Source organism: Nelumbo nucifera, chromosome 3, assembly GCF_055504915.1.
Source record: "Nelumbo nucifera cultivar China Antique chromosome 3, China Antique-T2T, whole genome shotgun sequence".
Taxonomy (NCBI): Eukaryota; Viridiplantae; Streptophyta; class Magnoliopsida; order Proteales; family Nelumbonaceae; genus Nelumbo; species Nelumbo nucifera.
This window is the reverse complement of record NC_142651.1, coordinates 80,923,081-80,995,169: the sequence shown is the minus strand read 5'-3', so window position 1 is coordinate 80,995,169 and position 72,089 is coordinate 80,923,081. Positions and strand designations below refer to the sequence as shown.

General features: G+C 38.2%; 3 protein-coding genes across 6 annotated transcripts; 2 read left to right on the top strand and 1 right to left on the bottom strand.

Moving 5' to 3' along the window:
• Positions 1–8,326: 8,326 nt before the first annotated feature.
• Positions 8,327–9,010, top strand: LOC148801406 (uncharacterized). The gene has a single exon (XM_088900400.1). The coding sequence runs from the start codon at positions 8,327–8,329 to the stop codon at positions 9,008–9,010; it is 684 nt and encodes a 227-aa protein (XP_088756526.1).
• Positions 9,011–24,757: 15,747 nt separating this feature from the next.
• Positions 24,758–61,630, top strand: LOC104588477 (protein NPG1-like). Of its 4 annotated transcripts, XR_733802.3 has the most exons (7): positions 24,758–24,945; positions 26,737–27,028; positions 34,200–34,452; positions 34,551–35,764; positions 42,549–42,898; positions 43,054–43,227; positions 47,018–47,156. XR_733802.3 is itself a non-coding variant. In XM_010246417.3 (6 exons), the coding sequence occupies exons 2-6, from the start codon at positions 26,855–26,857 to the stop codon at positions 61,146–61,148; spliced, it is 2,109 nt and encodes a 702-aa protein (XP_010244719.1). In that variant the 5' UTR covers positions 24,759–24,945; positions 26,737–26,854; the 3' UTR covers positions 61,149–61,630. The 4 variants fall into 4 exon arrangements, 3 of the variants coding, with proteins under 3 accessions (XP_010244719.1, XP_088757095.1, XP_010244720.1); XM_010246417.3 differs by lacking the exons at positions 42,549–42,898; positions 43,054–43,227 and adding an exon at positions 60,829–61,630 and having other exon boundaries at positions 24,759–24,945; positions 47,018–47,165; XM_088900969.1 differs by lacking the exons at positions 42,549–42,898; positions 43,054–43,227 and adding an exon at positions 60,829–61,630 and having other exon boundaries at positions 24,760–24,945; positions 26,744–27,028; positions 47,018–47,165.
• A 2,438-nt stretch (positions 61,631–64,068) lies between these two features.
• On the bottom strand, positions 64,069–71,273 carry LOC104588475 (polyamine oxidase 2-like). Its single transcript, XM_088900970.1, has 10 exons — positions 71,207–71,273; positions 68,949–69,061; positions 68,731–68,819; positions 68,498–68,611; positions 67,999–68,086; positions 67,351–67,436; positions 67,155–67,261; positions 65,461–65,554; positions 64,933–65,362; positions 64,069–64,659 (listed from the first exon to the last, which is right to left on the bottom strand). The coding sequence occupies exons 1-10, from the start codon at positions 71,244–71,246 to the stop codon at positions 64,348–64,350; spliced, it is 1,473 nt and encodes a 490-aa protein (XP_088757096.1). The 5' UTR covers positions 71,247–71,273; the 3' UTR covers positions 64,069–64,347.
• Between the last annotated feature and the right edge of the window lie 816 nt (positions 71,274–72,089).

Sequence of the window (72,089 nt, the reverse complement as noted above, 5' to 3'; positions counted from 1 at the left end):
ACTTGCTAAGAGGACAATTTCCTTTTTGCTCTGATTGATCTCTCTTTGATAAGTGTCCTCTGTATAGTAGCTGGTCCTTCTTTGGCAGGAAGACTAGAGCCTTCTATGGTAGGAGATCTAGAGCTCTCTTTGGTAAGTGGGCTGGAGCTTTCTTTAGCAGGAAGGATGGAGCTTTCTTTGGTAAGAGTGGAAGAGCTAGGGCTGGCCAGTTCCTCAATACGCCCCTCAAGCAAAAGTGGGCTGGAAGCTCCTAAAGCTTAGACCGCAGCCATTCAAACTGGGAAGACGAAAGTGGTTTAGTGATAATATTAGCAAGTTGATCCTATGTGGGAAGGAATCGCACGATCAGACACTTCTTGATGATGAGATCCCGAAGGAAGTGAAAGTCAACCCCAATATGTTTAGCACGGGCCTGAAAAATGGGATGAGCTGCAAGATACGTGACCCCAATATTATCATAGTAGAGAACCGGTGGAGACTTGAGTTTGACCCTCAAATCAGAGAGAAGAGAATTAAGCTACAAGAGTTCAGTGGTGGCATTAGCTAGAGCTCGAAATTCAGCCTCTGTGCTAGACCAAGCTATTGTAGGTTGCTTCTTCGCACTCTACGAAATCAAATGAGAACCAAGAAAAATACCGTAGCCGCTAGTAGAACGTCTATCATCAAGACAACCAGCCCAATCAGCACCGAAGTATGTTGTCAACGTGTCCAATGAGTGGGCCAAGAAAAACAAACCAGAGTCAATGGTTCCTTTGAGATACCTCAGAATCCTATTTACTGCACTCAGTGTTCATCAGTAAGAGCTTGTAAAAACTGACAAACCTTATTTACTATGAAGGCGACATCAGGTCATGTCAGAGTGACGTACTGAAGAGCACCTACAATGCTCTGGTACTGAGTGGGATCAGGGATCAGTTCACTAGTAAACCGAGAAAGCTGAGATGTGGTGGCCATTGGACTAGAAACAAGTTTGGCCACAGCAAGGTTAGTCTTCAATAGTAGATCCAAAATATACTTACGTTGAGAAAGAAACAATCTGGTTGTATCACGATGAGATTCAACCCCAAGGAAGTAGTGCAATGACCATAAGTCTTTTAGAGCAAAGGTTTGAGATAAATTGCTAATAAGCTGAGAGACATGAGTAGAGGAGGACCCAGTAATAAGAATATCATCAACATAAACAAAATGTAAATGGTAATTTGTTCACGGTTGTAAATGAACAGACAGGGGTCACACTGAGAATCCCTAAAACCAATTTCATATAGACAATTACTCAACCGGGAAAACCAAGCTCAAGGAGCCTATTTGAGGCCATAGAGGGCCTTATGAAGTTTGCAGACATGATGGGGATAATTGTTGTCCTCAAAGCCTTTCGATAGTCGCATAAAAATAGTCTCTATAATGAAGCCATTAAGAAAGGCATTATGAACATCCAGCTACCGAACGTCCCATCCATTGGAAACTGTAAGAGCAAGAACAGTGCGCACAGTAGCAGGTTTGACTATAGGACTAAAAGTCTCAGTGAAGTCAATGCCCAGAACCTGAGTGAAGCCTTGTGCAACAAAACGGGCTTTGTAGCGATCAATGGAACCGTCACGATGCCGTTTAATTTTAAAAACCCATATGGAGCCAACCACATTCATAGAAGCATCATAGGGAACTAGTTTCCAAGTACCATTCTAAAGCAAGGCATGAAATTCGGCAGCCATGGCAGCCCGCCAGTGAGGAGACTTGGAAACCTATCTATAGGAGGTGGATTCCTCCTCATGAGTATGAACATCATGCAGTAAAGAAACTAGGAGAGAATGGCAAGTGGTAGTTAATGCCTGAGCCAACCTAGATGTCATAGACCTTGTCATCATTGTATGAATGTGCACTGGAGGGTCTACAACAGGAATCGTGTCTAACAGTTCCTGAATAGGGCAGGTGCACAGAACTGGCAAGGAATCAGCATTGAGAGAAACTTCTTGTTCTAGCTCAGAGGAGGAAGTAGCAGATAACTCATTAGTAACAGATATAGATGGTAATGGAGAAGATGATACCTCAGGAGCCGCAAGAGCCGGACACGTGTCACCACTAATGGTGCCCAAAGAGGGAAGAAGAACTCCAGTAGGGGTAATAGGGACAGAAGGCGACAATGATTGTGCTATTCCAGGAAAGGAGTGCTCATCGAATACATGTCTCGTAATTATTTCTCTGTCAATAGTAAGATTATAACAACGGCACCCTTTGTGACTGATGCTATAGCCAATAAAGATACATGGAGCAGAACGAAAATCCATCTTGTGCACATTATAAGGCCGAAGAAGAGGGTAACACTTGCAACCAAAAACCTTTAGTATAGAATAATCATGAGGCTTTCCAAATAATTTCTCATAAGGGGAGAGATTACCATGGCACGGAGTTGGTAGTCGATTGATGAGGAAGACGGCACTTGTAGCAGCATCTGCCCAGAAGGACTAGGGGAGAGAGGAGGACGTCAGTAAAGACAATGTGGACTCAATAATGTGCCGATGTTTTCGCTCAACACTACCATTCTGCTCATGCATATGAGGACAACTAAGGCGGTGAAGAATACCGGCATTATCAAGATAACGAGAGAGATTGTGAAATTCGCCACCCTAATCACTTTGAAACATCTTAATTTTCATAGAGAAAAGATTTTCCACATGATTCTTAAAGTTAATAAAAGTATTAAACACATCTGACTTTCTTTCAAGAGGAAAAATCCATGAAAATTGAGAATATGCATCCATAAATAGAACATAGTATTTGAAGCCTTATTGGGCACAGTTGGGGTAGGTCTCCATACATTAGAAAAACATAGTTCAAGAGGTGCAGAAAAAGTGGTAGTTGAAGATGGTAGACTTAAATGATGAGCCTTACCCATTTGGCAATTGTGCAGTTGAAAATGTAAAAAAAAAAATTAAAAAAAAAACTTTTCAACATTTTGAATTGTTAAAGGAATGAATGAAATAAAGGGTATTTTGGTCATTAGATAGCAACTACAAGAAGGAAAGTAAAGGAGAAAACCCTTAAATTGTGTTTTCCCTCTCTAAGTAGTGTCATTTTTAAGTTATTGTTTGACCTTGGTAGAAAAAAACCAAGCTATGCCAACAAAGGTAGTTGATTTATCAAATTAAAGAGCCATTGAGTTTCTCTATGCACTCCCTACCTTACATATTCATATAAAATTTTCAATCAGAAACACCTTAGACATGCAAAATGATAAGCTCAGCTTTGTAGGTTATATTAAATTTTATCTTTTTAATCAACTATATATTAATTGCTATCACCAATAGAATAGAAGGTAAGGCATAGATTGAAGGATTGAAGGATTGAACATGTAATCATTCCAATGGGTCACCACTATATGGAGTTTGCACCAATTGCAAGGTTTCTCCAAGTGGTAGAAATAGGGTTGTTTAAGGAAGCCCCATGTTGGGCACATGGGGCTATGCAACAGGGGGTAGCCCGTACACCAAAGGCCCAAACCGATAACCCACCCCAACCCTGGTGTAGGTAGGATATGTCACCATTACAACCAATGAAAGACCTTACAACAAGCCAATTGGTACCTTGCAAAACGATTACACTTGATATGGGGAAAATTGCATTGATTTTATCTTTCAAAAAAAATTCTATTGATTTTCTAGATGACTGATATGTGGCACGGGTGGAATGGCAAATTGATGCATATCTCTTATTGGACAATACATGGTCGATACATTCACTTGATTTAAAATTTAAATCTTTTGCTTAATTTATATAACCCTATTTAAACCATTTAAAATTTTTACTATCTATCTTATTTAAACTCCTATTTGTAAAGGTTATTAACACTCATCAAGTCTTATATTTAGTGCCAATTTTTTAACTCTTAATTCCCATATCTAATTTTGTTTATTAAAATAATGTATAGTTGTAAGGATTCAAAATACCCTAATATCAGTTTTAGTCTTTCAAGTTTTAACTTTTCAAGCCACATATTTACCATAAAAAGAAAAAATTTTAAGTCACATTTTATTAACTTTCTCTTCTAAGTACTATATCAGCCATAAAATATTAAAATTTTATTTGATCACTAAAAATAGTATTTATTATTCAGAATATTTTGGTTCATAAGGCATGCATGCATATGTCATTATTTTTACCATTCTTCAATATTTGTTTTTTTATAAAGTAGAAAAGTACAAGAAAGGACTCAAAACAAAGGAAATAAACAAAATAAAAAGGGGCATTGGCTACACAATTTAGGGAGTAGGCCTCCCCCAAACATCAGCAAAACATAGGAAATATAACTTCATCCAACTTGATTAGTTCAGTAAATTGTCCCCTCCATGACCCACGTTCGCCAGGCAGTCAGCAACTTGGTTAGCCTCATTGAAAACATGTGTATTGGACACTTAATTATACTCCATGGAGCAGTGTTTCAACTTTTGAGGCAGTCAATAGCCAACTTCTTCAATGATAATATTTGCTCTCCTAAAATCTTTGGCAATGTTATGGGCTTCAAATTCAGCCCAAGCTTCTTTTCTACCTACTCGTCAATATCTCCCCTTTATCATTTCTCGCAATACAACCCATCACTGTCACCCTATCATTTTCCCTTGAGGCGTCAAAGTTAATTTTCACTGTTAAGCCCAATGGAGAGATCCATGCACCCATATTTTTCAGGGAATGTTCTCTTATTTTTTTAGTATTGCAAATAAACTTATACTTCTCTGAATCATCCCTATCTTACTCAAAAAGAAAAGTTGAGGGAATAGTTTTGTTATTGAAAGCCTTTTCATTCTTGTTCTTCCAAAGCCTCTCCCACCATGAACTTATATCATCTCTCCTTGCGTGGGTGTTAAATCCACCTAAAGTAGAAGGCCCCATACCTGTCTGGCATAATCATAATTTAAGAAAATGTGATTGTAGTCCCCCTCCACATTCAATCTTCTGTGAAGGGATGGGAGATCCATCATATGGATGGCCGAACCATGCAGGGTGGCTGGGCGAAATTTCAAAAATTTCTTTCTCCCATTCGAGAATCGTATTTTGTAATTTAGAAAAACTGTATTTTCAATATTCGTTCTTGAAACTAACCAAATCAGATCTGAAACCAAAAGAGGGAGAGGGATATACCTAATACAGAATCCACGCAAAAAGCTCCTCCCAATGTAGGTGTTCATTTCCAAAGAGGTTACAAAATCCTTCCTCCACTGAAGATGACACAACTTAGGGTAAGGTAGGATCAGCAAGGAGATTCTTCAGCAAGAATCAAGCAAATATGTGAGCATAGCTCCAAGATTGACTCTTCCAACAAGAATCAATATCAAGATCCAATCTTGATCACTCACTCCAAGAACTGGAGATTGAACAAGGTAGAGTGGCAAGACCAGAGGGAGAGAGAATTGAATGCAATAAATTGTGAAACTATGTAACCTTTTTCCAGTTCGCCCTCCTCCTTTTATATAAGCCTTAAAGAGTTAATCTCCTAATCTGATTAGGAGTTTCTTGATCCAAATCTTTATTTGGATCTGGACTCTTTAAGTGATAAGGCTTATTCCTTATCTTATCTGCAAATCAGGATCAGCTTCTCCTAATCCAATTAAAAGTTTCCTAGTCCAAATCTTTAAGTGATAAGAGTTATCCTCTTATCCTTATTTGTTGATCCATACCCAGATTCGCCCCCTTATTTAATTAATCAAATTAAACCCAGTTCGGATTGGGCTTTAGGCCCATTAAGCTTTCACGCTCATTTCCCTTTAAGTGCTGGCTAGCTTGGCTCTCTTTGTATGGTGTGGGACCTTATCATTGATCTGCACATAAGCCACATGGATCCAACCTAACCTCTGTTACAAGGCTTGGCCGAATTTACTACTGAATACAGTGAACCCCTGAGATCGTCAGTATAGGCTCTTAATGGGCCCAACATTTACACTAAATGGTCCTTGGATCCAGCCATCTTATGAAGGCCCAAGGACTGTGGGCAGATGTGAGATTAGCTCATCAAGTAAAAGCCCAAAATGGTCTTACACTCAACCTCTCAGCCCATAATGATCAAACACTACCTGACAAGAGAGGACCTCTCCCTCGACTGCAAGGTACAGTGTTGCACTCTCTACGTCATCGCCATGCTCCTCTACTACACTCGATGACACCAACGATATAGGTCAGATGACAACATCACCAACGCCACCAACAATGTCCAATGTTGCATCCTTTACATAACGACATGGACTCGGGTCTAACGCTTCCTCTACCTCTAGCCCAATTGCAATAGCACCATGACCCCTATCCCCTCCTTGTGTAACCAAACATTCTTGTGATGCATCCTAGACCACAGCTACACATTCCCCTTTCTCTTGTAAGACATTGGTAGCTTGTCGTCAATTGACATCCATAGAAGCCTTTGCTACCTTGTCCTTTGGGTCACTAGGGGTTGGGAGAGGTGCAATACCGAAAAGAGGACGACCACGCGGGATCTCTGTCGGCCCCATACCACTCATCCGTCACAAGTCAACCATCAAATGAGTTAGGATGGTCGGTGACACCATATACCTTGAGGCATGAAGTGGCGTAGCCTGCAACAGATAGCAAAGTTCAATCACCATAGACACATAAAAGTATCAAGGAGTTAGTCTCAAAATAAAATACCCACAAATACCTTCTCTAAACATGTTCACCCATCTAGCAGATGAGGGCTAATGAACACACTTGAGATATGTAAAGCCTCTCCAGTTGGGGACATAGCTATATGTTCATTGCCATTATCTGCCACACACTTCAACAATATCTCCTACAAGAATAAAAGAAATCATAAGTAACTAGGAATGGCATCAAACCCAATGCATATTGCATCAATTTTCTTACCGGCCTTTAGGGCACTTTTCGCATAGAGTGTGATGAGCAACAACCTTCTTTGGTCGCCTACTAGGCATGGGTTGAGTCACGGCCTCATCAGCCCCTACCTCCCAAGCAATGACCAGAAACTCTTGGGGCTTATCCACTTGCGGAGCGAGAGCATCACTTGCTTGATATGGCACTATTTTTCAGGGGAACCTCCTCCCTGTTGTCCTAGGTTGTGTGGGTGGCCTTGCTGTGTCGTGCGTTCAATCACCTCTTCTCATTGCAGACCCCTAATTGCACATTTTCTTATTCATTTCACTAAACATTGGCCATATGTACTACAAAGGGTTCCAAGGCTCATGACAACACATCAAGACTAAATCACTCACATATAAACAATAAAAGAAAAGGGGAAATGTAGGAAGTTACCCTCACACAACTTGGGCCCATCAACTGATGAATAGTCGCGACCATTTGATTATAAAGGTACCCGAGGAACATAGAAGCCAGTGAGAGCATATGTCCACCGGTGGCCAACAACACGACAGGGGCCTATGCAATTTGAATCCTGTAGTCAGGACTGCTTGGGAATAGAAACCTTGAAACTAACTATGTACAAAATGAATGCAACCAAATGACACTGGCTTTCCCCGCTCCTAACCATGATGTCGGTGTTATTCTTGTGCTTGAACCAATGTTTGATCCAATCGTCCATGGGCATCTTCCCTTGAGCCTTGGTAGAATCCACAACAGATTTGTACTACTTCAGTTGGTCTATTAGACCTTTGCACACACCTAATAACTCAGATGGAACACATTCACCATGCTACAATGCCATAGGTGAAATTACTCCTTTTAACCAGCAACATCAACAACGTTGCGATGTCTTTTATAGAAACCTTAAACTCACCAACTGACCCAACAAAAGTATGGGTTCAACAAAACCAATGAGCCAACAATGGCTCCATATTATTGAGCCCACGCCTTCTTAGCGTAGCTTTATCCTTCTTGTTGTATGAGTCCTATCTGGTGTATGTATCTTAATTGTTCTTTGTTTTGGCTTTCATTGTTCATGTAGGAGTTTGTATCCTAATCGCAAGAGGGAGCTAACTCTACCTCTATGTATATCTTGTAATGTTCGGTTGAAAGAACACATAGAGAAAGAAAATCTTTCCCTTCAAACTCGAGTTTCTCAGTTTCTCATGGTATCAGAGCGCGTTTTGTTTGACTTTCACACCGCCTTCTGAACTTGCTCGTTCGATCTTCTCTAACCTCTGTTCATGGAGCAGATCGCTGAAGAGTTTGCAGAACTCTACCTTCTTTCGATCGTCAAAACTGGAGGCTACGATATTTGTTTTTTTGTTCAATCATTACTCGTGAAGCGGATCTCTGAGGATTCTATAGGGTTCTCTTTTCAACAATCAGTCAAAGCCGGTAGTTGTTCTTCGTTAAAACCAAGAAGGAAACATCTTGCTTTGGCCGATCGATCATGGCGGATGGAAGAGAGAAGCAGAATGAAGGTGAGGGCAGAAGCAGAAAGGTAGTCTCGCCGTACTACCTGGCGGCCAACGACAATCCAGGTAATATAATTACCCAAGTCCAATTGAAAGGAGATAACTACGAGGAATGGGCTCAAGCAATGCGAATGGCGCTCCGAGCCAAGAAGAAAATCGGATTTCTCGATGGAACTATATCTCAGCCCGCGGACGATTCACCGGAGTTGGAAGACTGGTGGACTGTAAACTCAATGCTAGTTTCATGGATCCTCAACACGATAGAACCAAGCCTATGCTCTACAGTCACATACATGGAGGCTGTGAAGGACCTGTGGGACGACATCAAAGAACGGTTTTCAGTGGGCAATGGGCCAAGAATTCAGCAACTCAAGGTAGATCTTGCGACCAGCAAACAGGTCGGTCTCCCAATCGTGGCATATTATGGCAAACTGAAGCAAATATGGGAAGAACTTGCTAATTATGAGCAAATTCTGACATGCGTCTGTGCAGGCTGCAACTGCAACATCGCTGCAAAACTGGAGAAGAGACGAGAAGAAGAAAGAGTTCATCAGTTTCTAATGGGCTTGGATGACTCAGTATATGGAACAGTGCGTTCCAATATTCTAGGCACTGATCCACTGCCAAACTTGAACAAAGCCTATGCCATGGTGATATAAGAGGAGCGGCTGAGAACCATGACCCACAGCAAAGAAGAAAGAAAAGAGGCGATGAGCTTTGTTGTGCAAGCACAAGGTGGCACAAAAAGAACGGGACACGATACAAAAGAGAAATCTGGAGTGTGCACCAACTGCGGACGAACAGGACATGAGGCCGATAGTTGCTTCCAACTTATCGGCTACCCGGACTGGTGGGGAGATCGGCCGAGCTCTACTGGGAGTGAGAAAGCTCGAGGCCGGGGAACACAAGGTAAATCTGGTCGTGGACGTGGAGGCGGACAGAGAGCGAATGCTGCACAAGCGGTAGGGCAAACTTCTGAACCGACCCACGCGACAGAGGGAGATCGCACTACGTTTGGTGGATTGAGTAATGAATAGTGGTCCACTTTCCTTAATCTGTTGAATTCTTTCAAATCCAGCACAACCGAGAAGTTGACAGGTATAAATTGGATAATTGATACAGGAGCTTCGCACCATATGACAGGAAACCTGAACCTCTTACATAATACCGAGACCGTGACCGGTTGTCAGGTTGGATTGCTCGATGGAAAGCATGTCATGGCAATAAAGAAAGGGATCGTCATTTTGAATGAGCACATGAAGCTTACAGATGTGCTTTATGTTCCTTGTTTAAATTGTAACCTGATATCTGTGTCGCAATTATTAGAAGAGTCAAATTGTAATATCCCATTCACTAATAAATTTTGTGTTATACAGGACCGCACTTCGAGGATGGTGATTGGTGCGGGTGAACTACACAGAGGGCTCTACTGCTTCAAAGGTGCGCACTCAAGCAAAGTTCACAAAGCAAAGACTGAAGCTTCATACGAGTTATGGCACAAGAGAATGGGTCATCCCTCTAAGAAAGTAATTAAACTTCTTCCTGATTTGAACATTAGATGTGATAGTAGAAATAGGATATGTGGTGTTTGTTCAAAAGCCAAACAGACAAGGGGTGCGTTTGATTCTAGTGAAAACAATGCTAAAGGGACTTTCGATTTGATTCATTGTGATTTATGGGGTTCGTACTCGGTACGGGCGTCTTGTGGTGCCCCGTATTTTTTGACCGTGGTTGATGACTTCTCAAGAGCCGTTTGGATATTCTTACTTAATGACAAAAGTGAAGTAGGAAAAATACTGCGGAACTTCTTCACTATGGTAAAACGCCAATATGAAAAATTGGTGAAGATAGTTAGAAGCGATAATGGTACTGAATTTACTTGCTTGAAGGAATATTTCTCTGAGCAAGGTATAATACATCAGACCTCATGTGTTGAAACACCGCAGCAGAATGGACGTGTCGAGAGAAAGCATAGACATATACTAAATGTTACTAGAGCTCTTAGATTTCAGGCCAATCTCCCTATTGAGTTTTGGGGAGAATGTGTTATGACAGCCGGTTATCTGATCAATAGGACCCCCTCCACTCTCCTTTTGGGTAAATCATCGTATGAGATGTTGTATGGGGAGAAACCAAGCTACAAACATATACGCACATTTGAATGTTTTTGTTATGCACGAAACCTGAATCGGACCAGGGACAAGTTTGCCAGTAGAGCTAGACGTTGTGTCTTTTTGGGATACCCCTTTGGCAAGAAGGGATGGAGAGTTTATGACTTAGAAAATAATGAATACTTTGTTTCTAGGGATGTGGTGTTTTCAGAAACTGAATTTCCTTATGCTATTGAAGAAAAACAAGTCGAACGCAAACCCGGTGATGGTAATCTTGCTTATGACCAGGAGGAGACTGAAGAGTATGACGAAGAGGATAGTGAGAGAGGAAGGGGTAATGGTACTCGTGAGATCATAAGAGAGACAGATCAATGCGATAGGAATGAAAATAATGAAGGGGAGCATGAAGTAAGGGGGTGTTCTATGGAAGAAATGAATGCAGGGAATGAGCAACTTGGACGAGGCCATAGAGTGAAGCATCCTTCCACCCGTCTCAAGGATTATGTCATACACACCACATGGTGTTTCGACCATAGTCTGAGCCCTTCTACCAGTTCATCTCGCCAATTTTACTCCTCAGGTACTCCCTATCCTATAACACATTATGTGAATTGTGATAAATTCTCTTTGCAACACCGCTCTTTCTTAGCAGTTGTCACAGCTAATCATGAGCCCCATAACTATTCAGAGGCTGTCAAGGACTCTCGTTGGAGAGAGGCAATGAGAAAGGAAATTGAAGCCTTAGAAAACAACAGAACCTGGATAGTGGTGGACTTACCGCCAGGGAAAAAGGCTCTCGGAAGTAAATGGGTATACAAGATAAAGTACCGCTCAGATGGCACAATAGAGCGGCACAAGGCGCGTTTGGTGATATTCGGAAACAAACAGGTTGAAGGGATAGACTACAATGAAACATTTGCGCCTGTGGCAAAAATGGTTACAGTCCGCACATTCCTTGCAGTAGTTGCGGCTAAAAACTGGGAACTGCATCAGATGGATGTGCAGAACGCGTTCCTTCACGGAGATCTGCAAGAAGAAGTGTATATGAAGATGCCCCCTGGATTTGCTTCAAGACTACCTGGGAAGGTGTGCAACTGCACAAGTCACTTTATGGTTTGAAACAAGCCCCTCATTGCTGGTTTGCTAAACTAACGACAGCCTTAAAACAGTATGGCTTTATCCAATCACAATTTGATTACTCCTTGTTTACACTTCGACGGAAGCAGGAATAGTTGAACATCTTGGTGTATGTGGATGATCTTGTCATCTCTGGAAATAATGGCAATGCCATGCGGAGATTCAAGAAGTATCTGAGCCAATGCTTCCACATGAAAGATTTGGGAGCTTTGAAGTATTTTTTAGGAGTGGAGGTCGCTAGAAGCCAGAAAGGTATTGTTCTTTGTCAGCGGAAGTATGCTTTGGATATCATATCAGAAACTGGATTGCTAGGATCTAAGCATTGGCTAGGACTTCCCCTGGAACAAAATCATAAACTAGCTCTGGCAGATGGTCCTCTGATGATGAAACCAGAGAGTTACAGGAGTCTTGTGGGTCGTTTAATTTACTTAACCATTACCCGTCCTGAATTGTCCTACTGTGTACATGTGCTTGCTCAATTTATGCAGAACCCCCGTGAAGAACACTGGGAGGTGGCTTTACGTGTGGTGCGATATTTGAAAGGTAACCCGGGACAGGGAATTTTCCTTCCAGCTGATAGTGATCTTCGGTTCTATGCTTACTGTGATTCTGACTGGGCCGGGTGTCCACTAACACGACGCTCTCTCACTGGATACTTTGTATTATTGGGACAAGCACCTATCTCATGGAAGACAAAGAAGCAACTTACAGAATCCAGATCATCGGCTGAGGCAGAATACAGGTCTATGGCAACAGCTGCATGTGAATTGAAATGGTTAAAAGGGTTGTTGCATTCATTAGTAGTTGGTCATCCTGATCCTATGCGATTACACTGTGATAGTCAAGCAGCCTTGCATATCACTGCGAATTCGGTCTTCCATGAGAGGACTAAACACATTGAAGTAGACTGTCACTTTGTCTGCAATGAAATTCAAAATGGGAATATACGGCCTTCCTATGTCAGGACTTCCGAGCAACTTGCTGATATGTTTACGAAGGCCCTGGGCTGGCAACCATTCGAGCATCTTCTTGCCAAGTTGGGCATTTCCCATTTACATGCTCCAACTTGAGGGGGGGTATTGAGCCCACGCCTTCTTAACGTAGCTTTATCCTTCTTGCTGTATGAGTCCTATCTAGTGTATGTATCTTAGTTGTTCTTTGTTTTGGCTTTCATTGTTCATGTAGGAGTTTGTATCCTAATCGCAAGAGGGAGCTAACTCTACCTCTATATATATCTTGTAATGTTCGGTTGAAAGAACACACAGAGAAAGAAAATCTTTCCCTTCAAACTCGAGTTTCTCAGTTTCTCACATATAGATGCATGAAGTAGCCTACCAACCTCAAACGACCAGTCGAATGCAATAATAGGTAGAACATAGGATTCCCAAGAATGAACTCAGCTATGAGTGAAATTCGTTTTCTTCTTGTCATTCTTTGCCTTTGGCTTGTGACAACAAAATGTAATAGGTTTCTTTTGGCACCCATAAAAGCAAAGGAGCTCTTAACCCTAAATTTGGTCATATGTATTTCTTTCTCCCATAGACACTAGAATCTGGGGCGAGAAACCCTTTCCATGATCTTTGGCCTTCGCTTTCTCATATTGCGAAAGCAGCTTTGTGGTATCCAACATTTGTGCGCATGTCACCAAAGGGCAAACATCTTGAGGGACTTGCTTGTGAGGAGCCATTAATGCCGGTGAATAGAAAGAAAGTTCTTAGAAATGAAACCCTACAAATGGAACAAGGCAATGAGGGAAGTAGTAGTAGGAAGTTACTTGCTTCAAAAGCAAACAAATCGATTCAGAGTGGGGGGCTACCCTCCCACCTTGTCCTTTTAACGATATGATGTGTGTGTCGAGCCGTTGCGTAGCAGTTTCCCTAAAATCCTACGACGATTCATTTTTCAAATCATACTAAACCGCAAAATACAAAATTACAAAGCACCCCTCAATATAATCTTGACCACTCCAAAAGTGTAATTAAAACCAACACCATCACCTAAAAGCATCAACTAGCCTTAATGGCTAATTACAACCAATGGATTTCGCCCCAACCTTAAATGAATTGTTTCGACATGGAGAATGATGATTGAATTTACACTCGGCCAATATAGAGCACAAGCATGTTAGTTGCCAATAATACTACATGTATCACTTATGTCAATAAACAGGGGGCTAATTAACAATAGGCATGAAGACAGCTAATTTGATTCACACTCATCCAATTGAAAGTATAAACAAGTTGGGTAACAACAATAATGTAAGCAGGTGACTAATTCATGATAAGAATGAACAAATCATAAAAATACAATTCCTGCAGGCCCTAAATTCGAGGTTGCCAAACCCATTTATTTTGAAATCTCTCTAATGACAAAATTAAAGGAAAAATTGATATGTGCAACGCTCGCGCTTAATTAGGGTTCCATCTCGACGAATTACCAATGGGCTACATTATATTAGATGTGATTCAGACCAATAAAAAATAATAAAAATATTTCATATTATAGCAGAAGAGGAAGAGAAGAAAAGAAGACAAGAAGGAAGAATGGAGAAGAAGGGAGAAAGAATGATTTCGATAATCTCCTCTTTCTCCATTCTAATCTTTTATTATCTTACTAAGATTACATAAATTACAAGTCTACCCTTAAGTGGGCATCCACCTCATCATCATACTTAGAAAACATAAAAAGAATTAAAAGTCCATAAAGAAAAGGCCCATTAAGAACAAATAATAAGAAATAACTAATCAATAAGATAGTAATGGTCCAGGGCCTATTCGGCACAATCTCTCTATACTCCCCCTCAAACTGAGCATAGATATCAATCATGCCCAGCTTGCTTATATAGTGAACCAACTTTCAGTTAAGAACACCTTTTGTCAAAACATCATCAACTATTCTTCAGAAGCAATAAATGGTAGACAGACTTCTCTTGAAACAACTTTCTCCCATATAAAGTGTTTGTCAGCTTCTATGTGCTTAGTTCTATCATGCTGAATAGGATTATATGCAATGTTGATAGCGGCATGGTTGTCATAATATAACATCATTGGCTTCTCGCAATCTATACCAAATTCTTCTAAAAGTGATCTCTACCACAAAAGTTTTGAAATGCCATTTGTCATTGCCCTGTACTTTGCTTCAGTCGAGGATCTAGCCACTACAAACTACTTCTTACTCCACCATTATACAATGTTCCCTACCACTATAGCACAGTAACCTGAAGTGGACCTCTTATCATTAATACATCTAGCCCAATCAGCATTAGTGTTTGCTTCTAGCTTCATGTGCCCATTCTTAGCAAACAAGATATCTTTCCCTTGAGTCCCATTTAAATAGCACAGAACCCTCTCAACAGCTACTAAATATGTATTTGTAGGAGAATGCGTGAATTGACTAATTACACTAACTGCATAGGAAATATTTGGTCGAGTCATGCAAATATATAATAACTTCCCAACTAGTCTCTAGAACACTTCCTTATCATTCAATAGTTCATCATCAATAGTTGACAACTTATGGTTTAGGTCTATAGGAATAGAAGCTAGTTGAGCACCCAATTTGCCTGCCTCTACAAAAAGATTGAAAACATACTTACATTGAGAAATGAAGATAACATCCTTAGACATGGCAACTTCAATTCCCAAGAAATATATGAGTTCACCCAAGTCTTTAATCTCAAACTCAGTGTTAAGAAATCTTTTAAGATGAGTAACTTCTTGAGTATAATTACCAATAACCACAATATCATCAACATAGACAATCAGAAGGGTCACTAAGGAATCTCTCCTCTTAACAAACACGGTATGATCTGACTGAATCTATGTATACCCAAAAGTAACAAGGGCAGCCCGAAATATATCACACCAAACTCTAGGAGATTGCTTAAGGCCATAAAGGGACTTCTTCAGTTTACAAACCTTCCCTTGCATCTCCTTCCCATACACCCCTAGAGGTAAAGACATATAGACCTCTTTATATAGGTCCCCATTTAAGAAAGCATTTTTAACATCGAATTGATGAAGTGGCCAATCAAAAGTAGCAGCTAAAGATACCAAAACTCGAACTGAAGTCATTTTGGCCACTAGGGCAAAAGTTTCCAAGTAATAAATACCATACATCTGATTGTACTCTTTAGCAACCAAATGGGTCTTAAATCTTTCAATGGTACCATCTGAATAATACTTGATAGTGAACACCCACTTAGAGCCAACAAGTTCCTTTCCCTCAACAAAATCCATAATTTCTTAAGTATTCTTATGAAAAGCATCTAATTTAGCCATTATAGCATCCCTCTATTCTAATTTGGACAAGGCTTCTGGGATAGATCTAGGAGTCACATGTGTGGAAACAAAGGCAAAAAAGGAATAGTAGGAAAGGGGAAAGAAAACTGTAGGATAGGTGTTGGAAATGCAATGAGTTGTACATTTTCGTTTGCCTTTACGAAGAGCAATAGGGAGATCATGGTCAGGAAAGGTATCAGAAGTGGTAGAAGAGGGCTGACCTGTTACCTTAGTAGTAATGGGAGGTGCAAGAGGCTCATTTGAAGATGTGGAAACAACTTGCACATCCCTGAGTCTTTGTCTCTAGTACCACCTTAGGACAATAGGATGGGAAGAAAATATGGGAGGATGAACAGGAGGAGGAGGGGGAGCAGAAACATGAGAGGAATACCCAATAAAAATCTCGATGAGAGGAGACTCAATAGAAGACTCAATGGGGATTGGAAGAGGGATAGTTGGTGACATCGCATAAAATCCTCTAAATGCTCCCCTCAAGAAAAGTACAAAAAAAAAGAACAAACTCAGCAAATGTGACATCTCTAGAAACAAAATGAATGCTACGAACCGGATCAAAATAACAATACCCCTTTTGTGTGGAGGCATATCCCAAGAAGACACACTTGTGTGCTTTAGGCTTAAACTTATCTTTGATGACTATGAACATGAACATAACAAGTGCACCCAAACACTCAAAGAGGAAGAGAGAAGAGATCCTCATTTGGAAATAGGAGGCTAAAGGGGGTTTTAAAACCTAAAACTTAGGAAGGCATCCGGTTTATCAACTATGTAGTTGTAAGGACAACATCCCCCCAAAACTTAACAAAAACATGAGAAGCAAAAAGGAGGCTCCTCACAACCTTAACCACATGTCAGTTCTTCATTTTCACCACTCCATTTTGTTGTGGAGTGTAGGGACAAGAACTCTGATGAATAACTCAATTTTGTAACCCCCCATAGCAAATAAATGATATGACCCTCACACATCAGAGTGCACAATATGGAAAGGAGAAACTGATTTTTTATTACTCACTGAAAAAGATTGTCTACAATGTTTTGCAAGTTCACATAACTCACAATGAAGACTCGATAGGGATATCCCCTTAAACATTTTTGGAAACAATTGACTCAAAGTTGAAAAAGACAAATGCCCAATTCTCAAATGACATATCACGACTCTATCAACTGACTCTGATGAAATAGACTCCAAGGCTATTCCACTAGGTGATTCAAGACTTTGATCAAAGACATTCAACAAATATATTCCATTCTCCTCATGGCCACTCTAAATCATCCTCTAAGATTTCAAGTCCTGAAAAACATAATAAGTAGGAAAGAAGGTTATGTTGCAATTCATTTATTTTGTTAAGGTACTAATAAATAAAGTGTTAGTGCTAAGTTTAGGAACATAAAGGACAAAAGATAATACAAGGGAGTCAAAGGCTCTAATATCCTTCTTGCCAGAGATGGAAGCAAGAGACCCATTGGCAAGAGAAATCTTCTCTTTACCAAAGAGGAGCTGGTATGAACAAAAAAGGTTAGGTATGTTAGTCACATGGTCTAATGCACCAAAATTTATAATTCAAGGAATTCTATGATTACCTGAGGCTATAGCATGCTTTGTAGAAGCACGAATGCCTAAATGGGCAAATGCAGATGAAGAGGTGTTACTTGAGGAGGAAGCTGCAATAGTAGTATCTAAGTGATTAATTAACCTCCCATATCTCTCAAATTTTGCCTCCACTGCTACTAGCTACTCCACAATAGATTTTTCTTCACTTTCTCTATTTTCACCTTCAGATGTTGTAGCAACATTTACATTCTTGGGCTTTCCAAATTGACCACCATTCTTAAAGTTGTTTTTGTTATTTTGAAACCTATTTGGAAGAAGATCTGGATGAAGTTTCCAACAAGTATCCTTAGTATATTTTGGTTTCTTTTAGTATTCACATATCACCTCTTTCTTCTCAATTGACCCCTTTGGTTTTATTCCAATATGTGTAAAATGTTCTAAAGGTGGTGGACCCTGTAATTGTACTTGTCGCCTACTCTCTTCACTACTCACCATAAAATATGACTAAGCAAGTGTTACTTCATCCTTGGCCAGAATATTCTATCTCGTAATATCAAATTCAGGGTTAAGTCTTGTAAGAAATTCAAACACCTTGTTTCTTTTCACAAATTTTCTAAATGTTTTTGCAGCCTTGGTGCTTTCCCATACAATTGCTTCCATAACATCAACCTCCTGCCATAGTGACTTCAACATTTAGTAGTAGATAGCTACACTGCTCTCCCCTAGTTTCTGATTTTTCACATCATTCTTTAGTTTGTAGGCCCTTGCAACATTCAATTTTTGAGAGAATGTTTCTATAACACTATCCCAAATCTCCTTGGCTAAAGTCATCGAAAGATAATGTTGATTTATGTGGGGCTGCTAGAATTTACCAACCATCTAATAACTAGGTAGTTATCCTACATTGATTTCTCATATGTAGCATCAATCTCTTCCGGTTTCTCTTTACTACCCATGAGAAACCCTATTTTACCTCTACTACAAAAATGAATCTTTATAAATTGTGCCCAAGTTAAATAATTTGTTCCATCAAGTTTGATTGTAGTCACTCGTGTCAAAATGGAATCTATGGGACTAACCCCCAACATCGGGATTTGCTTCATCTCAGTTCCAGATTGCTTCATTGATCAAACGAAAATAAAAAAACAAGGTTTTCAAGCTTTATAGACCTAATTGAGGTTAGTCCAACACTTAAAAATCCCAAAACTAGGGTTTCACTATACTTGGCCTCCGAGGAAAAAGAGAAAAGAAGTAGTTGTTCCAACTAGAGCTTTCCAAACCTCTTCCAACTACAACCACCCACTTTTGGAGATCAAAATGAACCTTTCAATCCTTGAGTGCCACACCTAAACAATGTCTTTAACTTGTAACTGGAAACTCTCTAATCGGCTAGGGTTTTGGGTAAAAAATCAACAACCCCACTTTCTTGGCCATCTATAGCCAGATTTTGACTCTCCAAATCCTTTACCAACTTGGCATACAAGTTCTTTGAATAATCAATAACTTATCTCTCCATACACCTTTCGATTAGAAGAGTGTATGGGAAAAGAAAAGAAAGATAAAAGGGAAGGAAGACCTACTCTAATACCAAGATAAGATTCAGATCAATAAAAAATAGTAAAAATATTTTAAATTATAGCAGAAGAGGAAGAGAAGAAGAAGATAGTAAGAAGAAGAAGGGAGAAATAAGGAGTTTGTTAATCTCCTCTTTCTCCACTCTAATCTTTTCTTAATCTTACTAAGATTACATAAATTACAAGTCTGCCCTTAAGTGGGTGTCCACCTCATCAGCATACTTAGAAAACATAAAAAGAATTAAAGGCCCATTAAGAACAAATAACAAGAAAGAACTAATCAATAAGACAGTAACGGGCTAGGGCCAATTTGGCCCAATCTCTCTACAATATTTCAGTTCCAAACTTAAATATGTTTCTTTTCACATGCAAGCGTCAGTCTACCTTGGAAGTTTAGGAAAAATAATCATCTTCCAAATCCGAGCTTGGTGTGAAAAATCACCAGATCCATTTCAAAATGTGAATGTTACAAAACACATTCAAGGGATGACTAAGCATGGGCTAGTTGTAAGTGCTTGTAGATCAACATCGCGAGGATTGCAATGGGGATCATGATGATATAGGGGTAACCACCACAATACCCTCATAATGAACATTGTGCTTGCCGACGAAGTTGTCGAGTGATCACAATCGTAGACCTTTGCAATGACTTGGAATCACTTAAAAGTGACAAATGTGATCACTTATATTTGTGATGTCCTATAACATCGCTCATGACCATTTGAAACCTTAGCGAACAAAGTTCGCCTCACATGTAGTTGCAATGGCCTACGATGGCTCACCTTGTTACACTAAGCCATGTCACTGAGACATATCATCACCCAAAGAAACTCTACTCTTAACACGTGACCTCAAGTAGTTATGAAAGGGACATAGCCAGAAACATGCCACATGAGAGTTCTAAGGGAAGGGGAAATCCCAATCCCAAAAGATCATCATTGGACACATGGCAAAATCTGGATAAGGCTTATTCGTTAGGTACCCAGAGAATTGTGATCCACTTCCCAAGTAAGAAAAGTCCTTTTTTTTGTATGTTTCTCATTATAGCCTTAGTGATTTCTCTATAAAGGGAGAGACTTGAAGGTCTCCACACGAGATCCATCTCAAGAGTACAGAGAGAGTCCTTGTCCCCCAACCTTCTTACTCCCCTCTTTTACAACACCCTATTTCCCTCCTCACTAAGACCACTCTTACTCACACAGATCTACAATCATCTTTTGTTCTTCAAGCAGACCAACATTCTCTACCATACCACCCCACTTACATAGAGTTTTCTTTTCTTTTGTTTCTCTATAGGTTTTTTGGTAAGTATGTTCGATTAGGTGACTACTATTCTTATTTCCTTTAAAAATATACCTCCTATTTGAGAAGATGCCATTAATTTTGATTGTTGATCTTTCAAATCTTCATTAACTTTTCCCATTGAATTAGTTGTTCTTTCTCATGTGGGCAATTGCACTTGTAGTTGGGTTATCTCCAAAGTTCTAAATCTTTTTTGTTTTTTGAATGGTAGCATGTTATCATTGCACTCACATCTTTCCCCTTCCAAATCGGTCATGCCTTGCCATCACTTTCCTTTTATTATCTCTTTTCTCAACTTCTTTGTCAACTTCTCTCGCCTCCCTTTTGCCACTTCACTCTAACTTTCACCCATCCATGGTTTAGCTTTAATACTTAAGGACATGTTGAGTAGTAGGTTAACCCCATGCATCAAATGTTTTTCATCCCTATATCTCTCCATATCTTTGGTTTGTCTTTTTCGATCTTTTAGATTTTCAATTACTTCACCTTTCATCATGTCTTCCATATTTCTCTAGTTTGAGTTATACTTTCTTTATTTTTCATTGAGCTATTGGATTCGCTCTCAAATTCTCCCTTAATTTCCTTCATTCCTGTGTTTCCATCTATCACTCCTCTCCTAATAGAACTGGCGACATTGTCCATTGCATGGTCAACATTTATTTTTTTTATTGTATCTCTTTTCATCTTCCTCATTGTTAAGTGGGCTTCACATGGAGTTTCCCGTCTCTCTTTCACTAGCTCCCTCTTTTACCATTGAATGGTTGTCATTGCTTTGACATAGGTGCATGCTAGCTAGATAATTTTTTGATTTAATGTTCAAATTCAAATTTGAATTCAATTATGGGTTTTGATAAGTTGTGGAGTTTTCATTCATCTTCTCAAACAGTTTCAAATCCCCATCAACTAATTTTTTTTGTCATTTTCCACTTTGCCATGCACGTTGTGTCTATGTTCTTTAGCGACCAACTAAATATTTATTCCATACCTTCTTCTTCATTTAGGGATTTTGTTTTGACTGTGCTTTCTTTTGGCAGGATATCATCATTTTTCAATCCATTGGGTTCTTTGTTGGAGCCTTCTACTCTTATCAGGCCTATTTTCTTTTTTCAAATGGTTCTTAACTATCTGCGGTATAACATGTTCTAATTTTGGGAGTTTATCTCCTTTTCGTCTATGAACATGCTATTTTTCACATTTAGATTTTTCTTCTTTATTCCAGTATCTTTTAAGGTTACCCCTAATGAGGCTGATACTAGGTAATCCATCCTCCTCTATTGAAGATGCTTTAAATTTGTGCTTAGGGGTTTTATTGGTCTTTCTCTTACCTGGCCTGGGTTCAAAGTTCAAACATATTCCCTATAGTGTGAGAGGGAGTAACTTTCTCTCTCAATCATTTTTTTATTGTTGTTTGTAAAACTCTCATCTTCTTTTTCTTTTTACCTTTTATTCCCACCCTTCCTTGATGAAAACTGCCACTAGAAACCTACACAAAAAAAGCTACTAAGCACACAAGGGTTACAAGAAAGCACTAAAATCAACATAGACAGAAGGGAGCTGGGGTTCTGCGTTAAGCAAACAACTAGATCATAACTCATAACTCCTAAAAAGCAACATCATATAAAACACAAAAAGGAAACTCAAAAAAAGAAAAACAGGCTAAAAAAGGAGATGGCACCAATTGGCAAGTGAACCAAACCTAAGGCTCAGTTTAGTAGGAGTACAAATACAAATATGTACTTTGCAAATACATATAAAATAATATAAAATACAAGGTTTTGCACTCTACAAATTTGTATGTGTACTCCTTCCAAACTGAGATTAAGAAACTAAAAACTAGTCAAAAGACTAACTCAAATAGGCTAGGGGTTGTTTGGTAAGTCTTTTTTGAAAGATCTTCTGGAAGCTCTAACAGTCAAAAGACATAGTGAGTTTTTGCATCAAGATCTTGACAACTTGAAGACTATTTGGCTAAGGTATGTCTTTCCATGTGAAGACGAGTTGAAAAAAAACAAAAAGTTCCATTTGGAGCTTCTTGAAAATAACCCAAAACGGGCTTCATGCGTCTTTACGATGCAATGTCTTTTGGCGGCTAGATCTCCTACAAACCAAATAGAAAAAGACCATAATGCGGTCTTCCAGGCTTCTAAATAGCCAACAGTTTGCATGGAAAGACACACCTAATGGGGCCTATGAGGGAACTTCCCTATTTAAACAATGCATTTTGAGATCTTTGAACCATCTTGCTCGAAATGTCATCACTGTTCCACAAGGATGCTACCTAAACTACCCATAAGGATGCTACATTGCAACGCAACTTTTTAATATTTGCTAATTATATCATGGTAGTTCATACCTCACATTAATATAAATATCTTATGCATTTATACCTTATTCAAAGTAATTTAAGCCCTATATTTAATTTTATTAGTGTATTTGTGAGATCTTTGTGAGTTCTCCTAACATATCTCTACGCATATCCTAATTATTCCATAGGATCCATGCATATGCCAATACATATCTTAAATTTTGATTTTCTAGAGAGATTGGAGTCAACTAAGTGAGTCACTTTCCATATAGGGTTTGAATGATATCATAAAACTTGTAACCAAACAGGTACAATAAAAATGGTAACTAATCAGGTGGTATTTTTCAAAATTCATGGGGGGTTTTTGGTAAAACTCTTCTAGTATCATGTCTTTCTGACAACATAGATTTTCCATTCCATATAACAATTACAAACCTTGTTTTTCTGCCACATTCTAAATCATATATGATTACATTCTATGCAGCCATATGCCCCACCTTTTTTTGGATAGTTATTGGAAACTTTTGTATAAATTAAGATAGGATAAATTTAAGAGAATGTTAGGAAATTGAGGGGGAATTTCAAACAATACCCCTTTTAATATAAAAAACTTAATTATAAGAGTGGGCTTATCTTGTGCATGTGGCAAAGTTATATTGGGGTTTCAATTTTCCCATAAATAGAAGGTGTGGGGAGGGGGGAGAGGAACTTAGGGTAGGGCAACAAATGGATTCAAATCAAACGAATTTACATAGTTCAAAAAATTCATTTGCTAATATTCATTTTTGGAAGGATTCATTTGTTAATATTTTTAATTGATTCAAATCTTATCCATTGGAATAAAATAAAAAGCAAATGTACCAATGTATCATCAATAAATTAAACTAAAAATAATCACAAAATTAAGAATTCAATTACAATGCTTTTTATTAATATTGGATGAAAGTTAAATTTAGATCCTAAACTCATGTTAAAGTTTATTTGCTTTTAATTGATTCATGTTTCACGAAATGTACTTTCATGTCTGAGAGGTGTACTTAACATCATGTTTTTTTTTGGTAAATTTACCATCAATCACTTTTTCATTTTTTCTACTAAATAATGTAGCAAATAGCAAATGCATTATAGATTTTTCCAAACAGTATATATATTTTCGATAGATAAACTAAAAATGGATTTTGTATTTTATCTTTACCATATAATGCCATACTTCCCTTGGCCCCAAATCCAACATCACTGATCACCATCTGCACTTCTCCCAACTGGTTGGAAAGGTTTCCTACTGATCGTGATGAAGACTTGGGATTGAATCACACCTGCACTTGGGTTGGGGGATGGGCTACCCCCATTATGTAGCCCTTTAAAATGTATAAAAAAAAGTATGATCCTCACCTACAAAAAAAGTCTTATCACGAATTAGGATAGTAAAAGTGTGAGGTGGGTGTGAGAAAAACTCTATGAGGACCACATCTGGACTCTCCTCTCAGAGACTAGATCTGCTCCTCATATCGACCTCACAGGCACATCCCACCGTACATTAAGAACATCTCCTGTAATTATCTCACAATACAATATCAGGGTGTGCTGTGGGGCATTGTGGGGCGCACATGTGAACTCCCTCTTTATTTTCATCACACTTGACTAGAACCATATTCCATCCGATTTCATAAAAAAAAAAACAATATTCCATCTGATTATAAATTGATCGAATTTGGGTTCATTTCAATTCGAATTTGGACAATCCGATATCATTTGCTGCCTTACATTTTTTTTTTCCAAAAGTGGTGGTTGCGGGAATTGAACGAACCAGTTAACACACTAACAAGCCAGTCCTCGGTTGGTTTTTTTGCCTGGTTAAGATAATTTTGTTGCCACGTGTAAGTTCCATTTAGCCTCGCGCTCAGATCATCATTCAAAAATTTAATCGACTATTGTACTGACGCCTGCTGTTAAATTAGCATAAATAAAGGTAGAAAGAAGGGCCGTGCGGGCGACGGCCCAAGTGTCCGTGGCCGGGGTGGCGTCGTGGACGTCGATGTCGAGGCATTAATTAAACGGTGACCAAACTTGGTAATACGGAACGTGAATCGCATTAAATGATCAGCTAACGGCCGTTTTCGCTCTTCATTTTCTTGGATTCTCTCTCTCTCTCTCTCTCTCTCTCTCTCTCTCTCTCTCACACACACACAGTCTCTCTCAGTCTCTCTCTTCTCTTGATCTGCCATTCCTCTTACGTAAGGAAGAACCTCACCTTCTATGATCCTTCGTCTGCAACTTCAACTACTACTACTGCTGCGATTTGTCCACTAGTCCGGGTACCTCTCTCTTTCACTCTCTGGAGAATGTAGATGGTGAACTGGGTAGATCCGGCTTCTTGGGTTTAGAGGTTGAACGATTTGGGAAACCCCAGGTTTTTTGATCGACTGATCGGGCGTTGTGGGTTGAGAGTTCAACCCTAGACGTTGGTTTTGGACTAACTTGATAATGCTGCCGCCTTTGTCCTGTTCTATTTTTCTGGTTCTGTCCTTTTCTAGGATTCTACACTCAGATCCTTACTTCTTACTGAATGCACTTTGTTTGTTTGAATTTTCTTTAACTCTTATCGTAATTCTAATATATATATTTTAATTCTTTTTGTTTGTTTTTTGGTTGGTTGGTTGATTTTTTTTTTTTTTTTCAATTTGATTGCCTTGGTTGATTTTGCGTGCTGGAATTTATTTTATTGCTGTTTCTTTTTGATCCTTTTCTAGGTAATGCAAATGAGATCAATGTTTTAATATGTTTAACTCGTTGACTAGAGTCCTTTGCTAATGTTAAATTTGAGCCGCTTTCACTGTATTGACTAAATTCAGCTCAACTTGAAGTATTTACTCCATTGGTATTCTCGGAAATTTAAAATGGGGAACTTATTTGGAGTGAAAAAAGGAGATGTGTAACGTCTTGGAATCTGAGTTCTGTATTGAAGAGCAGATCATATTTTGTATGATCAGGGTGATATGCTCCTTGTGCTTATAGAATGTTCAAGTTCAAGACAGTTTTTTTACCTAATTGTATAGAAAGTAAAGTTGTCTCAATAGTGAACACTCAAAACCTTCACAAGTTCAGAATATGTCCTACTTTCTTCAACAACAACTTTCCCATGGGATATGATAGATACTCACCAAAACTATTTAACAAAAAATTGAAAAGATAGCACATTGTACACTAGATGATTGTAAACATGTTATTTTCTTAATTTCCAAAGAACATTGGAAACTGTAATACTTTCTCATCAAAATTTCTCAGTGCCAATGAAACAACTGAAAAATCAAAGGAAAACTCAATATTCACTTCATTTGTTTGAATGGGAATGGGGAAAACTGTGGAATTTTCTTACCGTATTTCACAGTGCAAAAGGAACAATGAAAGATCAAAGAGAAACTCAAATTCACTTCACTTGCTTTTCTTTTCTTACATTTCATAATAGCCAAATGTTTTGCATTTTGTTGCCCAAACCCTACATGAGAATTCCACCCCAGTATGTGATATTCTTTCTTCCTTACAGGAAAAATAAAGAAATAGATAATAAAAAAATCCTTATGAACGATTTATCAAAAAAAAAAAAAAATCCTTGTGAACATATAATACCATTTATTTTCCTGGTTTAATTTCACTCGTTTCACTTGATTATTGCTTTCCGGATTTGATTGGAATAATGGATATATTTTGCTTTTAGTGTCATTTCAGTGAATCTTTACAAGATTTTATTTGAACAACTTGGATTGGCGAAACAGAATACATGTAGCCAACCCCATATAGTTGGGATAAGGCATGGATGATGATGATTTCTTGCATTTTAATGGATGATAACAACCTTTTCTCTTGATGGCTCTATATATTAATTGTTATTAAGTCTCAGCTTCTTTTAACTCTTTTCTGCTTTATACAAGCACAATGATTTCCTTATTGAATTAGGTGTAGTCAAATGGTTCTCATTTTTCCATTTTAATCCTTGCTTGCATCTTTCTTTATGGTGGGGTTTACATGTGAGCAATATATATTTTTCTGATTAGCTTCTTTAATAAATTGATGGGCTACAATTATGTGTTTTGATTGATCTTTGACAGGATGTAGCATTAAGGTTATAATGTATGAGACCTTTGAGGAGCAAAAAGGTGGAGAGCCCTATGACATTGTCATGTCAGCTTTTTTTAGTTCAATTAATGAAGAAAGCTGAAGTTCAAAATGCTAGATAATCAATCTGGAGAATTTAGTGAGCTTAATGATGATATGGCGGTTCAGGAAGTCTGTGCAAATGGACTTTCGATGAAAACTTCTGAGGTTGAAGCAAAACTAGATGAGGGTAATATTCAGGAAGCAGAATCTTCACTCCGGGAGGGTTTGTCACTTAATTTTGAGGTGAGCTTGTTCCCTATCAAATGAAAATAAGGTTAATTGTAGATTTTTTGTTTATTCATTGTATTGTTTCTAAATTCCTGTCAGTAACTTCTTTTTTTTCTTCTATGGATTTTAGAAAGTTTATTTAAGCTAGGCCACCAGCTAAAATTTTTCTTACCATGCTAGCTCATTTTATCACCACAGAGCGTGGTTTTGCATGTTTATGTATATATGTATATGCCTATATCATTTATAAAATTTTCTAAATATTTGTATTATCATGTTTAGCATTTATTACAGCCTGTTCAGAAGAAAAGAGCTCTCCAAATGTTATCCCTCAAAATTCCCTCTTGCCACTAGAAACTATTTCTAATCTATCATGACTTTGTTTAGTGGTTCTTCCTTTGTGAAGCTATCAATGAGCAGCTGCATGGATAAAATCTACCTACTAAGTTGCATTGCAACCTCCTATTGACAATGATGGCTAATTTGTGCACACTCATTGTAAGAAATATGAAAGGCTGGATTTGTAAGAGTATAGTTGTGAAAATGTTGAAGGAAGATACAGTTGGTCCTAAGATTGCACAAAAGGAAATTAGAATGTGGTGATATTTGTAGTTGTAAAAGGCAAACTGCTGAAGATTGATATACTTGAATTTATAATTGTTGGTTACATATATATATTTTTTGATTGGCATGATTGTTGGTTAGCACCAAAAGATAAATTTATGAACCAGGTATTTTCATACCCTCCTTTTGAGAAATGAATTAAATGCCCCTATGTGTCTGTTTTTTTGTCATATTTTTAGTAGGACCAAATGTCAAGTTTGCATAAAAATCAACTTCACTTGTAGTTAGTTGGTAATAGTGTTCTTGAGGAAAGAGAAATACATGTGCAATTAGGATGCCAAGAATATGTTTAGTGATAGAACTTTGCCTGTGTAATTTTCTCTCTGCCTTCTCCTGGCTCTTGTGCATCTTCTCATGTATTACTGAATAAATTCTCAGTTAGTTTTGCTCAAAAAAAAAAAAAAAGAAAACATGTTTGACCAATAAGTCAAAGTTTGTGCATGCATGGCATTCATGGTTCAGAAGTGATGTAAAGTAATGGATATTAACTTCAGGGGGAGTTTATTGTGGTATTTTGAGTTTATGTTCTTACCTTGCTCAAGGGTCTCCAATATGATGTTTCCCTTGACTTTGATTTTTATGGTGGTTCAGGGTAACCGTCAAGTTGTTGAAGGTTGGGTGAGAGAGGGCGATCTGGATCTTTAGCATCCAGAGTGAAAATCACGTCCACATGGGTGCCAAGATCAGGCAGTTCTTTTGCCAGGTCTTTCATGAGAGAAGGTGTTGGAAGGGTTAAGTTTTGTTAGAGATCTTCCCTCCCTAGTTGGCCATTGCACTTTGTTTGTATGTTTTGAACTATAGCCTGTTTTCCCTTGTTTCTTGCAGTCAGCACTGTCCTTTGTTTGGTAGGAAAGCTTGTTGTTTGCATATCAGTTTTTCAATTAATAAGTCTCCCTTTACTGATAAAGAAGAGTCCAGCAATAAGTTGTCGTTAGAAATTCATTAATTTCTGCTAAAATGGTGAAAATATTTGTTGAATTTTCAAGAGATTCAACAAATATTTACACAAAAAGTAGATTAAAAAATTATAAATTTGACATTTCAAAAATAAAAAATAAATAAAAAAATAAAATATTGCTAAAATGGTACCATTTGCATCTCTGAACATTCCCTCTAAGATGATGAAATACTGCTAAAATGGTGATAAACTATTTGTTGAATCTTCAAGAGATTCAACAAATATTTACACAAAAAGTAGATTAAAAAATTATGAATTTGACATTTCCTGGCTTTGCTTTATCTCTTGAAGGGATGAATTATCAAGCAAAAAATCCCATATGTATACTGTATGGACTCTTTAGTCAAAAAACCTATTAGGATTTGATTGGTTGCACTTGATGCTTTGCTTGGTTACATTTTGGAACAAATTAGGAATATTGAATAGTACATATGAAGAGATAATTCTTGGACTATTAAAATTGCCTCTTATGTCAGTTCATGATTCATATAAACTACAGTGATTTCCATGGTTAACATGTTGTAGTTCATAATTCATACATTGTAATTCTACTGATAACTCTGCCACTCCTTTTCAGTAATATAATACATCATTTTACCTTTCAAAAAAATAAAAAAAAGATACCATTTGCATCTCTGAACATTCTCTCTATTTCTGGTAATCCTGGGTTATGAAAAGAGTTCCCATCAAAGTTCAATTTGATCTTGTTGCTATCCAGGGAGCCAAGATCTCTTGGATTCCAAATGATGGTTGTTCAGCAATGTAGTGTGTGTGTGTGTGTGTTTTATTTTTTGAAGGATAGAAGAAAAAATTTTATTAAAAAAGAAAAAGATTTACAAGTCATTGGATGTCAAGGGGACAACCCAGCTTGAAGTACATCTAGACAATCTGAAAAGTTTCTTCATTACAAGGTTGTAATTCCAAAATACCCTAAAAATTCTCTATCAAATCCTCCCTTCTGGCTTGATCAAACTCTAGCAGAACCAGCACCCAGTCTGAAACCAATGAACCCACAGCAGAAACTATTAGTTCCAGGCTTTTTGCTTTGTTTTCAAATACTCTTCTATTCCTTTCAGCCCACAGTGACCAGCAAATTGCAAAAGGAGTACAGCTCCACATAATTCTGGCTTTCTTGCTACCACTAATTTTCGGCCATCTAGAGAAAATCTCAGCAGGAGAAGAAGTTCCAGGTGAAATTTGCCACTTTGCACGAATAGAACAGGTCAAGCACTGTCTCCTCATCCATTTTGCACAAATAGGAGAAACTTGGAAGGAAGAAGCCTCTTTTCTTCAAAGCTTCCCTAACTTCCTCTTTTTCAAACCTCCTTTCTAACCACCTTGCTGAAGCCTCACTCAGTTGATTGGGAGCTAAGCCCCTCAATGACACCCAGCTCCATTGTCTACCTGAATACAGCCTCTTGTAAAAGTCCACCACCCTCTCTTGAATCTCTCCCCATGTTTCCACCTATTCCTCGCCCACTTGGATCCTTGTTATCAGATTTATCCTTCTACTGCTTGCAAAAGCATGGAAAAAGGAAAGATTTTTATCTCTTTTTAGCCAAATAACCCTGGATTTTTGTCTCCATCTAATTTCTTCCCTTAGGATTAAACTTTCTAACTCTTTCTTCAAAACTTCCCTTTCCACCTGAACTTCTCTCCTGCTGCCCTCGTCTTCTAATAACCTGTCGAACTTTGACAATTTCTCCAACACTTCTTTCTGTTCTCCGCTTCCTCAGCCACTTCCTTCCTTCTCCCCTTCAACTCCTCCTTAATTAACTGTAATTTATCCAAGACTGTCTGCCCTGCTGAGCTTGCCCTCTGCGCACCTCTCCACTTCCCCTCTACCCACTCCACAAAGTTTGGTTGCTGCAGCCATGTATTTTCAAATTTGAAAGGTTTGCACCTGGAAACTGATACAAAGTTCCTTAGCATGATAGGTTTATGATCAAACAATTGCTGAACCAGAGGTTCTTGGACCACTTCTCCCCAATGCTCCACCCAATCTCCTGAGAACAAGAACCTATCTAGCTTTCGAAGAATTGCTGGACATTGACCGATAGACCAGATAAATCTCCCACCATTTAGAGGTGGGTCGGTAAGTTCACTATTACAGATGAACTCATCAAACCTCCTCATCCCAACACTTATCCTCCCCTCCGACTCCCCTTCATTTCAAATCTCCTTCTTACAATGTTAAAGTCTCCCCACCCCACCCACCAAGGACTCTCCCATTTTTGTCTTAGCTCCCCTAACTCCTCCCAGAACTCCAATCTCTCTCCCTCCTCATTTGGCCCATAAACATTTGTGAGTCCCCACCTCCAATTTCCATTGGTTTCTTGTAGACAAACTAAAACTGAATATTTCCTAAACTTCTCCCCAATCTTCCTTAACACTCCTTGGTCCCATGATCCCACAAGATAACCAAGCCCCTTGAAAGGTCAGATGTGTTAGTTTTACCCACTCCCTGTCCTCCCACCCCCAGATTTCTTTATTTAGAGTTAAATTGAAACCTTCTAGTTTTGTTTCCTGTAGAATGACTACATCTGGTTTATGTGTTCTTATCATATTTCTTACTTGAGCCCTTCTTCTCCCTTTCTTCATCCCCCTTACGTTCCAGCTTAAAAGCTTCATTTCCAACCACCCTCCTGCTTGCCCCCCCCTCACCTTAGATATTGTCTTCTAAGCACTCCTCTTCTCCTCCATCTTCGTACCAGGCTATGTTTTGTTTTACCGCTTCTTTCCTTCTTTGTTCCTCCTTTTTCTTCCTTTTTTTCAAACTTCTCAAATGCTAATTTAGCGAAGCCTTCCCCTCCCTAGAAGAATAGACCAAGGGATTTACCTAATCTAACCTCCCTGTCCACCAATTTGTTAATGTTCACTTTTCTTGCTCTCCTTCTAGACTCTCTTTCCTTGAGTCATCCATAGTCTTCCTTGCATCCTCTCTCCCCCTTCCCCCCCTTCCACTTTGCTGTTCCCTTCTTCTTGTTGTGAAATGCTCCTAGGCTTCACTGCTTTTGGTTGTTTTCTCCCTCCTACGGCATTGGGATTTCTTCGTTAATTGCGTTAGTATTCAAATTTCTTAGGAAAGTCCGGTCCTCTCCTTCTACCATAGTTCTCAGGTGATAATCTTCACCTACAAAGTTCATAACCAGCTTGAGTGGGATGTTGGAGATATCCTTGACCTCCACCAGCAATTTGGCCATGTTGAGCTTGTCCCGTCTTCTGTTCCTGTTGTCAAATTTCATGAACTTTCCGTAGAGATTGTCGATTGCTTCAAATGTAAGGATACTCTAGCCATGAAGAGGTATTCCCACCACATCCAGCCACACCGCTGTCTTTCATCTGGTATTTGAAACTTCTCTTGTTGTAGGGTACCACCAGCCTAGTCACAGATCAAACTCCCTTTCTGACACTTTGACTCCACAGATAAAATCTTCTCGGCCGCTTCTCTGCTGTGAAACATGAAAAGAAAAAGTCCACCATTCAACTTTCTTACACCCAACACCCTTTCCCTACTCCACTCTAACAAAGCCCATACTTAGACTTTTTCTGCCTCCAGGTCGACACCCATGAACCTACCAACCAAACTTGCTGAGAGCACCTGCATCCTCCCGTCCATCTTCCCTACTTTCTTCACATCGACGAAAACCGATGACGGCGACATCATCATCCTCCTCTTTCTAAACTCTTTATCGTATCGAGGACGGCGACATCCCCCAACACCTCTATACAAAGCTCAACATTTCAAATACATTAGCTTTGTATCATATTGACGACGATGACATCCCCCAGCACCCGGAAGCAACCCAATTTTGGCCCCCTTTGTGGAGTTCAAATCAGCCCCCTGCCCCCCACAACGTCCCACAGCACATCTCGGCCGCTTCCCCTCTGTCACTTTGTGTTTTTTTTTTTTTTTTTTTATCAAATAACTGATTTGCATTTATTCCAAACAAGAAATGCACAAAAAGTGTCTACATAGTGAGTTTTTATTTTCTTTCTGTTTCAAGTAAAGTGAGCCCCTTGCTGCTACCCCTACTTGGCTCCAAAAGGAGGAGATGGACTGGTGGGAATATATAAATGAAGAAAAGGAAGTTCAGAGATATGGCTCAAGGAATGGAAATTCTGGTTAACTAGATTAAGAGAGATGCTAATGGCTTGGCGGATGCTTTGGCTAGGTAAGGGGTGGGAAGAAATGATTTATTCTGGGCTATGTTGTAATGGTTTCATTTTTGGGGGTGGGAGCTAAGAGAGTTTATCTCCCCTCTCCTCGTATTTGCTTAATTATTTCTTAATGAAATCCATTCAGTTATTGATAAAAAGGGATAATATTTCAAATATCAAGGAAATGTGAAGAGATATTTGGAAAATTTTAATTATAGAATTATTTCGTTTCAACCCTTAGGAAATTGGGAAATTTTGCCATGTTTTGGGGAAACTATAAACCATGGGTCTTAGTTGCATTTGTTTACTTTTGATTGATGCTTCATCTGTGAAAGGTTCTAGCAACTCAAATTTCAAGTCAATGAAGCATCACTCAGCTTTTACTTTTCTTGGTTGATTTTTCTTAATTTTAATGGTTTCTTGGATAGTAAATTTGCATATCCTTTTGGACCTAGGTCCAACACACCTAGTAAAAGAAAATTTCTATGCTTTAACTCCAATCAATTCTTTTTTACTCAAAATATTATTTTTAACTTAAACTTAAATGTCAATAATACCTTCTGCTGCAACTCCTTTTAATTACATCATTTATAGCTACTTCCAGTCAAACTCATGCACTGAATAATGATAAATGTAGAGGTACTATGGAAACTGACTTTCTTCCTTTTAAGGTGGAGCTAGTGTGCACCATAACAACACAAGTAGGAGTTGGAGTTAGAGAGAGAAGAGAGACATTGGAAACTGAGAGGGGAAGGGGTGAGAGAGGGAAGAGTAAATTATTTCTATTTTGAACTTCTGAGCATCATAAGACTAAACAGAAAGTCAATTCTTGAACTTTGTGTTTCTTTTTCTCCCTTAATCCTGATTGTTTCTTTAGACGTTACTGAGTATCATCAAGTTTCTTTGGTAGTAGATATTTTATCAACCAAAATGGGAAAATCATCATTATAATCACCATCTAAGCCTTGTCCCAACTATATTGGGTTGGCTCCATGAATCCTGTTTTGCATTCTGTTCTGTTTAGAGCCATATCCATTGTTAAATATGAGCACTTAAATCATTTCTTACTACTTCAACCAATCCGCTTTTTGGTCTGCCCCTAGCCCTTTTAGCCCCTTCAACTTACAAGAGATCACTTTTTTTCTAATGGATGCTGTAGATGTACCATCAAAGAAAAAATACCAATCAAATAAAAAAAGAAAAAGAATAAGAATTGCCTATGAAAAAGGTTTAAGTTTTGTAATTTTTTTTTTCATGAGTAGATTCCTAATTTAGATGCACTTTATGAATGCTAGTTCTTCTATTTCATTACTGTAGTTACAATCTACTAGTCTACCTTTTTGTGTAGTACATGACAGAGGAAATAGCATTAACCCATATTTTGCCACCATAAATAAAAGAGGCACATTTTAAATATGATGGGTGCCTGTATTAAATTTTCAGGAAGCTAGAGCCCTTCTTGGAAGGTTAGAGTACCAAAGAGGCAATGTGGAAGGTGCCCTTCGAGTTTTTGATGGGATTGATCTTCAGGCAGCTATTCAACGGTTGCAACCTTCTCTTACTGAGAAACCACCTTCTAGGAGGAACCGCTCCCGCACTGAGTCATTGAACATTGCTTCTCAGCATGCAGCTAGCTTGGTGCTTGAAGCTATATACCTGAAAGCCAAATCTCTTCAGATGCTTGGGAGAGCAACTGGTATTGAATGTTAATCAATTACAGATTCATCATGTTCTTTTTCATCTGTGGTTCAAATTGTTTAATGTACTTAACCCAGTTCTTTGTTGTTGTTGCAGAGGCTGCACAGGAATGTAGAAGTGTCCTTGATGCTGTGGAACGGATATTCCAACATGGCATTCCTGATGTGTTGGTGGACAATAAATTGCAAGAGACCGTTAGTAAGGCTGTAGAGCTCCTTCCTGAGCTTTGGAAGCAAGCTGGCCATTATCAGGAAGCAATGTCTGCTTACAGACGTGCCCTCCTGAGTCAGTGGAACCTTGACAATGAGTGCTGTGCAAGGATTCAAAAGAACTTTGCCATCTTTTTGCTGTACAGTGGTGTTGAAGCTGGTCCACCTAGTTTAGCAGTCCAGATTGATGGCTCATATGTTCCAAGAAACAATCTAGAAGAGGCAATTCTCTTGTTGATGATTCTTTTAAGAAAGTTTTACCTTGGTAAGACCATATGGGATCCTTCAGTAATGGAGCATTTTACATTTGCACTATCTCTTTGTGGTCAAACTTCCATATTGGCAAGGCAAATAGAAGAAATCTTACCTGGAATATTTCATCGTTGTGATCGATGGAACACTTTGGCTCTTTGCTACAGTGGAGCAGGACAAAATGAATCTGCCTTGAATCTTTTGAGGAAGTCCTTACACAATCATGAAAAACCAGATGATCTCCTGGCACTGCTATTGGCTGCAAGGATATGCAGTGAAGACTCTCTCCTTGCTTTAGAGGGTGTAGGTTATGCACAGAGAGCAATTGCAAATGCTCAAGGTGTGAATGAACATTTGAAGGGTGTAGGTCTTCACATGTTGGGTCGTTGTTTGGGAAAGCAAGCTAAGGTTGCTTCATCAGACTTTGAGAGGTCTCATCTACAGTCTGAAGCTTTAAAATCATTAGATGCGGCAATTGCTTTTGAATGTGACAACCCAGATTTAATTTTTGACTTGGGGCTTCAATATGCAGAGCACCGGAATTCCCATCCAGCCTTGCGTTGTGCAAAACAATTTATTGATGCAACTGGAGGGTCCATACTAAAAGGTTGGAGATTGCTTGCTCTAGTTTTGTCTGCCCAACAACGGTATTCTGAAGCTGAAGTAGTTACCGATGCTGCCTTAGATGAGACTGCAAAGTGGGAGCAAGGACCATTGCTCAGAATGAAAGCACAACTGAAAATATCTCAGTCACTGCCTATGGATGCCATTGGAACTTATAGGTTCCTCCTTGCACTGGTTCAAGCCCAGAGGAAATCCTTTGGGCCTCTCAGAAGTGGTATTCCTCAGGTTAGATCTTATTCCTCTTAATTTATCAGATGACTGTTCGGTACATGATATTCTTTACTCGAAGGTATCATTTCCCATCTAAGTTAAATGACTAAATCATCAGTATGAGAATTAAATCATAGTCAATTGAGGCTTAGTTGAATTGAAATGAGCTCACTAACTTATTTAACAGAACCACTTGGATGCTTGGGAACATCCTCTGTTGTTGATTTTTTCCAGCGATTTTTCTTTAAATTTATTCATCATAAATATGTATTCATTAGCATATATTCATGCACATCTATGTCCGCCCATCTATACATTGTAATAGTAACTAATTTCATAATTTGTAAGTGTCTTTTCTTCTCATGATCATCTAAGCCTTTTTCCAACAATATGGAGTCAGCTGTATGAATCCTGTTTTGCCATTCTGTTCTTTTTAGTGCCATATCCATTGTTAAACTGTGAGTGCTTAAATCATTTCTTACCACTTCAATCCATGTCCTGTTTGGTCTGCCCCTAGCCTTTCTAGCCCTATAAATTGCAATCAGTGTTTTAAAGGTGTGGGGGGTGTACACCTAGAGGTGTGCCTCCAGGAGAGGTGCCCCCTAAACGCCTTGAGGCGTATGCTCAAGGCATTGATACCTCCGAGGTGTATGCCGCAGGTGCAAGAGGTGCACACCTCATATGCCATTTTCATGAGGGGTGCTAGAAGCGTAGGCCTCAGGCACACCTCGTATAAAAAGATAGAAAAACAAGAAAGAAAGGAAAGGGATTATTATGCATCTTTATTCTTCTTAATATGAAAGATTGTTATTAAAAATGAAGAAAAATGAGATCCTTCTTCCCCCTCCCCCTCCTCTTAAGGAGGCTTATGCCTCCTTGTGTTTGGGAGGCTTACACCTCTTACATTCTGAACTACACCTCACACCTCCAGGTAGTGGAATGCCTTGTGTCATGCCTCCGCATTTTAAAACATTGCTTGCAATAGATTACTTAATGCTGCAGCACCACCTGTTACAAGAAATTACAATAAAGGAGGAAGACAAGAGGAAGAGAAAAGACAAGTCGAAGAAGAGGATTTGAAATTTTTTTATTTCTCCAATCATGAGCATTAATGTGATAGGTTTTGAAAAGTTAAAGGATGAGTACCCTTCTTGCCCAAATTTTGGTATCATTTTCCTTGATGTGTAGAGTGATAATCAACACAATTATGTGGATTTTGTGATTCATGATGGTTACCTATGTAGAGGGATCTAAATTGTGTGTTCCCTGTACCTCATTGCAAGACTTTTCATTTGGGAATTACATGTTGGAGGAATAGCTAGTTACTTTGGTTGAGATAAAACTATTGCTCTTGTTGATGATAGATTTTATTGGCCATCTTTAAAGAGGGATGTAGCTAGAGTTGTGTCTCAATGTTGAACATGTGGCCAAACTGTTTTTTAGGGAAGTTGTTAGGCTCCATGGTTTGCCTACTTCAATTGTGTCAGATAGGGATAGGTTTGTCAGTTATTTTTGGAAAACATTGTGGAAACTCTCGGGTACCAAGTTGAAATTCTCTACTGCTATTCACCCACAGACTGATGGCCAAACTAAGGTTGTTAACCAAAGTTTAGGAGATTTACTTAGATGTTTAGTTGGTAAGCACTTGGGTAGTTGGGACTCCATGTTGCCCATTGCAGAATTTGCTTATAATAATTCAGTCAATTGGTCAACTGGCAAAACACCTTTTGAGATTGTCTATAGCTTTACCCCTTGTACACCTGTTGACCTTGTTCCCTTGCCTCTTGATGCCCGTACTTCTGCTTTTGTTGATTCTTTTGCCAGTATAAGATATCTGTGATTTGCATGCCAGTATAAGAAAAAAATTGCTTTAAGTAATGAAAACCAATGTTTTAACATGCGGAGGCGTGATGCGAGGCGTTCCAATACCTAGAAGTGTGAGGCATAGTTTAGAATGTAGGAGGCGTAAGCCTCCCGAACACAAGGAGGCTTAAGAGGAGGGGGGTCAAGAGGAAGAAGGAAGAGGAAGGGGGATCTCATTTCTTTCTTTATTTTTAATAAAAATCTTTTTTATTAAGTAGAATAAAGATGCATAACACTAGTTGAAAGGGGAGGTCTTGTTGAAACGGAGGCGAGCGAGTGAAGCAAGCGAGTTGGAGCGGGGGGGTCTGGGGGGGCGAAGCCCCCCAGCCAAAGGGGCTAGGGGCAGACCACTTTCTTTCCCCTTATCTTTACTTTTCTTTTCCTTTCCTTTCCTTTTTTTCTTTTTTTTTTTTCAGCCTTTTTATATGAGGTGTGCATGAGGCGTATGAGGCATACGCCTCTAGAACGCTGTTGAAATGTTTACTTTACATTTTATGTTTTTATTCTGCTTAGATAGGGTCTGTTTGGTCTGGTTAAAATAGCTTTTTTGTCATTGCTTATGTACTTTGACTACAACAAGGGCATAAGGGTCTTTTCCCTTTTAATTATGGTCTCCCTATATATAATAATATAAGCTGGCACTGCTAGACTAATTTTGAACTCTCCAAACCTTTCTCCTCTCTTCTCTCTTCTCTCTTCTCTCTCTTCTCTTCTTCCTTATTTCTCCTCTTTTCTTCTGCTAATATGGTATCAGAGCGGTTCTACTAGGTCTGAGAGCAGATCGAACAAGTTCTTTCTTCTTTATCTCGTTGTATTCTTCAACTGAGACCCGAGAAGTTGACCTACGACTGGTACAAGTTTGTTTTACTTCTTTTTCCTTTTCTCTTGGTTGTGTACCAAGAAAAAACCCTATGAAACAAAACTGCTGAATGCTGTCATAGGAATTGTGAGGTTCAGGCCTCTTTTTTGTGGATCGTGTGATCCTGTACTTGAGAATGGGATACTTGTAGGTCACGAATGACCTGTTTTTACCCTGTTTTGGTGTGACTCAACTGTTTTATGATCTCTCCTAGTAGTTGGTCTGTTTAGATGATTTGGAAAATTGGACTGTGACTGTTAAACCTGTGCAGTGCTGAAATCAACCTAAAAAATATTTTTTTTTGGAAAATTGGAGCTGGTCTGTGTTCAAATTGTGTCCAGACCGGAGTGTGTGCATGTGAACTGCATCTCTAGTGTGTTTTTAGGACTTTTTTGGGTGTCAGGAGTGATCTTAAGGTGTGTGTTGAAACTGAAAGTGTTTGTATCATGTCCTCTGAGAATTTTGTAACTTTTGGGATTTCAGGAGGTCAAAATGGAAGTAGTGGGGGGCTGGATATGTGTTTCCTCATGGCTGTAATTCCCTTTGGTGGAGTAAACTACCTTGAATGGTCTAGGGGAATTGAACTTTACATTACTGCTAGGGGGAAAGTAGGGTATATTAATGGTAAAGTGAAGGAACCAAAGACTGGAAGTGCTGAACATAACAGGTGGGACCAAGAAAATAGTATGGTGATGTCATGGCTCCTGATTTTCATGTTGCCACAAGTAAGGAAGATGTTTATGTGGGCTGAAACAGCTTGTGAAATATGGAAACAAGTGAAGTCTACCTATTCAGAGCAGAGGCACCATGCAAAGATATATCAATTACAAGCTGAATCCTCCACTTGCAAGCAGGGGGAGAGGAGTCTCTCGGTGTACTACTCAGATCTGACATCAATTTGGAAGGAACTAGATCATTATCAAAATGTGAATTGGAAGTGTGATGAAGATGCAAAGGCCTACAAATCACTTGTCTCCCGACAACGAGTATTTTTTTTTTTTTCTTTTGGGGTTGAATCCGTATGGGTCCACAATGGTAATCTTAGGAAGTAAGAACTTACCTTCAGTTCAGGAGTTTATGCCTTAGTTCAGTCTAAAGAGAGTAGAAGTGTGATGAATTGTACAGAGGGGGAGCCGGTTGCACTAGCAATCCGAGGAGGTACAAATTCAAATTTCGGAGGCTCTTTTAAGAAGGGTAATTCACGGAAGAGAGGATGACAAAGACAAGCTTTGGTGCACTCACAGTTAGAAGTCCAAACACACTAGAGACACACGTTAGGAACTCCATGGCAAGCCTAAGTGGGCTTAGGAATTGAATAAGAAATCAACATCTGATCAGAGTAAGAAGCCAAGCCAACAGAGTCAGAAGTAATATATATATTTTTTGATTAGTAACAAAAAACTTTATTAATGATGTGAAGATTTGTGAAACTTTAGATACAATAGGGGGAGGTAAAATGTCTTAATTCCCCTTCAACAGAATACAATGAAAGAAAATTAAAAATTAGCCCAAAGGATAGACTAGACTCCCTATTCACCCCTTGCTTGGCCAGCCCATCTGCAAATGACTTAGCAGTCCTCTTCACCCAGCTATATTGTATCTCAATGTCCCTACACAGCCAAATGAATTTTTTCCTTTCATTGTTATAGCTCCATAAACCATTGTCCTCTTCCTTTAGCCAACTAATCACCACCTTCGAGTCACCTTCCAGGACCAAACATCTGATATTTAGTTCCCTTGCTCTTTGGATTCCTTCCAGAGTTGCAAGGATCTCAGCCCTAAGAGAGTTTCCTTCTCCAATAGGGCCTAGAACAAGGCAGTAACAATCCCTTCCTCATTCCTGAATACTCCCCCAATTCCAGAAGGCCCTGGATTCCTTAAACTACTACCATCAAAATTCAGTTTTATAAATCCAGAGGGAGGGGACCAAGAGGGACTAAGAGTCCTCTTACATAGGGCAGAGATAGCTATCTCTTTCCAATTTCTTAACAAGTCAGCCATAGGAAAATCTGAGAACAACTCCATAGATTTTAGCCAATGGGCAACCCTTAAAAGTATTAGGTCTAATAGGTCTTCTAGGGTTCTTTCCTTGTCTGAAAAAATTCGTAAGTTTCTTTCTTCCCACAAGGACCAACAGACAACTGCCCTAATGCTCCTCCACATAATCTTCCCTCTCTTCTTAGGCCATCTGAAAAACAAAGGAGAGAACAGACTTTGGACACTCTTAGGGGAATTCCAAGAACACCCAAAGAGGGAGAGCCCACTCACATACAATTTTAGTAACCTTGCAAGACACCATAAGGTGGTAACCAGTTTCCCCATAAGCTTTATAGAGAGTACACCTATTAGGAAGTAAACAAGAATCGGGTCTCTTTTTCTGAAGTAAATCATTTGTGTTAATTCTTTCCAGAAAAATTTCCCAACAAAAACTACTAACCCGAGGAAGAATGAGCTTGCTCCAAATTTCTTTAATCGGAAGGGACAACCCAATAAAGATAGGAGGCTGAGTTAAGGTTTCAAAAAACGAAGCACAAGAGAAAGTACTTGAGGTGGAAGGGGTCCAAAATTTGCCCTTCTCAAGCTAGGTCATAAGCCTTGTCCAAATCCAATTTGCAGACCACTCTCTTCTTCTTAGATTTCCTAAATCTCTCCAAACTCTCATTTGCAATGAGGATTTGATCATTGATCTATCTACCCTCCACAAAAGCTTCTTGGTTGGGTGCAATAATGGTGGGAGGACTTTCTTTATCCTGAGAGACAACACTTTTGCAATTATTTTATACAACCTGATAGGTATAAAATCCCTTGGTTGTGATGCCTCTTTCTTCTTTGGGACCAAAGCAATGAAAGTTGAGTTCAAATCCGGATTAATTATTCCCCTTTTGTGAAACTCCTCAAAGACTGATCCAAGATCCTTCACCATGATATCCTAGCAATCCTGATAAAATGCCATTGTGAAGCCATCTGGACCCGAAGCTTTTGTCCTATCCATTGAGAAGACCGCTTCCTTTATCTCTTCCAGATCAAAACTCTTTTCTAACCACTGGTCGTTCTCTGCACTTAGAGTCGGCCACTCCAAACCCTCCAACCACACACTCTCATTTGAAGGCCTTCTAAACATAGATTTGAAGAAATAATATAACTCAGCAAATGTGGCATCTTAAGAGACTAGTCCCATGGTATCCCAGGAGCGACACTCTGGTTCTAACCCAAGGAAGAGATTATCAACTCTTTTCGTGACCACTTGGAATTATATGGTAGGACACTTCGCCAGATGGATTCTAGCCGTACTCCTACCTCCTTTGCGTCTACATCAGGTAACATTGCCACCGCTTTCCATGTATCATCTCATACATTTGATTCCCCTTATATAATTTACTTTGGAGCCTCAAACCACATGACCGATAAGTCAACTTTATTTCAAGCATATAACCTCTTCTCTGGGAGAGATAAGGTGAGACTGGCTGATGGGTCATTCTCCACCCTAGTCGGTCAAGGAACCATCCCCCTTCCCTTCAATCTTACCCTCTCTAATGTGTTGCATGTTCCTAAATTACCTATCAACTTACTTTCCGTTAGCAACATTACTCTTTGAATTGTTTAGTGACCTTTTTTCCTTCTTTATGTGTGTTTCGGGATTTGGCTTCGGGGAAGACGATTGGTAGAGGAAACATGGTCTCTACGTGTGGGAGAATAAAGCTGGTCTTGTGGCTACATAGTCATCTTGGTCATCTTTCGTTTGAGTCTTTAAAACTTATGTTTCTCGAATTATTTAAGTCTTTGTTAGTTAGTGAGTTATAGTGTCAGACATGCCAATTGAGCAAACATTGTAGAAATTCTTTTCCTTTAAGAAATAAAAGATCTAAATTTCCGTTTCATATTGTCTATTATGATGTTTGGGGCCTTACTACACTATCTTTTAAGACTAGATATAAGTATTTCATTACTTTGATTGATGACTACTCTAGATATACATGGTTTTATCCTATGCGATTTAGAGGTGAAGTGCTAAAGATTGTGAAAGATTTTCAACGCATGATTTTTACTCAATTCCTAACTGAGATTCACATTTTCCAGTCGGATAACGCAAAGGTGTACTTCCATAGTGATCTCACGGAGTTCTTTTCTTTGTCTGGATCTCTTCATCAAAGCTCTTGTGCTAGGACACTCCAGCAAAAATGTCGCTGAAAGGAAAAAGTGTCATCTTCTCGATGTAGCTCGTTGTTTATTACTCCATATGAATGTTCTGAAATGTTTTTGGATGGATGTTGTTATACGTGTTGCATCTATCATCAATCGTATGCCATCTTGGTTACTAGAGTATAAGGCCCCACATCAACTTTTGTTTCCTATGACTCCTTTGTCCCCTATTCCAATGTGTGTCTTTGGGTGCCGTTGCTTTGTTCATGATTTGTCCCCTACTCGCGGTAAGCTCGATCCTCATGCCATTCCTTGTATTTTTCTTAACTACCATTTATCTCAAAAGGGTTACCATTGCTATGACCTTGCTTCACGCAAGTATTATGTCTCTATGGACGTATCCTTATTTGAGAGTCAACCTTTTTTCTTCGTTTCTCCTCAGGGGAAAGTAGGGTTACACCCAGGCTCAAACAAAATTACCTCCTCTTCCTGATCCTCCTCCATTTCGTGTCTTTCTTTGCCGCCATAAGAGCCAGCAGCGTTCAAGAGCCGTGGAACCTGAAACTATGCAACCAACATCATCAGACTCTCCAGAGGTATCCTCCTCATCAGCCAGGTACACTTGTTGCCATTGATATGCCTGAACCTCTTGATATATTGATCCTCCTGTTATTAATGATCTTGATGTTCCTATTGCTAAGAGAAAGCGTGTTAGATCTTGTACTATTAATCATTCTATCTCTCACTTTGTGTCCTATGATCATATTTTACCTTCATATCGTGTGTTCCTTTCCTCCATTGACGGTGTTTTTGTCCCTAAGAATGTGGTAGAAGCTTTATCCAAACCTGAATGGATAGATGCAATGAAGGAAAAAATTAATGCCTTGCACAAAAACGGCACTTGGGAGTTGGTGGATCTTCCTGAAGAAAAGGAACTAGTGGGATGCAAGTGGGTGTTCATAGTGAAGCATAGGGCTGATGGTACGGTAGAAAGGTACAAAGCCAGATTGGTGGCCAAAGGGTTTACACAGGTATATGGAGTAGACTATGTAGAGAGACCTTTGCTCTAGTAGCCAAGATGAATTCTATCAGAATCCTCATTTCACAAGCAGCTAATCTTGACTAGGAACTTCACCAGTTGGATATTAAAAATGCATTCTTGAATGGTGACTTAGAGGAAGAGGTGTACATGACTCAACCTCCAGGTTTCTGTGCCAAAGGTAGTGAGCAGAAGGTGTGTAGGTTAAAAAAAATCATTATATGGGTTGAAACAATCTCCTCGGGCCTAGTTTAGTAAGTTTCATTTAGTTGTATAGCAGATGGGGTTTAAACAATGCCAGTCAGATCATACTCTGTTTGTGAAGAAGGTTGAAGGAAAAATTGCAGCTTCAATTGTGTATGTTGATGTCATAGTGATCACCGGAGACTAGAAGAGTGAAATACAGAAGCTGAAGAAATTCTTAGCCACTCAATTTGAGGTGAAAGATCTAGGCCCCTTAGATTATTTCCTTCGGATTGAAGTCGCCCGCTCTCAAAAGGGCATATTTATTTCCCAAAGGAAATATGTACTAGATCTATTAGAAGATGCAGGCAAGTTTGGGGTGAAGCCAATTGATTCACCCATTGGGTGACAGTCAGAGGGAGTTTTGAAAGATGTGAAGAAGTTCTAGAGACTTGTAGGGAGACTCTTATATTTGTCTATGACCATGGCTGATATTGCCTATGCAGTGGGTGTCCTTAGCTGCAGTGGGTTTTGTAGTTAACAAACCTATGTCACTCTATTGTGACAATAATGCTGCTAACCCAGTCCTCTATGATGGAACACAACATATTGAAGTGGGCAAACATTTTATTAGAGAAAAGCTTGTGAGTGGAGAAGTGTGCACTCCATATTTCAGTTTAGAAAAACAACTTGCAAACATCTTCATCAAGGGCCTTCATCATGTACAACATAATAATTTGTGTGACAAGTTGGGCATGATTAACATCTATGTCCCAACTTGAGGGGGGGAGTGTCGAAATGTTTACATTTTATGTTTTTATTCTGCTTAGTTAGGGTCTGTTTGGTCTGGTTAAAATAGCTTTTTTATCATTGTTTATGTACTTTGACTACAGTAGGGGCATAAGGGTCTTTTCCCTTTTAGTTATGGTTGCCCTATATATAATAATATAAGTTGGCGCTGCCAGACTGATTTTGAACTCTCCAAACATTTCTCTTCTCTCTTCTCTCTTCTTCTTCCTTATTGCTCCTCTTTTCTTCTACTAATAAACGCCTCATGAAAAAAGCACATGAGGCGTATGCCTCAGAGGTTTTGTTGCCTCTGGCATACGCCTCAGGGTGTTTTGGGAGCGCCTCCCCTGGAGGCACGCCTCCCACGCCTTTTAAAACACTGATGAAAACTATAGACTTGCTACAAACACACATCACATAAATCAAGAATTCAATGGAGATTATGTCATGGTTCGTGTGTGTCCTGAGCGTTGTCCAAAGCACTCCTTTAAAAAGTTATATGCTCGAGCCAACGGTCCATTTCACATCATTCAAAAGATAGGGCCTAATTCATATGAACTTGATTTACCTTCGGGCATGGGAATTAGCTCAACTTTCAATGTGGAGGATTTGTTTCCTTATCGAGGCACCTTCAAGCCTCCTACTCTACCTGCAGGTGCCCACAACCAGCATTGCTTCACCTTTAGTTCCTGTTCCCATTCTACCACAAGTTTAGTCTTCACATGCCAAGCAAATCAAGAGTACCTGCAGGTACCCACAACCAGCATTGCTTCACCTTTAGTTCCGGTTACCATTCTCCAAGACAAAATTGTCACATTCGGCCTAGGTGTTTTTCAGCATTATCTTGTGAAATGGAAAGGCCACCTTGACACCGATGCTACTTGGATTTCAGAAGAGGAACTTCGTCACCTAGACCCAAATCAATTAGAGCAGTATCATTCCCTTACCTCTCGAGGATAATTCTTTTCTGCTGGGGAGAATTGATGGAGATCACTTTGAAACCAAAACGCCAAATGGAATTCGTATTTATTTTAGGTGTAAATGACATTAATATAGAGTTTGCTCTGATTAATGCAAAATTTGGGTTTAATTGTAAAATTTCCTCTTAGTAGGGGCTATTTGTAATTTCATATTTGGTAGGGATTTAATTGCATTTTTATATTTGGTAGGGATTTAATTGTAATTTTCAGTTTCTAGGTTTCTTATAAATACACATTATGTTAGGGCTGTTTTATGTTATGTTTGGAGAAATAGTAAATTTTCAAATCCTCTTCTTTGACTTGTCTTCTCTCTTCCTTCTCTTCTTCCTAATTGTCTTCCTCCTTTCTCAAGGGTGTTGTATATGGTTTTCTATGCATGTGACCAGACCATCTTAGTCTATTTTCTCTCATTTTATCACCTCTTGGAGCTATTGGCTTTTCCTTTGAATGACTACATTTCCAATGCTATCCTTTCTAGATTTGCCCCCTCTCCATCTCAGTATATGCATTTCTTTCTTTTTTTTTGATCAGCAACACAAAGAAGAAATTTTATTGATTATAAAGGGAAAAAGAGAAGATTACAGAAAGGAGTTGTGAAAGGACAGTCCGAAATAGGACTAGCCCCCGAAAAATTACAAATGAGCCCAGAACATATTGTTTCTTTGTACCCCTTGCTTAGCTAAGCTGTTAGCCAAGCTATTTGCAGATCTCCTGATCCATCTGATTTGGATATACAAATCCTTCGAGAGCCATTTGAACCGCCTGAATTCATATTCGAGACGCTCAGTATATGCATTTCTGCTACACTCATTTTCAGACATATTGTTTCTTGACTGCCAACACTGCTCCTTGCAACATTGCTGACCTGACAACTGTTTTATAGATGTTTCCTTTTAACGTAAGTGGTATTTGCCTATCACATTGGACTTTGGATGTGCCCTTCCATTTTTCCCATCCTGTTCTAATTCTATGAGCGGCATCCTCCTCAATTCTCCCTTGTGAATTATCAAACAATTGTAATGAAAGAGGTCATTTGAGTTATCTCTTGGTCTCCAATCCTTAGTTTATGCTGATATGCACTCCTATTATTATTAAGGTAGGAAGAACAACCCAGCTGCCCTTTATCTTTTACAATCATATCCTATGACAATTCTGCCCAGTACAAATGCTCAATATGAACCCCTTGCATAGCTAATGAGCCAGCCATCCCATTTGCAATTTTCTTAGTCCATCTGAAAGTTCTATTATTATTAAATTTACAGAGCATATATTCTGTTTTGGTCCTACTTATTTTAAAATATCTTGTTTCCAAGGTATTTGTCCATAAACTAATTTTGTATTTAATCATTTATTAGTTTCATAAATTAATACAATGTCATTTCTAAATTACATCATTGTTTTTATTGCTATATTAGGTCGAGGATGATAAGGTCAGTGAGTTTGAAGTTTGGCAAGATCTTGCAAATTTATATGCCAGCCTTTCACATTGGCGGGATGCTGAGGTATGCTTGGAGAAGGCTAGATCACTGAGGCAGTATTCTGCTGCAACATTGCACAGTGAAGGTAAGACCTAAAACCTTCATATGCTATAGAAGTTAGTCTCTAAAAAGTTTTCTAAGTGGAAAACAGAGTAATAAATTTTCAGAAAAAGACCAATGGCACTAACCGTTTAGTTGGATTTCTTATTGGAAGAAACCAAAGGGTAGCCACTTAGAAAGGTGGCTGCCATCTATCAAATTGTATCTGACAAATTCACTTTTGACTATGAGGATAGTCTCCAAGGATGAAAAGTATCTGCTTCAGCATCATATCATGTTGCTTTTATTGTCACTGACAATAAAAGTATCTGACAAATTCACTTTTGACTACGAGGATAGTCTCCAAGGATGAAAAGTATCTGCTTCAGCATCATATCATGTTGCTTTTATTGTCACTGACATTTTCAGAGAGTTTTGTTGAATGACAATAAGGAAAGAATCCCTGCTGTTGATAAAAATAAAAGGGGATAGAGCCTATTTTTCAGAAGAGGACATCCAATCAACTATTACCTGACAGTTTCCATCCACTTCAATATCATTCCAATCAGAGGTAAAAAGAAAATTTTAACTCCTAAAGTAGTGTCATGAACAAAGCCCTTAGAGATATGTTCCCTCTCTCCCCCAATCCTTCTCTTATTTTCCCAAGGCACACATACACCCATCAAAATTAAACTTGATTCTTCCACTTGTCAAGTGCAACCCAAACATGTGAAACCCTTGAAGTAGTGTCATCAATTAAGCCCTTAGGGAGATACCCTCCCTCAGTCAATGCCATACTCTCTCAGATTACATAAGGCATACATACCCATCAACGTTGAACTTGATTCTTCCACTGTCAAGTGCAACCCAAAATGTTAAACCAGCCTTCTTTGTTGATTAAGGCGTAACACCCTGATACCTCCTTAAGATGGAAACAAACAATATAGACTTCTCCAAGTCCATCTCTAGTTGTTACCTGATGTTCCACTCACCAAGACAGTTAATAATAGAAGTAACTTCTTTTTTTTTTTTTTTTGATAAATATAATAGAAGGAACTTCTTGCATCATAGATTTTGTCATTCCTCACACCACACTCCAAAAGGTGGTAGCCATTGAATACCTCCACATTACTTTCACCATTTTGGTTGTAGAGGAAGCATTTGATTTTTAAAAAGATTCATAATATCAAGGGGAGATCCCCAAGAAGTATCGAAGGGGTGAGGTGGTTCCATAAAATCAAAACAGAATGGCAAGATATGAATTAGTGGTTGACATCTTCACCATTATTTATAAGTAATGGACATATACTTGAGGGGTAGTGAACCAAGTTTTCTGTTTCTATGGAGCATCTCACCCATAATAATTCTTTTCAAGGTGGGTTTTCCAGCAAAATGCCTTGACTTTAGGAAGAATAGGGCCATCCAATAGAGCCTGAGGGGGAGTAAAGGAAGGGACTCATGAAAGGTCCTGAAAAAAGAAGGAACAGGAGAGACAGCCAAGTGGAGAAGGGGACCAAAAACTAGAATATCCCCTAACCGGAAGAAGAAAAATGTCTTTCAGGGAGTTTGACAAAGGAATAAACGGAAAAGTTAGAAAAATGTTGACTTGATCTTCCACTTGCAACTTCCATGGGTAAAGGAGGAACCTACAAGATATATCTTGTCATAGATCACTTATCCATATTACTGGGGAAAGTCAACCATCCATTTCCAGGATGTCCTACATCTTTCTGGATTGGCCAGGGGTACATTTTTGTTTTTGATGTTTTAACCCTTGATCAGATATTTAGATGTTTTTTTGTTGGGACCAAAATTTTAGCTAAGATCTAAAAGCATGTTGTGCAATGGAATTCTGGTTGCCCCCAATTTTATATATGCAGTGGCAACCATGGATCTGGCTCAACAATAGATTGGTTTACTAAGTTCTTCCATAATGCAAGTCTCCTAGTTGCATCATTTTTGGCAAGTCTCTATAATAGGGCTTCATTGGCCCAGGCAATACCTGAAGAAATGATCACCACAGTTGAACCTAGTTACCAATCATAAAAATGAAAAGATAAAAGAGATTACAAGGCCTGGTGATAAGTATCACCCCTAACTAGGGGTGTTCATGGTCTGGTTCGGAGCAAGGTTTAAAATATTGATACTATACATATTTATCAAAAAACAAATATCGATACGATACAAGGCCTGGTGACAAGTATCACCCCTAACTAGGGGTGTTCATGGTCTGGTTTGGAGCAAGGTTTAAAATATTGATACTATACGTATTTATCAAAAAAAAAAAATATTGATATGATACACCCTATATTGGGTTTTCGAAAGGCACTTATACATGATACACTGTGACTGGAGGTGTATCCTTCCTATCATGCGTATTGGTCCGACAAGCCACTATATCAGTGTGTATCGTATAGTATCGGCTATACGGCCTGATACTCAATAGAGGCTTATCAAGGGCGTATCAAACAAGAAACTTGTTAACTCATTATTTAAAATGGAGAAGCTGGTGTGTTTTGAACCCAAGTCACCAACACCCAGCACTTAGATGTGTCCTTGGCCACTAAGCCACTTTAACTTATGGCATTTAGTGAAATACATTAGCTTTTACTCACTTTAATGTCCATAATCAATTCAGATATATACATATATATATCCAACTACAAACTAAAAAAATATTATTCAAAGTTAGTATTTTATAAACTAATAGAATAAATAATCTATCAAATCTACATTTATATCAAAAAAATGATTTTAATCTCAAGAAATTTATACGAATAAAAATATTAATAATAGAATAAGTATTTTAGTACTTAAAATTTATAAATTTGTACATGATATTTATCCTAAAAATTTTATAAATTATTAATTAATATTTTAATGTGTATTAAATAACAATGTATTTATTATTTACAAAAATGAAAATATTGTTTACAAAATATTTGAGAATATAATATAAATTGAATCTATAAATACATTAGCTTTTACTCACTTTAATGTCCATAATCAATTCAGATATATACATATACATATATATATATATATATATATCCAACTACAAAGTAAAAAAATATTATTCAAAGTTAGTATTTTATAAACTAATAGAATAAATAATCTATCAAATCTACATTTATATCAAAAAAATGATTTTAATCTCAAGAAATTTATACGAATAAAAATATTAATAATAGAATAAGTATTTTAGTACTTAAAATTTATAAATTTGTACATGATATTTATCCTAAAAATTTTATAAATTATTAATTAATATTTTAATGTGTATTAAATAACAATGTATTTATTATTTACAAAAATGAAAATATTGTTTACAAAATATTTGAGAATATAATATAAATTGAATCTATAAATACATTAGCTTTTACTCACTTTAATGTCCATAATCAATTCAGATATAATACAAACTAAAAAAATATTATTCAAAGTTAGTATTTTATAAACTAATAGAATAAATAATCTATCAAATCTACATTTATATCAAAAAAATGATTTTAATCTCAAGAAATTTATACGAATAAAAATATTAATAATAGAATAAGTATTTTAGTACTTAAAATTTATAAATTTGTACATGATATTTATCCTAAAAATTTTATAAATTATTAATTAATATTTTAATGTATATTAAATAACAAAGTATTTATTATTTACAAAAATGAAAATATTGTTTACAAAATATTTGAGAATATAATATAAATTGAATCTATAAATCCATTAATCTACATTTATATAAAAAATTGACCTTATATTTTAGAAAATTTAAAGAAATAAAAGTATTAATAATGGAATAATTATTTTAGTAATTAAAAGTTATTAATGTACATATGATATGTATCTTCAAAGCTTTAATAGATTTGATATTTGTTAAGTTAAGATTATATATTTTTGTAAATTATTAATTGATATTAAAATATACATTTTACAATAACATATTTATTGTTTAGAAAAATAAAATATTTTTTACCAAACATTTGAGAATTAATTTTTTTAGTTGATCTTTTTGTTAATGTTAAAGATTGAAAATAATAAAATATAAAATAATTAATATAATAATTCAAATATAATAGTTGCATATGTTTTTTTTTGCTTTGGAATTTAGTAAAAAAAATAAAATAATTAGAGGTGTAAAGTGGGTCGTGCTGGCCCGTTGGCCATCACGGGTCATGCTGCCCTCCTTAGTGAAAAGTTTGAGGGTTGGCCCAACACATCCCACGATCCAAGCCCATGCGGGCCCGTGTTGTGCCATGCTGTGTTGGGCTACAGGCCAAGCTGTGGGCTTGGGCTGTGTGGCCCGTGCCAAGCTGGGCCACAGGGTGGGCCGAATTGGGCTGACTGGTTTTTTGTTTTTTTTTTTGAAAATTTTGATTTCTTTTCTAAGTAAAAGTGTAAAACTAAAATATTTGAAACTTTTGAGCTTTAGGAACTATTTGAAGGATTAAGAAATGAAAAATCTACGAAAAAAATACTTAACCAAATAAGAATGATGGAATAACAAATTGGAAGAAAAATAGGAATTTTATTTCATTTAAATTTGAATGATACAAATTACAAAGCATACAATGGTTGGATACTTGGATGAATGAAAAATGAAAATGGAATAAATTAATAAAATATAAAAGTACAATATAGTTACAAATTGGAAATACAAAATTACATTGTTAAAAAAATAGCAAATAAATTCAATATAAAACAAAATTTACAATAATTTGAAAAAAATAAAAAATTCTATACAACTAGTCAACTATTGTTCATGAGTCATGACTTTCATCATCTGCTTCAGGTGAAATATCGGGTGTAGTGTCATGCCCTCATTTGTCTTGTAATCTATCTTCAGCATCCAGCCAATCTTTAGAGCAGATGCACATCTCTATACCATAGTTTTCAAGGTGCCAAGGCGAGGCTGGGCGTCAGGGGGGTGCCTTGTCGCCTAGGCGATGAACTTTTTAATATAGAAAATATAGATCCTAGGGTAGTTCCTTAGGTACCATAGCCATATTTCCTTATTAATTTTTCATATTTTTCATAATAAAAGTATAGAGTTCATGTTAAAGTAGAGAAAATCAACATATTCATGTGAAGAAAAAAAATAAGGAAATGAAAATTCAAAAAATATAGGGTCTGAACCCTTATTTTTGTTATAGGAAAAGAAGAAAAGAAAAAGTAGTAGTATAGTAGTAGTTGTAGTAGTAATAGTAGTAGTAGTAGTAGTAGTAGTAGTAGACAAAATTTTGATTAGACAAAATTTTAAGTTCTTCCTTACTTATTGGTTCAGGTTTTTAAGTCTTTGAGGGTTCAACACAACATTTAGCAATGTTTATATTGGTTAAATCCTAACAAATAAGAAAATAAGAAAAACAAATTAGTATATAAACACACAAAATGAGTATTTTAGTTTAATAGTGCCTATTTTATAATTATAATGTCAAAAAATAAACTGCTAGGCGATTAGGCGAGGCGAGCCTCAAAGGGCGTCTTGTCGCCTTGACAACTATTCTCTATACTTTCATCGTTCATGTAGCTTCTCTTGTCGTCCAACACCCTAGTACCTGTGCATCTCTATACTTTCATCAGTTTTTTAAAAATCCGAGAACCGATGCAACCGGTTAGTGCGGTTCGGTTTTTCGGTTTTTTTATGCACTCAAAATTAAAAAAAGGAAAAAATACCTAAACAAACACAGCAAAGAGGCGAGGGCGAAGTGGTGGCCGATGATTTGCTAGTGCTGGACTGGTTGGTGTTGGTTGTCGCCTAAAGTGAGAGCCTGAGAGGTGGCGGAGCCGTGGAGATGAGAGATGAGAGAGAGAGAGACAAATAGTTAGAGAGAGATAGAGCCTGAGAGGTGGTGGTCCTAGTGGAGCTGAGGCGGCGACCAACGTCTTGGTTGGTTGCTTAGCTGGGGCTGGGTAGGCTGACTTGGTGCTTGTCGGCAAGGCGGCGGCCGGCGTTGCTGCGTGCTTGATTGATGGTTGGCGCAGCGGAGACAGAGATGACATGCGAGAGAGAGAGACCGAAACACAGGGAAGCACCGAAGCAAGGGGAAAACTGGCCATTGGGTGAGAGGCCGTCGGTTGGAGGACGAATGGCGCCGGAGGAAAGACTAGGGATAGGGGAAGACGAAGAGACAAGAGAGACTGAGAAAGCCAAGGGTTAGCCTATTAGTTTTACTGGTTTAGGTTTCAAAGAAGGGGAAACTAGGAAAGGGTCAAAGGGGGAAAAGGTGGACAGGCGCCGGGTTTATTGGATTTTAAAAAATAAAAATAAAAATAAAAATATAATATATAATATATAATATACATAATATATATTATATGTTATTGTATATATACCAGCCAGTTCAGTTAACCGCTGGTGTTTTAAAAGGTTAACCGAAACCAAACTGACTGGTTCGGTTAACTGATTTTTCGGTTTGGTTTTGGTCAGTTTTTTTGATCGGTTCGGTTTTCCTGTTTTTTTGCTCACCCCTAACCTCATCCACGTCTACCACCATGGCATCTGTAACTTGTTGATTCTGAGCATGTTTTTGAGGAGCAGATTCCTCCCCTTCACCTAAAGCACGGGATGATGCACCCTCTTTCTTCTTTTGCCCTTTTTTCTTCAAGGCTGCCATCATGCCTGCAATTATCAATGTTTACTATTTCTTCTTTTGCAATTGATCAAATGATGTGGAGTAAGAAAGATTTATAAAAAAACGATTTGGAGTAAGAAAGTGATAAAGATAAATATCACTGAAATCCAACAATGGTAAGTAATTAGCTACCTATCTGAGCTGGGCTTTAGCTTGCTCTTATCAAAGAAGATCACGAAGGGGGCAACTTTCAACTTCTTGGCCTCACCACCTTCAGCTCATACCTAGTCAACTCTTCTACCAATCAGTTTGAAATGTGAAATAGTATAAGCCCTTCCAACCAGGGTGACCTTTTATGAAGAACAGCTTAGCTAATACAAGTAGGGTGTCTCCAAACCCAGACTCTCCTTGTCTCAAGCTAGACGTCTTGCAGTTTACCTCTCACCACCCTGAAACAGGAGTCATCTCTATTGTTAGTGTCAGTGAGTGTCAACTAAAGAAGGGTAGAATAGTCATTTGAGTTTTATTAATATGGTGTTGTGTCTTTTAGTGAGTGCTGATGTGTCCCAACTTAAATAGGGACATAAAAGACTTTCTTTTTTTATTTTAGTAAACTATATATCCTGGCCGACCTAAGATAGAATTTGAACTATTCTCCTCTTGGGTTCGAACAGGTTTTCTGCTTGTTCGATTTCTCCTCTTCTTCTCTCCCCCTCTCTCTCTTCTCTTTTACATCAAGTTAAGATCTGAAACTGAAATCATCACATGGTATCAGAGCCAGGTTAAGTCAGTCCAGATCTGTTAGTAATCTCTCGGTTTTTAATCTCTCAATTTTCTTCTCTTTTTTTTGAGTTTCGTAAAAGGGCTGAAAAGGAGTTGCCATATCTTCATTCTCGAGTTTTTAATGTGTTCGGTTGGGTATGAAAGTTGTGGTTTCATGTGATTGGTAGAGAACCCTCTACTCAATGGAACGAAGAGGGCTGCAATAGTAGGTTTCGTGGTAGGTGCAGATGTGTGGTTCAGATTAGTGGGTCGAAGGCTTAGTATCAGTCGTATGGTGGCAGTTCAGATGTGTGGTGCTCTTGTGTGTGATGTGTTTGTGAGGTGCCGAAAGTGACAATAGTGGAGGTTAATTGCTGAAACCTGTGACAGTGTATGTTTCAGCAATGGTCAATCGTATGGTGGTGAGTGATTAACGTGAGGAGTGAAGTACAGTGTTCTTGGAGTGCGGTTTAGTGATTACTGGGTAAGGCAGGTTGAAACAAAAAAAATTACAGCCATGGGAGATAATGAATATAAGTTGGTTATGATCCCTCAAGACTACTTGAATGTACAGATGACCTCAATTAAATTGAATGGAGAAAATTAAGTACCTTGGGCCAAATCTGTTTAAGTGTTTCTCAAAGCCAAGAAGAAAGTAAAGCATATAAGAGAAGAAAAACTCCTAGTTGATTCCCATGGGGGAGGGACTTCTTTTGAAAACTCATTACTGGGGGGAGGTACAGATGGTTGCGGGATGCGAAATGTGGGGGGATAACACCACTAGTTGGAGCCTAAGATTAGTGTAAACTTCAAGTTCTTAAACACAACCAAGGAAATTTGGGATCATGCAAGGAAGCTTTATTCGGGACAGGATAACACCACCAGAGTATATCATCTCTATCAAAGAGTATTTAGTCTACAGCAGGGTAACCAGAGTCTTGAAGAGTATTATGCTAGTTTGAGAAATTCAGCAACAACAGAGAGAGCAACTTGATGTAAGCAGATTTCTGGTGGGACTAAAGCCTGAATATGAACCAGTGAGGGCTCAGATACTAGGTGGGTCTGCCCTCCCCTCTCTTGACTGTTTGCCCGTCTTCGGAGGATTTCTGTTGGCTCTCCAGAGAACCCCACAATATCCAATAGGACTACCCTTGCGGTGGCTAGAGGGGGCGGCCGTGGTGGTAGAGGAGTAGCTCATCAGGGCCAGCCAGGCCGTGGTGGTAAAGGTGGACACATGTACAGTCATGGTGGTGGGCATGTTGGAGGTCGAGATTCAAGGGGAGCTCGTGGTAGAGGATGTAATCATGGTCCGAGAAAGTGTACGCATTGTGGTATGGATGGGCACATTGTTAATTTTTGCTATGATCTACATGGCCCACCGTCATCTTGGGTAAATAATGTAGTGGCAAGTGGTGATATGGAACAAGGGATTCAATAGACTGGTCCGACACCTTCACCTATAGATGCCTCTGGACAGAAGATGATGAGTATTTTTCGTATTGAATATGAGCGGTTGATCTAGGCTACTTCTCAACCGAGTACAGCTATGCTTGCCTACTCAAGTATGGCTTGTCTGGCATCCAAACCCTCCCACTAGATCATTGATTATGGAGCTTCCGATCACATGACTAGGACTCTAGGTGTGTTCTCTTCACTTTCTTCATCCTCTACAACCAACACTGTCACTCTTGCTAATGGTTCCACTTCTTCCATAAGTGGTATTGGTGATGTTAAAACTGGTTCATTATCTTTGTCTTCAGTTCTGTATGTACCCAAATTGCCTTTTAATCTTATGTCTGTTAGTAAATTGACCAAGTCTCTTAATTGCTCTATCACCTTTTACCCTTCATCTTGTGTATTCCAGGATCTCAAGATGGGGATGAAGATTGGTGGAGGGCATGAAGCTGGTGGACTGTATTACCTTGATGGTGGTTGTGGTTGTATTTCAACAGCTCTTCAGTTGTCTTTCACCCCTCTCCAATGACATTGCAGACTTCGGCACCCGTCTTTTAAAGCACTTAAGCAACTTGTTCCATCATTGAATGGTCTTTTTACTTTGGATTGTGAGTCGTGTCAGTATGGGAAACATCATCAGGTTTCCTTCAGTCCTAGAGTCGATTATTGTATGTCGAGTCATTTTTCTTTGGTCCATTCGGACATTTGGGTCCAAATAAAATAGTGTCACACAATGGATACAAGTACCTTGTTATTTTTGTTGATGATTATTCAAGGATGATATGGATTTATCTTATGAAAGAAAGAAGTGAATTATTTTCTATATTCCGAAAGTTTCATGCTGAAATCCGCACTCAATTTGGTATTCACATTAAGATCCTAAATTCAGATAATGGTCGAGAATATTTTTATACTCCCTTTCAGCAATATTTAGAACAACATGGTATTATTCATCAAACCTTTTGCTCTTGCACACCCAACAAAATTGGGTAGTTGAACGGAAAAATCGCCATCTCTTAGAAGCCGCCCGGTCCCTGTTGCACCATATGAATGTACCCAAACGTTTCTGGAGTGATGTGCTTACATCTTGCTTTCTTATTAACAGAATGCCTACGTCCATCCTTGATGGTCAGTCTCCCTTCACTGTTTCTGACCTTGACCTTCTCATTGCCATGCGGAAAGTTTAACGTAGTTGTACCCTTCATCCTTTGTCCAGTTATGTTTCTGTTTCTCACCTATCTCCTTCCCATCGACAATTTGTTTCGTTGTTATCTTCTATTTCTGTTCCTAAGGATGTCCAGGAAACCCTTATCTCTTCGGGGTGGCGTCAGGCGATGGAAGAAGAACTCTCCGCTCTAGCTCATAACCATACATGGGATCTCACCACTCTTCCCCCAGGTAAGCATACTGTAGGATGTAAGTGGGTATATACGGTCAAGTATTTGCCTGGTGGTAGTGTTGAGAGATTGAAAGCTCAGTTGGTTGCCAAGGGTTATTCACAGTTATATTGTATTGACTACACAGAGACCTCTCCTATTGCCAAGATCGGTTATGTTCGTGTTTTGATCTCCTTAGCTGCTATACATGATTGGCCCTTGTTTCAGCTTGATATTAAGAATGTTTTTTTGCATGGTAATCTTCTTGAAGAGGTGTATATGGTGCAACCACCTGGGTTTGTTGCTCAGGGGGAGGATGGTAAGGTGTGTAGGCTCAAGAAAGCTATTTATGGACTTAAACAATCCCCTCGTGCTTGGTTTGGCAGATTCAATGAAGTCGTAAAGAAGTTTGGCATGAAACAATGTTAGGTTGACCATTCAGTGTTCAACTATGACCCTGATGCGGGGAATATTTTGTTAGTGGTTTATGTTGATGATATTGTTATTACTGGCAATGACAAGCTCGGGATTGATAGGTTGAAAACATTTCTGCATGATCATTTCCAAACAAAAGACCTTGGCAAATTGAAATACTTCTTAGGGATATAAGTGGCAAGGTCCAAGTATGGTATTAATTTTGCTAGAGGAAATATGTTCTTGATCTATTGGAGACAAGCTTATTGGGTGTCAAACCAGCGGAAACACCAATGGAATTGAATGTCAAGTTGAGCAGTGGTACAGGTGAGGAGTTTGAAGATCCAGGAAGGTACAGAAGGTTGGTGGGTAAGCTAAACTTTCTAACACTTGGCCAGATATCTCATCGTAGTGAGTGTGGTGAGTCAATTATGCACAATCCTCGGGTTCCACATCGGGACATGGCCCTAAGGATTGTAAGGTATTTGAAGGGAGCTCTTGGTCATGGCTTGCTATATAAGAGTGGCGGAAATATTGAAATAGAGGAATATACAGATGCTGATTGGGCTGGATCTATATCTGACAGAAGGTCTACTACAGGTTATTGTACTTTCCTTGGGGTTAACTTGGTGACATGGAAGAGTAAGAAGCAAACTGTGGTGGCAAGAAGTAGTGCAGAAGCCGAATACAGAGCCATGGCACATACAACTTGTGAACTAGTGTAGTGTGGCTGAGAAATCTCCTACAGGAGATGTGGTACTTGATTATCACTCCAATGAAACTATATTGTGACAACCAAGCTGCAGTTCACATCTCCTCTAACCTAATTTTTCATGAGAGAACAGAACACATAAAGGTTGATTGTCACTTTGTGAGAGAAAAGGTTCTTAGCGGAATGATAAGTACAACATATGTTAATACAGGGAGTCAATGGGCAGCCTTGTTCACCAAAGGGTTGAATCGGGCAAGAGTGGATTACATATGTAACAAGCTGGAACTATATGATATATACTCTCCAACTTGAGGGGGAGTGTTAGTGTCGACTAAAGAAGGATAGAATAGCCATTTGAGTTTATTAATATGGTGTTGTGTCTTTTAGTGAATGCTGATGTGTCCCAACTTAAATAGGGGCATAAAAGACTTTTTCTATTTATTTTAGTAAACTATATATCCTGGCCTAGTCGAACAGGTTTTCTTCTTCTTATCTCCCTCTCTCTCTTACTTTCTCTTTTACATCAAGTTAAGATCTGAAACTGAAATCATCACATCTATGATCTTGATACGATGCCTCATCCTGCCTAGAACTAGATTGACCACCAAAATGGAACATGTTGGAAAAAGAAAGATGGAAGAAGACAACTCACTAGGAAAATATTAGTGGATGAAGTTCGGATAAAGATGACCGACGTAGGAACTGTGCTCTCTTGACCTCACAACTATCCTACACCGAGTTCTCTCGGCCTCAAGGCTACCCTATACAATAAAACAGGTGAAGAATGGGCCCCCTTGTCTCTTTATTTATAAAGAGCACCAATGGACCAGATTCAAGAAGATCTAAGGGTTGGGAAAGCAACTCTTCACCTCCTCATTGTTGCATATATCAACTCGAAACTTGATCCCGTAGTTTAATGTGAAGCGTCATGTTCGTCTGCTCTTAATAAAGCGTGTGAGTCTGGCTCCAAGTTGCATATATACTTAAACAAAGAGAATCGACACTCCTCTCCAATTTGATCCTTGATGTGCTACTTGGACCGCATGATGTTGTAGCTCGGAGTACAAAGAGGAACTTCAGACCAGATCTTTCATCAAGACACGTCAGTCAGACACTACTTCCTTCGGTTGGATCAACACTTGCAATTCTTGTGCCAGGCATCCCAACGGGGGGGCAATTGATATGCCCTGAATTACTCACCTATCAAGAATTGACATGTGGTGCTGATTTTTAATATGAACAGACAAAACTTCAAATAAACCAATGAGATCATCTCGGGTTCACCAAGCACACCTACTCAATTACTGAAGGCACTGAGCTGAGATGTTCAAAAAATGGTGGGTAGGTAATTAAAATGCCAATTGGCAATCCAAAGCAACCAGATGGTCCCATGTAGCCACATCGACTAAACATTGCCACATTAGTGGAAGAGTTGGGCCCCATTCTGATCCGCATATACTAAAACATGTCAATTCTCAGCAAGACAGGTAGCCCGAGGTCCTAGACACTTGTTCAAACTCTGTCCCTCCCAAGGTTCAGGTATCTTCTTTATAAATAAGTGAGCATTTATTTATTCCAACAAGCTAGACAAACCTAATATACCTTCACTCACCGCAGGGCCTCTGACCTTTTACTGTGCTGCAGGGTAAAATACAGGCCGTGGTGTACCTCCACCTGAAGTTCGACACAGCCAAAGCCTTCTCTTACCCTAGTGATTTTGAACATCATCAATGCTTATATATGCAAGTACAAATAATATCTTGCATATTATTTGTTATATTATGTACTTAAATCTAATATATTTATATGCATTATTTATGATATGGTTTATCTTATAATCTTATATACAAGTTTTGTATGTATATTTTTTATATAATTCAGCCAGGGAAAACTGGACAGACTAAGCCAGGCCAGAAATTGCCACATCTACCCTCCTACCTACCCTAAAGAAAAAAAAAAAAACAACAAATGGAGCTGATACAATTATTTTCATGTACTGCATACATGCTATATACCACACATGACACATCTGAAATATTCTGAGGAACCCACCTGGACTGTCATGATGTTCTAAAAGCCTGTTGTACCATATCCTTGTATCCAGTACAAGAATAAAGAACTGTATGGCTACATTGCTAAGAAAACAAAATAAAATGGTTACAAATATATTTTATATTTGAATTAGACCATATTTATAATCCGATTTTTTTAGTAGCCTCAGTCATTCTCTGTTTATTTTACCCAACCAACTGCCACTAGGCTGGTTGTGTGCAATGAATCAGATCCTGCAAACCATTTTTAAGATATCATGTAAAATTTTGCAATTCCCATCCTCTCAAAAGCCCCCATTTTCTATGAATTGTAAAGTTTAAATGATTTCTGTTTTTGTTTTACAATGAATTATACTAGGCTTTATGAATGAGGGACGTGGACAAATCCAAGAAGCATTGGCTGCTTATAGTAATGGCCTCTTACTGGACCTAAGTTATGTGCCTTCCAGGGTCTTCATGGGTGCATTGCTTCGGAAAATGGGCCCAAAGGCATTACCTGTAGCAAGAAGCTTCCTATCAGATGCATTGAGGCTTGAACCCACGAACCGTGCAGCTTGGTATCACTTAGGAATGATTCATAAGGATGATGGAAGAATAGCTGATGCTTGTGACTGCTTCCAAGCAGCATCTATGCTTGAAGAAGCGGATCCAATTGAAAGTTTCAGTTCAATTTTGTGAGTGGGTGTTCTGCTGTTTAATCTCCCAAGCATTTACCAGTAAATTGCAGAAAGTTTCAGTTATGGATATTTATCTGTGTCCATGGCAATTTGACAAGCCCAATGTATAGGTAAGTTTTGTCATCTCATGCAGGGTTTCATTCTTACTACAATTGTTCTCCTGCTTCACTATTTGCCTGTAAGGAAATGGGTAAATAATTGGAAATGAGAGAAAAGAAAAATCATCTGATTGGTCAAACTGTGAGAGGATGTATGTACAATAGAGATTTCAAGGCTAGGGTTTCACATTTAATAGCAATATCCATCTTGTTGCTCCAATGTAAAAGCATATGGAGGATTGCTGTGTGAAATTTATTTAGATATCCATAACATATTCATTTTCTTTGTAATTATTGCTTGAAATAACATTATAGTTTAGCATAGGCTTCTAACTCTTGGAATTGAGCCAAGTCAATTTTAACTTACTAGCTGCTTGTTTCACAATTCACTGCTATCATTTCTATCAACATTATTCTCTAAAATTTTGTTTATTTATAGCACTTAGTTTACTTATTTTGAAATTGGCATGAGTTTGACAGCTGCTGCAAATATGGTTGCAGCATCTTTTGTGACTGCCCAATAAAACAAGGACGAATTAGCTATAGAAGGCATCACCCAATGTTGGACTGAATGTACTGAATACGAACCTAACATTGTTGGAAACAAGGAAACGTTAAAAGTATATCATACCTATTTTGAATTTAAAGAAAATAGGTGTTTTATTGTCGGTTGCAAAGCAATGGTGCAACATGGTGGCAGAATGTGAGCTCTTTTCTTCTTGGGTAAAGGAAGATATGATAGGATCATAGGATGAGAAATCTATGTTGGCTGATGTAAACAAGCAAAATCCCCTTTTCTTTGAACAGACCAACTAGTCAAGTTCCAGCCCCAATATTGGCTGATGTAAACAAGACATGGCAAATATATGTATCTCACACGCCAAAATGGTTCCAATCATTTTGTTCAGTACCTACTGTACAATAAAAAATGAGCGATGAGATTGCATTTACATCATTCATGCATGAATCACAATCGATACATTCTTTTGTATTGTTTAATTAAAACAAAATACATCGTCATTTTGTCGAACAATTGGTAAATTTTCTGAATGATTCCACCTTTTTTTTATTTAAATCCAGGATTGAACACCACCGTACATTGTCATTAATTAGGCATTATAGGCTGTGTTTGGTTCTTGATTTTAAAAAGGACGATATGATTCAAAAGATGTACCATTTTTTTATAAAATAACAATGCATAACCAGAAAATGAAAAAGCTGTTATGTCAGTGGTTCTTTTTTTTTTAACCATAAGATGAGTATTGATCATGACTCACATGTACTTTCACACGCCATATGATTGTCATGTCATGCTTTCATCAGTAAACCAAGTTTTCTAAGTTTATACTTAGAAATAAACTGGCGGCACTTCACCTAAAATCGTTAACCAATTAGAAACCCACGCTAAATTTGAATGCATACCAATTGATTGAATATCAATGGATGATAGTATACCAGTTATTGGTAATCAATTTTCTCTAAGGACCATACCTTTTGGATACTATAGTCAGACACAATTACTGTGTGTGAAATAAGTGGTTTTGCTAGTTCTGGAACAACGGTTGCAGGTTTCAAAACCACAAACAATGTCGTCAAAGACATGAAATAGGATTTTTCATTGTTAGAGAATAAAAACCTAATCAGAGATCTCACCTAACAACATGAGCTTTTAGGTTGAATAGTTCATTGAAAATATCATATTTGATCAAGTGGTCCAGTGTTTGATCTTCATTATCCCCACTATAATTAATTAAATTTTAGTACAAGGTATGGGTGGGCCTGTACTTGTCCATGTTTCAAGTTCAATAGCCATTGCATGAGTTGGCATGTTAGAGAATAAAAACCTAATCAGGGATCTCACCTAACAGCACAAACTTTTAGGTTGAATGATACCTTGAGATTCATCATAGAGCAACAAAAAATAAAGGGATAAATAGACTGCAATTCACCTCAGAAATCTGAAATTACAGCCCCCCCCCCCTCCCATAAACTGCATCCTGCCTGTGGATTTGGCATCAATCCACAGTCAGGATTCATCCCACCTGTACCGTGGGGCTCAGATTTATGGGGTGGACTGAACTATAAAAACCTCAAAAATAAAACAGCCAGCAACAGATACACAGAAGTTTCTTTGCCTAGCTATTGATTTTCTGGTTGAGAACTCGTAAGAGCTACCCCCAGGTCTAGAGGTTGGTTTCCATTGATTCATGTACGCAACCCTTCTATCTAGATTCTAGTCTAGTTTTGCTTATATAATTTTAATTTTAAAGAGAAAAAGATAGAGAAAGAAGAGAGAAGAGAAATGGCAGAGCACCAACATGCATTTAAAGTATCTAGTCACTTGGTAGGTCAAAAGGGACACATACCACTAGACACGTGGTCACAATAGACAATGGAGTGGTTAGTGGTTCAAAATTCAAATAAGTGAACAGGTCTATAGTGGATGGATTATGTCAACCCAAAGCATTATTTGAGATTCCTTTATTCTGTTACCCCTAAGAGGATTGATTGGAAAAATCTACCCACATAATGGATTCAACCATTATCTTCCTCAATCAGAGAGAACTGAGAACGAAAGGATACTGTTCAAGTTTTTGGCAATTTCGGAAAGGTCACTGAAGGATGAGGAGAAGATAAGAAGTTAGTTGACCATATAAACGTCTTCCAAGTGAATTTTTCAACGAGGGGAAGGACCCCTCTCCCGTTTACATGTGAATTACACATTAATTTATTTGCAAGGCTGCCTGAACAACAGACAAATTCAGTGAGCTGAACAAAACGAGAATTTCAACATAATCTGAAGAGATGAAACCAGAGGCAATGTGTCTTAAAATCTCTTCTTATAGTAGTAATCTATTTATCTGCTGCAGTCCAATAATAACTATAACTCCCACTTATGAAGTGAGCGTATTTCTCGAGAAACAGTCTACATACTGACAAGAAAATAAGTCCACATACTCAGAGACACACACACACTAGCTTACTCGACAATGAAAACACATCACTTGGAAATGCCTGGGAAATCCTAAGAAAACAATGGATTTCCCATGTTTACATGGATTCCAATCAAAAAGGCTATCCAGATTTACGTAGATTAATTAATTACATCCGAGAGATGAGAAGAGGGACAGACACAGATGCCGTCTCTTCACCCATGACAGGGTTGAACAAATCCAACTGCCCGTACCTTTCTAGGACACGCATTCTGCAGTCCTCGGCAGCCATCAGTCCAGTGGAGAATGCTCCATGGACAGACCCTGGATAGGCCATACTTGTTGCCTCCCCAGCAAAGAAGAGATTGTCTACAGGGATCCTTAGCCTCTCATACAGATCATGGGATTTCCCTACTCTATCATAGCTATATGATCCAAGCGAATTGACATCCGCTCCCCAGTGAGAGACAAGATATTGAATCTGCAAAACAAAATTCCAAAGTTAGAAATTGTTAGCAACCGTTCTCAAGGCACTCAAGACATTCATAGCAGTCTTCAAGGGTGAAAAAATAAATTTCCTACGTTGTGCTTGCCTGCAAAATAGAATATCAGGGTAAAATCTCCTATGACAAACGAAACATTTTGGCTCATTGGGGAAAATTCCTATTGGTCCAGTTAGTTGCATTATCAAGGTTAATCAGGAGGTGTCTGTGGAATGGAAAGATTAAGTGCCAGAGGTTTTAAAGCAACGTACTGGTTCACAAGCATCTGGAAGTATCTTCTTGAGTTGCATAAATGCAAAATTTGCAGCAGCTTCATCAGACATCTTCTCTATGTCTTGGGCGAGCTGTCCTGCAGGCATATACACAAGGACAGGATGACCTGTTGCTTTGTGAAGATTTAGGAAGTAGCTGCATCCATATGTAGTAGAAGCAACCACTCCCAAGAACTCCACATTTGGCCAGAAAATCTTGTCAAAGTGTAGAACTATCTTGTTCTCTATCCCAATTCCAAGGCCTTCTATGGCTTCTTCTTTCCATTCTGGTAGCCTTGGTTCGAACTCAATGATTTTGGCTTTCAATACTCCAAGGGGAACAGAAATAACAGCTGCATCGGCTACAAATGTTGTACCATCCTCAGTGATGACTTGGACTCCATTATATCGTCGAACAACCTTTGTAACCCTGACAACCAGACATGGATAATCAAATGTCAGCTGATTGAAGTTCATAAGCAGGATATAGACCCACATTCACCATTAATTGGATCGACCAACTAATACCTGTGGCCTAAACGAATGTCAAGACCTTTAGCAAGAGTGTTTATAACTGGGCGGTAACCCCGAACCATTAGTCCATGGCCACCTGGAAGCAGTACTTCCTGTACGAGATAAAAAGAAAAGTTAATTTAAGTGTGCAATGAAGCTCTGTCTCAAAAATTTGAAGAGTTCTCTTGAGTAACATACTCCTTAGGATCCACACCCATTGAGTGGTCTCCGCGATTCATGTGGGGTAAGTCCCAAGAACCATTCAACAGTATGGACCTAAGTAGTGCTTACTTTCAGAAAAAAAATCCATATAGTTTAGTCTGTCATTCAAAAAGAAACAATAATTTTGGAAGACACATGACTACAGGTGAAGTGATTAAAGAGTAAAGTTAATTTTCAAAGCAAGATAACCAGATATGACAGAAAAACAGTGAAGTAGTATGGTGAGTAGCAACAAAAAGATATTGTCCATATACATTTTATTTCATTTGTCATGTTTTTTCCTAGGTATTATGGTTTAGAAATAGTCAACCTACAAAAAAAGATAACATATTCTTGTTACTTTGCAGTTATCCTTTAGTGTAGTTTAATGGCAGCAAATTCTTTTCTACGATTACCAAACAGCGGCGGATGGACAAACACCGCATTATTTTTTTGTTGTTTGGTGAGTGTTGTTAAGTAACAGATCCTCATACTTGTACTGTTTATAAGGCAAAAGCTAACTATGACACTAAACAGTCGAAGGCATTCAGTAACTATCACTGTATCACCTTCCTTCCATTATTAGACTTCGACTAGGTTTTATTGTTTCCTTCTTTTTCTTATAGGCTATTGTTTGCCTTCTTGGGCTTGCACACATAAAAAGAGGGTATATAATCTTTGACCAGAAAGCAGGGTGCCCTCATGTGGTGCCAGATAATTCATGAATTTTTTTTCTTTTTAATGGACTTCTAGCAGTACGGCTAAAAAACTCTGTTCCATAACATCAGAATATTACAACTTCCTACAAGAGAAGGGAAACCATAAGATACACAGAGTTACTGATAAAAAAATAAATAAATTAAACCATGTTATCTCCCTGTATGCCGATAATTTAAGGCACAAGATCTATCTAAAAAAACAGTACATTTCAACTGACATTTCGCATAACTAATTAATAGAACTTACGGGACAAAAATAATACAGTACCACATTTTTCTCTGTAAAACCTTTCTTTGTAGTTAATAGGAAGTTCATTAAAAAGAAAAAGCAGGAACCTTTTTTTTCTTGGAGAAGAATCCAATTTTATTAATAAAAACTAAGGACAGTGTACTAATACAAGGAATATGCTCTACATGTAGGAGCAACCCTTTGTGTACAATGGAGCTTTCTGCTTTCCCAATTCCAAAGCACTTTGCAGACAGGCCTTGCCTATTGCAGGTCCCCAGTATCCTTTTTCTGTAAACTCATTAATGATGTACACCTAAAAGATTCTGACACAATTTCTAATACCATAAAAGATCATTGTACTCACCAAATATATCCATGGCATCTAAGAGGCACCTATGTATTTTACTTTTCAACAAAGTGAAATTTAAATTATATATTTTATCCATACATGTAATCAAATTAAATGCCAAATAAATGTCTCACAGAATGTCTAATATTCATAATGGTAACCACTAACAGTCATTGAAGTTATTCATAAAATATTTTGGTCAATAGAAGACTTGCCTGATCCCAGCCATTAAGTGAGATGGTATCTGCATCTGCAGCAAACCAACCTTCCATTCTACACAAGTACCACTGCAATACCTTGTAAGCAAGACCTTCTTGCCTGCAACAGAAGTCACAATATATAGATGTCTTTAATTACCAAGGTAAGTAGATATCTCATAACCAATGGAAATGAATAAATAAACAAACCTCAGATCTGACCGCCTTTCAAAAACAATTGAAACAGCACGGCTTATTGATATGTCATCACTCTGCTCCTGCCTGACTTTGTCTGTCTGGAAACATTAAATATAAAAAAAAAAAAAATCAGAAAACCATAAAGAGATAAGACCAGCAACCCATGAGCAGATAAAATCAGCAAGCTACATACATATGAGAAAGTTCTCACATCTTGTTCTGAAGCTACATACATATGAGAAAGTTCTCACATCTTGTTGTGAAGCTACATACATATGAGAAAGTTCTCACATCTTGTTGTGAAGGTATTACCATACAACTTTCAATCTTAAATATTGTGTTGATCACCATATTCATGTTAAATAATGTCAAGACATTTTTTTATCAAAAAATCTATCAATTATGGTGCATCTTATATATTCTTTTACCCTTCATCAGATTATTCCAAGTGTATTCCTATTACACTGCCTACAAGCTTATGATATAAGAAAAAAGAAGTTAATGCTATAAAAATATAACCATATGAATGTATTTCATGCTAGAGACATCATATCAATGCTGGAGATTGATACAATCATGCAAGTTTATGTTCCCTAGTAATTTTGTATGCACCTGAAGCACATGCACATATGGCAATAATGAAAAGATGAAAAGGCATACCTCTTTTAAAATGTTCTCAAATACTTCACCAACCTTTGTCACCAGTTCTTGAGGAACTTGATTCCCATTGGTATCAAAGAGTGCATAGCTGCAAATGAAAGATAGAGACAGAATACATAATAAGAACCCAGCCAGTCCATTCACATATACATGTTAATTTTCTTTATCATGGTGCAGCCTGAAGTTCCAAACACCAAGAGAATAAAAATGTAAAGGGGGGCTACAATAAGTGGGTAGACTATCTTTTCAACAGGGCAACCAATCAATCAGCTTGATAGGGGTTCTTAACCAAAATTCTGTTTGGGCTCGGCACTATAATCCATCAAATAATTTTCATTTACCACATGGATAACATAGTATAGCCAAGCTAAACTAGGATGAAGACTATGATTCAGGGGCTACACCATTACTCCTTTAGCTTGTTTGCATGCAAGTCAAGTAGAAAATGGCTACGAAACATATATCATAAACAGAAACGAAGTCAAAATAAAAGTATTACCTCTCCAAATCATGGTCATACAGTACAGAGTTATCTCCACTAGTACGATAGAGAGGTAGTCCGAGTCTTCCAATCACAGGTGCCAAAGGATTCTCTTTGCAAACTCCATGCAACCTGGTGCATGATGTACAAGATACAAAGCTTAAAATCCCATTACAACTGAGAGGTGACATCCACATTTGCATCAAAGGATATGTGGATTATACAAAAGAACAACGAGAAAAGAAGCATACCATGATGCACCCAAGTCAACAGGAAAACCAAAACTATAGTCGGTGTATACACGACCTCCAATTCTATCCCGTGATTCCAACAAAACAACCTGTGAGAAATACTAGATCAGGTTGACAAGCAAAGGAGCAATACATGTTACATGTGTAAAAATTTCCATGAAAGTGTGGTAGATGGATATAGTAGAGTGATATAGACAATGCAAGAGAAAATCTCTTACCTGAAAGGAGGCATCATGGAGAGCACGAGCAGCCGCAATACCAGAAAAGCCACCACCTATGACAATGACAGAAGGTGAGGATTGCCTTCCCCCAACAGTTGAGTAGCAAGCAGCTGCAATAACAAGGACAAAGCTAGATTTAGACTTGTGGGGTAAAAAGGCTAGAAATTGTTAAAACTTCTATATTATAAATCACTTTGAAATAAAAACTAAAAATCACTTGTCAATGTTCATCACAGTCATTATAGTTTGAGTTACAAACAATTCATAGTAAATAAGATCAATATATCCTTGGAATTTAACCATGAATTGGAAACACTGCTATGGAATCTGAAGCATACGATTATTATGTTCACTTTTAAAATCATTTCCTGAAAGATGCCCTAGAATTTTAACCAAAATTGTTCAACGACCATACACCAAGTTTTTTATTTCAAGTACTAAAAAAGTGAAGTTCTTCCAATACTTACCAGTCAATTTAGTCACTAACATCTTTAATTTAAGAATATTAGCAGTTCAACAATGAGAATTGCATATCAAATTCTAGGAAAAGGAATTTATGTCAAATTCACACAACTTAGATTCTGTTCATGAAATTGTAGTCATAATATGTTAAAATTTGCAGATACTTTGTCATTATGTAGTGTTTTTTTTATGGATCGCCATAATGTAGTTTTGTTAAAATGAACTAACAACCAGAGAGTTTGTCATCTACTCATTGTTTCTTCTCCAACAATATCACACAATTAATTGAGAAAATTGGAAGCAACCGTGTATGGTTACAAAGAAATTTATGTCAGTTATTGTTTTTTGAAACCTTAAAAACTATAAATGACTTCTAAAATATTAAACAGAGGTGCAAATTGCCCAATGTATTTGGCTAAGTCGGTTCCAAATTTAGCTGTTAGACAATTTTTTCATGGAAACAATGTCATGGCTCAAATGGAAACAAATCTTCCCAACATCATCACCTTGTGTGCACACCATCTTGCCATAATCACTTTTACCTTCATTTGCACTAAAAAAATATTAAAAACATCATGGGCTGTTATTTTCCAGGCAGCATCACATCCTACCTAGAAAAAGAAAAAATGATGTGATGAACCACATCCGACATAAAATATATATCAGAAAATGTCAAGAACACCATGTAAGTGTAAATGGGGATTCTAGTAACCCATAGTGGGGTCTGATGCAGACAGGAAACTATATAAGTGGCTTGCGATCCCTCCAAATGGATAAAACCATTACTTCTGGAGGTTTCAGCACACAGCAGGGTATTATGTTCTAATATGGAGTGGAGGACTGTACTAGTTCACAGGGCCGTTCAACAGATACTGTTTAAAATTTCCACGTCACTTCTCTACAAGGTAGTCTCTGCAAACTACAAAGTACAAAACTGAAGGGCAAAGAACCCTCAGAACTTTTGCAATCAAGCATGTATATATATATATGCATGCACGTGGATACCTTTAGTGTTTGAGAATGATACAGAGTAGTGCCAGAAATTCTAAAAGAAGATAAACAGCGCTATTAGTTCTAGACAATTTTATTCATTTTCTTCTGGGTGTGTGTATACGTACGTATGCAGTCTAACAAAGCACTGCAATCTGCTAACCCAGAAGGCCATTGTCGACTTTTCAAGGTCCCAACTACATCTGTTGAATTACAGAGTGTTATGATCATTTTTAATCCAGGGGTTCTAAAACCTTGGATCTTCTCGTCTGTAACGCCTGACGAAGTGATAATGCATGCTGCTATGTGTATATGGATGTATGCATGACATGAATTTATATACAAGGGACAAGTATACCTGTAAATACATACATAAAGCTACCCTATACGTATGCATGCACACCCTGAATGCCTAAATGCATGGTAAGAGCATCCATGTGTCCATGCATGCATGTTGTCCCGCGTCATATCCATCATCGTTCTCAAAGTGCATGGAGGGCAAGAAAATTTACCGGTTTAATAAAACATCAACCATGAAACATAATAAAAGCCAGTCAAAAAGCACCCAAATACAAGGATCGTGTGTCAACATGCATGTTTCGATTTTTCAAAGGGAGAGAAAGAGTAAAGGAAAAGGGGAGAAACAATTGAGTAAAGCAAGAATTTTAAGAACGATCAGGCCCTAAGAAATTCAAAGCAAGCCAATAAAACGAATAAACAGCAGAGATTCCACCGACAAACAGAAAATAATCTCAAACCATGAAAAATCTTGGAAAACAAAGAAGGAAACTTTTGGAACGAACCTCTCTTCAATTGGCGATTACTCTGATATCTCGACTCCATATTGTTCTGAATTTAATCTAGGCTCCAATGGCTTCTCAAATTTAAACAAGGCAGGAGGCAACTGAGGCGAATAATGGAGGATAAAAATCAAGAGGCAGGTGATGAAATGGTTCGAATTCGAAGAAATCCCCAGGTTAACGAACCAGCTCATGCGTATAAGACAACAAACAGACGCACCGATCACGACCGTCGGGAACTCACGCCGGATTTCGACCAATCACGCCAAAATTTGGCTTATTCTACCGGAATAATCCGATCTCTCCCATCAAACCAATGCTATAACTAAAGATTCTCAAAATATTTTAGCAAACTCTTAGGGTTTTTAAGCTGGTCAGATCAGCAAAGGAAAAAACACGAGAGAATCAGAGAATCGGGGAGAGGGAGAGAGAGGCGTGACACCCAAACGAAGATGTGATCTCTGGTACCTTTCTTCCTACCTTTTGGGCTGCTTTTATAGTGTTGTCTTTCGTTAGGTAAAATTTCTTATTTATTTTATTTCTTTTTCTAATGTGATCTCTGGAAATTTCCTACTCCAGTAAAAAAATATATATTATCGAAATTTGATAAAAAGTGCACCGTTGGATCATAAAGATCCAGTGTTACTTTAGGAAATAAAGCTTCATAGATCTAAACCTCCGAGCCGTCCGATCTGCAGACAAAAGTTGTATAATCAATACCACAAGATAGGAAGAAGATTCCACATGAGCGGCTAGATCGATGTCTACCAACTGTTATGTAATTTAATTTTAAGGGTTGAATAAGGACGGAAATCTAATCTACCTTATTTTTCTGGTTGGTAAGATGGAAATCTACTCACGGCCCGGATTCAGAGGCGGTGTTTTG

Excerpts from the sequence above, each read along its gene's own strand:
- LOC104588475 (XM_088900970.1), bottom strand. The coding sequence starts at position 71,246 with ATGGAGTCGAGATATCAGAGTAATCGCCAATTGAAGAGAG. Across the intron at positions 68,087-68,497 it reads TATGACCATGATTTGGAGAG|CTATGCACTCTTTGATACCA; the intron begins GTAATACTTTTA and ends TTTCATTTGCAG. Across the intron at positions 65,555-67,154 it reads TAATGGCTGGGATCAGGCAA|TACTGCTTCCAGGTGGCCAT; the intron begins GTCTTCTATTGA and ends TCGTACAGGAAG.
- LOC148801406 (XM_088900400.1), top strand. The coding sequence starts at position 8,327 with ATGGCGGATGGAAGAGAGAAGCAGAATGAAGGTGAGGGCAGAAGCAGA.
- LOC104588477 (XM_010246417.3), top strand. The coding sequence starts at position 26,855 with ATGCTAGATAATCAATCTGGAGAATTTAGTGAGCTTAATGATGATATG. Across the intron at positions 27,029-34,199 it reads GTTTGTCACTTAATTTTGAG|GAAGCTAGAGCCCTTCTTGG; the intron begins GTGAGCTTGTTC and ends TTAAATTTTCAG. Across the intron at positions 35,765-47,017 it reads TCAGAAGTGGTATTCCTCAG|GTCGAGGATGATAAGGTCAG; the intron begins GTTAGATCTTAT and ends TTGCTATATTAG.